The sequence below is a fragment of the Telopea speciosissima genome, chromosome 5, assembly GCF_018873765.1.
Source record: "Telopea speciosissima isolate NSW1024214 ecotype Mountain lineage chromosome 5, Tspe_v1, whole genome shotgun sequence".
Taxonomy (NCBI): Eukaryota; Viridiplantae; Streptophyta; class Magnoliopsida; order Proteales; family Proteaceae; genus Telopea; species Telopea speciosissima.
In genome coordinates, this window is record NC_057920.1 from 58,123,594 (window position 1) to 58,195,682 (window position 72,089).

Genomic DNA, 72,089 nt, shown 5'->3' on the forward strand with positions numbered 1-72,089 from the left:
GTTCACCAAGGCGAGTTGCAGAGATTCGATGGCGGTAGGAGAATCTATTACGTTGTAGATCTTGAGTTTGGAGAAGTTGTGAGTAGCAGTTCTTGAGGTTGAAGAAGACAAGCAAGCAGAATTTGTGAGAGAGGTTTGTGAGATGACCTTTTGTTTTTGCATTGAGAGTCTCCTTCCCCGTAATTTTCCATGGATTTTTTGGAGCTCTCACGCTAGTTGCATCGGGTGTCTCCTTCCCTTTTTCTGTATTTTCCCTTGAACTCCTAAGGCTGGCTGAAGACGATGAGCTTGTAATATCGTTGAGCTCCTAGGGCTCTCTTTCGACAAAACACGGGTAACAGTTTTTGACATTGGGTTACAAAATGGTAATAACAACAAATAGTTGACATGTCAAAAATATTTTTTTGGACATAAATTGTTAAAAATTTTGAGTTTTGTTATCAAAAACACTTGAAACAAAACGGATTTATCAAACGTTTTTCTGTTTCATTTGTGTGCTGAGAATATTACTGGCACAGAAACAAAACGTTGTCAAACGGTCCCTTAGTTTTTTATTCCAGTTATATTTTCACACACTAGTTTCAAAAATGAATCCAACACTTCTTTCCGCGTTAAATTCCGATTCAATCTTACTCCAAAGAGTCACTGAATTGACTGAAATATTCTATGTTAAGGGTATGAGTCGGTTCAGTTCAACTATGTGAATGGCATAACATACATATTGATATGTAAAAATAGTACAAGTTTAAATTAAAATGGAAAAAGATTTAGGATTATTTCTAACATTCAAGTAACATAAGATACAAATAAAAAAATATGAATGTTGATTTTAAAAGGAAGTGACAACAGAAAATAATTATATATGTATCACTGTTGTACGGTCAATAGTACTACTAATGAATAATGAGTGTTATGAAATTATAACATATAATAATATTATCCAATCTCTTTTTGTTATCGTGTATCTCAATAAAAAAAACACAGCCAAGTCCTTTTGTGTTTTAAATATTTAATTATGTTTCAATAGCAGTGTAAAGTATAAAGATGCTTTATGTATAAAGTATAAACAATTATATTTAAAGAAATGTTATAGGTTACATAATAGGGTAGAGATTTTCTTTTCAAGGTTATAGCATAGGCTGCAGAATAGGCTAGATATAATATCTCTTTCCCTTTCAATGTAGCATAGGCTGTAGAGTAGGTTAACAGAATAGTTCCAAAAGTTTCAATGACAAATTCAAAATGTTTTTTCTACCTTTTGGGAGATGCATTCAATGCATTAAAAAGATATATAAATAACATAGCACATTTAGCATGACATATACATCAATAATGACAAATCTGTTGAACAGTTTTAACTTAAACAAATCACAATCGTTTAATGGCCTGGATTTATACTTGCTCTCCAGCTTTGTCCAAACTTTCTCTGGATCTACCAACCCAATGACCTCATGAAGAGTGTTATCTGCAAGATACAACTGGATCGTACTGTTTGTTAAATCCATTAACTCTTGCCACTCATTATCCTTCTTCTCTAGTTTTTCTGATTTCTTCCTAAGAGCTTTGATTGTCCCCTTTCGCGTAAGAATATTCTTCACCCATTGTTGCCACAAGGTGAAATCATTATGGTCATTGAAGCGTTCAATGGAGAAACTTGAACCCCTTAACCACCATCCTATTTACTTGACTTGTGCCCTCCGTGCCCGCCATCAACTTAAACAAACCATATTACCGTTGATCTCTACACGAACCCACAAGATCTATACCAATGGAGCAAAATCTATCTAATCCATCCCTTTCATTGAGTCCGGAACGTCGAAAAACCTTAAAAACAATTGACCCCCCATACCACACTCCCTTTATTTTTCTCCACGGTCCGATTAGTCACAGAATCGTACCTCCGATTCACCGGAAACCTTTTTCCTCTCCTTGCACACCATCCTTTTCCTAAATCTTAAGGCACCTCATGCAAAGATCCACCGAACCACTCTCTGATACCTCTTGTTGGGGGTGAATGCGCAACCACAAGAAAGAACCTAAACAAACAATCACACACAACATAAGGAATTTATCGTGGTTTGCCAAGATTGCCTACATCCACCCGAGAGAACCATAGATTTTTCACTATTAATTTCTTAAAAAAACTCTTTACACCACTCTCCACTTCACAAAGTGTTCCCCTTTGCTTGTTGCCAGGGTTATCCACATAGAGACAATATATAGGGAAACCAAAACCTTAATCCCCACATAATTATAATTCTACCACCACACATGTAATTGGCCCAAAACTGTACCAATTACAAATACAGACCAATTACAATTATGTGGACCCGCAAAATATAAGACACACCCAAAGCCAACGGAATCTTCTTATCTTGTTGGAAAAGCCACATCTAAGGATTAAGTGGAGTTCACATTGCAAAGACAAAAAATTAAAGCAAAGAAAGACCAATTGTTAGCACTGCTACAATTGGTATGAGTTTTTTTTTTCCCAGGGGATCTCTTGACAAAGAGAACAAATCTCTGTATTATACAAGCAATTTGTTTTGTTCGTGCAGTCGAGCTTGGAAACGATGAAGTTGTAGGAAGTAAGCTGGGGTTGGAAACGATGAAGCAATAGGGGTTGATTTTAGGGAGAAAGGTTTTGTAGCGAAAAAGGGAGGTCTGTGTAATTTACCTTTTTTTGTAGAATTTTTTTTTTAGATTTTTTTTTAACCAAGCTTCTTTGTTTCACTTGACTTTTTTTTTATATATATATTTTGCAAATAAATTGTCTTTTAAACTCATTTTCTTTGGAATAAAATTTTGTTTAAGAAACTTATAATCCATTTTAGACCCCATTTAGTTAGGTCTTGTACCAAATATGACCTCGGATAGAGCCTATTGGAGGACAATGATCCATGTTGCAAATCTCATTTATCTGAGATTCTCTTGACAGGCTGAGTGGTGCCTCTTTCCTAATGCTTTATTCTTTCGTTTGTCATTTTTCTTTCATTTTCCATTTTCCATTTGTTGTTTTCATATATTTTTTTTCTCATCTCATTTTCCATTTTTCTATTTTTTTTTCATCTTTTATTTAGAGTTTATACCACAATTCCCCTACTTAATTTGTTTGGATCCATGTAGCCGACCCCATTTAATTAGGATAAGGCTCAGTTTGTTGTTGTTAAAACTCATAATCCATTTTGGAATTCATTAACAAGGACATTTACTAGTGGGTTATAGTAAGTAGGAACCTCAACGGGATCACCGATTCTCTCTCTTGGGCTGACCATCAGATTTGTGATTACTTATTATTGTATCTGTTAATTCTTCTTTGTTTCAGCATGCTTCGAAACTTTGTTGTCCTTTTCTTATGTCTTTTGACTGAGACCATTTTCCAGTGATATCTCTCTTTTGGCTAAAGATGTTGAAGCTTATTAAGAGATTTTGATGATTTTTCTATGTTTCTTATTTATTGGCTTGAGTTGGAGGATGTCATTACGTCGAAAATCCCTTTGTGCTTTGATGACTTCATTTGAAAATTTATCCAGGAAGGAGTCATTGAGATGAGTATTTTTCATGGAAAAATTTAGTAAAAAACCATTATGTGAAACCACCTTTTCTGCTGGGGGAGGTCTAGGCAGTGATGGTCACGTGGCTGTGGTTAATTCGGCTGGAGGAGGATTTTGTTCTATGGTCGCAGAGGCTGTTGAGGCGGTGCCCAGTGTTGTCATGGAGGATGGGGAACTGTTTGGCAGAGTTGCAAGTGTTGTGGTTCCTTAAGTTTTTTCGAGGACCGATTTGGCGGGTGATGGTGGATTGGAGGCGATAGCTGTGGTTGCACCTGCCCAAGTGTAACTGGAGGTGATTTGTGAGGCGGGAACTGAAGGGGTAGATGATGGCGTAATGGTGATGATAGGTTCGCAGTCCCTGGAGGGCTCCTCAATGCCATTCTTTGGGGATAAACTGGGAAGTCTCTGCATCAGAGACGACTGATAGGTGGATATAAGGGATAATGTTCCCTTGAACCGAGCCAAGTTATTGGAAAGCTTCAAGACTTTTAATGCCACTCTCGGGGAGAGGCTACGCAGAACCTTCGAGAAGTTGGGAGAAGAAGATGGTAAGAGGAAGGCGGTGGAGCTTCCAAGGGTGAAACACAAGTCTCCACGGTCAACTGTTTTCAATGCAGCTCAAGTGTATAAATGAAAAAATTAAAGCGTGTTTGGGAGGTGAGGGGGGGGGGTGCTCAAAGACGCATTACGAGGTCCATGGGACCGGTGGATACTATTCTCCTTGTTTCCAAATGAATTGTTTATTTTAGAATGCTCGGGGTGTGGGGAATAAAGCCTACGTCTAGGTGGTTGAAAGCGATGGTTAAGCAGCATGGGGCTGATTTAATAGCTATAGCGGAGCCTAAAGCACAGCTCTCTAACACGCAAGTTATGTTGAAGAGGATTGTTCTGGATTCAGTGTATACTACTGATAGACTTGGGTTTTCTAGAGGAGCACGTTGCAAGTAAATGTGGTGAAGGAGAGTCATCAGTTTGTCACGCTGGAATGCCTAGCAACCAAAGTGCTTAGCTTCCATATCACCTTTGTCCATGGGCTATATACGGCTATTGATCGCAGGGAGTTGTGGGAGGCCCTTGATCGGTTCTCTCGGTCTACCTCTCTCCCTTGGTTGGTAGGTGATGATTTAATGCTATTTTGGCTCCCTTTGAGAAAGCTGGTGGTAGGCCTGCGTGCTCCTTGTCTATGGATGACTTTGGTGATTTTGTTAGTAGTGCTAGTCTTGTGGATGTAGGGTATGCTGAAAATTGTTACACCTGGCCTAATAATCAAGCTGGCGCAGGGAGGATTTTGGCCAGGCTGGATCGTTTTCTACTGAACCCGGCCTAGCTAGCTGCTTATCCTAGGTTTGAGGTTACCCATCTCAGTAGAACATGCTCAAATCATGCGCCTTTGTGGCTCTCTATTACAGATCCTAGTACTCGGCATGTTTCAGCTTTCAAGTTTCAACAGATGTGGATATTGCATCTGAGTTTTCATGATTTTATCAAGGCCTAGTGGGAGTTGCCTGTTTTCTGTTCTCCGCTATATGTTTTGTTCGCGAAGGTCAAATGGCTACGGGGTGCACTCCGTACATGGAATAGGGAGGTCTTTGGCAATATTCATCAGAAAGTCAGCGATATTGAGGATGTGGTTAGCAGGGTGGAGATGGCTTACGACCTCCTTGCTAGCCCTGATTCAATGGGGGTCCTTGTAGAGGCCAGGAAGTGTTGGGGGGTGTTGCTGTAGGAGAAAATCTTTTGGAGGCAAAAATCTAGGGCTACATGGTTAAAAGAGGGGGATTGGAATACTAAAATTTTCCACTCTATGGTTAATATCAAAAGACGGCTAGGCGATATTCCAAAAATTAAAGCAACTGATGGCTCATGGATTACTGACCATGAGGGAGTGCTTTCGACAGCGGTGAGTCATTTCTCGGATATTTTTGCCAGACAGGGATGTTTGGTGGATGAGGATCTACTGGCCCACATTCCTCAGGTGGTGACGGAGGAGGATAATATTTGTTTGTTGATTCCTCCCTCTTTGGAAGAGGTGAAGGGGGTTGTTTTTACCTTGTCGAGTAACAGTGCTCCGGGTCCTAATGGTTTCTCTGAGCATTTTTTCACGGCTTGTTGGGAGGTTGTTAGTAGTGATGTCTAGGCGGTACTAAAGGATTTCTTTGAAGGGGGCCAGTCTTCCAAGAAGCTTTATGTCCGCCAATCTTGTGCTTATTCCTAAAAAGGACAGACTTGAGGTATTGTCTGATTTCTAACTTATAAGCCTCTATAACTTTTCTTACAAAATTATTGCCAAGATTTTTGTTTCTAGATTGGCTGGTCTTCTCCCTTCCTTGGTAGTGGAAGAGCAGAGCGCTTTTGTCCAGGGCAGGTGTATCCATGATAACATCTCCATTGTCCAGGAGATCGCCCAGGATTTGAACAGGAAGACCCGGGGTGAAAACATGATTCTTAAATTGGATATGACAAAGACATAGGATCGTCTGGAGTGGAATTTCCTGTACTTAGTGCTCTCTAAATTTGGGTTTGTTGATGCTTGGATTGGTTTAATAAGGAAGACTATAGAAAATTGCTGGTTTTCGATAGTAATGGGAGGCTCTACTTCAAGTTTCTTCAAGTCTTCCAAGGGAGTGAGACAAGGGGATCCCTTATCTCCTGCTCTATTCATTTTGGCGGAGGAGGTTCTTAGCAGGGGGATAAAAAATCTGTTTCCTGAGGGGTGAGCATCTTATTTCCTGCTTCCAAGAGGGTGTCCTGGAATCTCCCATTGCCTGTTTGCAGATGATATTATTATCTTTACCAGGGGTTTGAAAACCTCGTTAAAGCAAATCTTGGGCTTTATTAGCAGGTATGAAAGCTTTTCGGGCCAGCTTATAAATAGGCAAAAGAGTTGTTTTGTGTTGGGTAAAAAGGCTTTGGTGGCTAGAGCTCGAATAGTGGGGACCATCACTGGGTTTGCAAGAAAGGAGTTACCTATAACTTACTTGGGAGCCCCTCTTTATACTGGAAGGCTTAAAGTTTGTTTCTTTGATGACCTAATTGGAAGAATAAGAAACAAAGTGGCAAGTTGGAAAGGAAAGCTCTTGTCTACTGAGGGACGTGCGACATTGTTAAAACACATTCTTGCATCTATTCCCATCCATGTTCTGGCATCCTTGGAGCAGCCAAAGGCTGTTCTTAGGAGGATCTATAGCATTTTTGCCGATTTTTTGTGGAGGAAAGCGAAGGCACTGGGTGAGTTAGAAGAAGGTCTGTAGGCCTATGGAGGAAGGGGGGTTGGGGGTTAGGTTGTTGGAGGATTTCGGGCTCTCACTAAGGCTCAAGGGATGGTGGATGATTTTTGTTGGCCTTTCGCTTTGGGGTTCCTTTTTCAAAGCTAAAGCTTTCAAGGGTCATCATGTTGCTTTGGCAGGATCAAGTGGGCAAGAGTCGAGATCTTGGAGGAATGCCTTGGCTTATAAAGATTTCATGCTTGAGAAATCGCGATGGTTAGTTGGCGTTGGGAATATATTGTTCTGATTGGATAATTGGGTTGGGGTTGGTCCTTTAATTGATTTTGTGGACAACGACCTTCAGGTTGACATGACTTTGCAGGTTAAGGATGATGTAAATGAGGATGGCTCTTGGAGGCAGGACTTGTTGAACCGGGTTGACTCGGCTGGGGTCAGGAAAAGTGTCCTTCAGGTTAGTTTTATCTTTTCAGATAAGGATGATGTTTTGGTGTGGACTGGCTCTAGTGATGGTGCCATCATTGCTAGATCAATCTGGAATGAAGTCCGGAGCGGTTCGCCTGAGGTAGCCTATGCTAAATGGATCTGGAATCAATCTCTGCCCACGAAGGTAGTTTTTTTTACATGGCAACTCATCAATGGGAAAATCCTCACAGATGATTCTTTAATGGCTATAGGCATTCCTATGGCTTCGAAGTGTAACTGTTGCTGGAGGCCTAAGAGGGAGACCACTGATCATTGCCTCATTGTTGGAGGCACTGCAGTGAAGGTTTGGAGTTTCTTATCACGTGTCTTTGACATTGATTTACTGCCTTTATAGGAAGTCAAAAGTCGTATTCTTCTTTGGCAAGGGTTGGCAAGTTGTAGCAGTCTAAGGGCTTACATTACTGGACTTTTGCCTTCCTTAATTATTTGGGAGCTGTGGCAGGAGAAGAATAATAGAAGACATGGGGAATGTAGGCGGCCTGCGGTGCTATAATTGATTGCTTAAAGTTATGGGTGAGAGAGGCCTTTCGTACCCTTCCAAGGTTCGGCGAGCAACTTCCCATAGAGATGGCTTAATTCTACAGATTTTGGGCCAATCGGCTCCTCCGGCCCGGATGCAACGCCCTATTCCTGTTTTTTTGTGCCCACCGTACGTCTTGGTGAAGCTTAATGTGGATGATGCTTGTGGAGGCAACCTGGGGTTGGTGGGGATGGAGTGGAGGGATCATCAGGGACAAGGAGGGTGTTGCTTTGGCAGCCTTCTCAATTTTCTGTGGTGATTACACTAATTCATTGGCTGAATTGAGGGCTTTGAGAGATGGGCTGAAGTTGTGTCTTGATTTGGGTTTTGTTGATGTAGTGGTTAATTTTGACTCTGCTTCCATTGTTAGAATGGTTAACCGTATGAGGTGTACTCTCTGGAGGGGATGGTATTACTTTCAGGAAGTTTTGGCCTTAATTACTTCTACTTGGGCTATGGTTACCTTTACTTATAGGGAGAGTAATAGGGCGGCGGATTGGATGGCCAACCTAGACTGTGATAGTGGTTCTTTCATCAGTTACCACGTTGGCAACCAACCGCCTGCGGATTTGCAGCATACACTACGGGAAGACAAGGCAAGATTGCCAATTCTAAGGAAGTAGGTTCTATTTTGCTTGTTTATTGGTTTGTATGGGTCAGATTCAAAGTTGAGGTGAGAGTTCTGCGCCTATGGATTGGGGTAGGGTGGTATGTTCCCCCCCCCCTTTTTGTATTCTTTATTCATTGATTGATTTTTAATAAAATTCTAGGGGCTAACCCGATCCAGGTAATATTCAGGTTAGGGGGACAAAAAAACACATTTTCCCAATTAAGAATTCACCAACTTGGAAGGATTCCCATTCAATGTGGTACATTAATGCATCGGGCAGGACAATTTGGCTGATAAAGTACTTTGATGGAGCATTACTGCATTAGTGATTGAGGCTCCTGCCTTGTTGAGGTAACCAGATCTCCAATCTTAGTGACGAACGGATCTCCAATGGAGTACAAATATTTATTAATATAAAAATTGAGAAAAAGAACGCTAACCAGTGCTGCAGTGCGGCATGTACCTGCACCCAGTCATAGCTGTGCACAAAATGACCGGCGTACCCATAGTCCTTTATGTCTTTCGAGGGGGTGCGCTGGTCATTTAGCACACAGCTGTGCCTGGGCACAGGCACACGTTTTTTCTCCCATAAAAGTTTTAACCATGTCAAGTTGAGGAAGCTATCCTCTTGTTCTATGATTCGATTTAGACTTACTTGGGGAAGCAATCCTCTAAATATATTGATTTGTCATATGCACAGATCAGAGCCCTTCCTATCTTCCTACAAAATATGGATCAATTACTTGGCCATCTTCAGAAAAAAGGTAGATGCACCTGCACATCCTGGAATTCCTGTTTGGGAGTAATTATCACGCTTGATAAATCTTTTGAGTTCAAGAAACGTATTTCGATTGCACTTTAGACCATTATTGACATTATTTATATACTTGATATCCCAACTGAATGCTGATGAGGGTGAATCTAATATCTCATTTGTGGTACTTCTTTGAGCTGAGTCCTTCATGCTGCTACAAAACTGAATTGTACCATACTCCATGCCAATATCCATTATTTCTCCCTTATTTCTCTGCTAGTTCTTCTCTGCCTGACCAAAGATGTTACAGTTTAATTGGCATAAAAAGAAAAAAAGCCCATGCAATGCACAGGGCAACAACCATTGATTATAGCTCATTCAATTAGGATATTTAAATTTAAAAATTATCAGAAAAATAGGAAAAATTACCATGATCCTCCAGATCATAGAAAGAAGTCTCAATTTTGACCCAGAGTTCAGGGCCAAGACTAAGACCACACAATTATTAAAAAATAATAGTAATAAAATTTTTTAAAAAATGAAGGCAAAAGGGTATTCACATAATGTATCTATGGCTAATCCACATAATTCCATTATATGGTTGGGTGATTTGGAAATTTTGACCATTGGGATACCTAGAGAATGGTCTAGATTGGCCACTTGCCAAATTTTATACTAAAATTTAATCATATAACCTGGGAGGTAGACTCATGGGAGTGCTGGCGTAGGCCACACTCCCGGTCAGAGATCTTTTTCCTTAAACAAAAACATTAATAAAAACAAAGATGTAAATAATTTTTCTTTCTTTTCTTTTTGACAAAAGGATAGGGTGAAATTGCCACATAAAAGAGCCTGAAGAGGGAAGCAACTAAGTACCGGTTCTGAATTGAACAGAAGTCAATCATGTCCTACCAGCAACCCTCACCGGTTGGGTCTCAAAAGCAAAAAAAAAAAAAAAATGCATGATTCAAAGTTCAGACAAGGCACTAGAGCAACCAACCAGACAGGAACTAGAGGTACTCTGGTATATTAGACATCACAGAAGCTACTTTGGTGTGTGTCAGTGTGTGTGTGTGGACAGAGAGAGAGAGAGAGATTACCAGGTGTTCAAACGTAGAAGAGGATCAAATACACAGTGAATGAGTCATCAGAAGGCATGGCAAGTGAAGCAACCACTGAAGGAACCCATATGCCCAGTCCTGCGAAAAGACAGAACCCTACCGGAAGTCCGAGTTACCTGACGGGCCTGGCTCACAGACACAGAGTTCCTCATTTCTTGTGCCTTCCTCTGAGCTGATCTCAGCTTGTTCATGATCCTATCCATAGAAGATGATCTCTTCTTCTCCAGTTTCATCTGAACAAAACTTTCTAATCAGTAACATGGACAAATTACAATACATACAGCATCAGTATTCCCCTATACCATTTGTGGTATTGAGGCAAGGGGGCTACACCATACAAAAAAAATCCTCTTACAAACACACACACACATAAAAGAAAAGATAATACATGAACAAATTTTCTGGATGATAGAGAGTTTCTTTTTTAATGTTGTTGTGAACTTGTGATAGGGTTTTACATGACCAATGAATCTTATATATGGCAGCTTTGGAGGTTGTCCAATTTTTCTCTATATTCATGCAGCAAGTTTCAGTCAAACCACAGGAGGAGATCCTCTGAAGACCTTAACCCAAGAAAGTGTCCAGAACACATTCCCATTGGTTGCAGTTAACATGAAAATCAGGTTAGAAAATAAAAGTATTAAAGTATTTAAGGACAACAGATGGGAGCGCATTCATGATTTGAGAATCCACAAGAGATTTTTAGCCTAAAACCACATGGCCAAAGGAGGCATATTTTCTTGTCAAGTTTTAGACTAAATCCCAGATGGGTAAAATATTGAAAATTTCAATGATTTTTTACAGAGGAAAAATCCAAACATGATTATATACAGATGACAAGGAGAGGATTCCCATAAAAATAGCCAACTAGAGAGGAACATAATTCTCTGTGGCACCACAGGGGCCAATAAAGAGAATGAAAAGCACATTGTTGGTGTTTTGGAGAACTTTTACCTGACAAAGCTGTAAATATTTTGCAGAAGCATTTTACCCTAATGTTAAGAACAAAGCCGATGCCCACTTTGGAGCTTTGAAGAGGATCTGGAATCCAAACAAGAGGTTGCCCAACAGTTGGATAGTCTTAGATTGGAGTCATCGGACAGGTCATTTCTGCCCATGGATTATAGGAAGGTTTCCCAATGACCAAACCAGAAGACTTCCTTTACGTGGGAAACAAGTCAAACAACATTTTTTATGGGTAAATTACACTTAGGGTACCTAACGTTTAGGAAAAACTGCATATAGAGTACCTAACGTTTGGAATATTATGTTTTAGTTACTTTTTCCTATTTTCAATTTATCCACCACCACCTCCTCCTCTGCTGCCCCCTATGGCCGCCTACATCCTGCTACATCTCCCTCCCCGCCCTCTTTCCCAACTCCCTCTCCGCCCCACTAGATTTCCCTCAAAGCCCTTTCTCCTCCCACCCCCACCCTAGCGCCTAACTCTGCATCTCCCTCCACCCCCTGTCGTTGCCCCCAGCTTTCTCCCCCATCCCCAACATCCCCTCCCTGCTTTTTCTTCTTCCCCCCACCTATGTATTTCCCTCTCCACCGTGAACACCACAACACCCCTCCCTCCCCAGCTCTCTTCCATTTCATTCGCTCTGTTCCCTCCCCGGAATTCCCGCCCCATCCTCTGCTCCCTCCCTCACCCCCGTGAACCCTGCAACACCCCCTCCCTCACCCGCTCTCACTCTCCCCTTCCTCCCCTGCTCTCTTTTCACATTCCCTTCCCTCTTTGCTCCCTCCCTGACATCCTCATCCTACCCTCTGCTCCCTCACCTACCCCCACGAACCCTGCTACATCCCGTCCCTCTCCTGCTCTCTTTCCCCATTCCACCAAATAACCCAAACCTCCAACATTTTCACCCCAATACCTAATCTATCTATCTGGTGTTAAATGGAAGAAGAGACACACAAGCTTTGCTGGCCCATTGTTCTTATTTCACATCAGCAAATCCAAGCTCAGAAAGTTTCAGATGGGCTTCGGCATAGTCAACAAAGATTGCATCCACATCTATAACGTATTTCTTAACATAAGGGCAGAATGATGGGTCCTCTAAAGAACCTTATCTGTTGGCAACTGTAGAAGGCCTTCCTTCTCTCCAGTAAGCAGTTCCATGAAGTAGGAGTTGTCAAAGATGAGCAGGTTGCTGGTCCAGGTTCCCTTCAAACCCAGAGCACTCCTTGTGGCATCTTCCTAGGGTGTGGCCACCAGAAAGAGCAACAACCTCCTTGTCGCCAAGCCCCATGTGTCCACTCAAACGGTCCACCCACCCTTTGTGGCATCAGGCTGACGGCCTTCTGGTGGTGACGCAGGCTTGTCCTCTCTCCTGGGATGGAAAGGAATCTCAGATCCTCCGGTCACTTCCACGGCAACAACTCCAGTCAACTGAACGAAATCTGCATGCAACAAGATTGGAAACTGCTCCTTAATAGGTTCAAGTAACCTAACAACAATGTCAAGACCCCTGTTTGGCCCGTGAGCAAGCTCCTGTTGGTGCCTCATAGTTCCAAATGGAACTCCTTTCTTTGTGCGGGCATCAAATGTTATGTACACACATCGGTGCATGGGTGATTATGATTTGGTGTTAGTGTTTATAAGACTATAAGTCAATTGTTGGTCCAAGTAGTTTTAGGTATTGGGTTGGGAGTTATCTACGTAAAGTTGTGGGGAGTAGTTATTAGTAAGTGGTAGGAGTTATTATGGAAGTGGGATACTTAGTTGTACAAGTAGTTATCCATGGATTGTATTCCTATTTAAATGCAAGTAGACGTAATTAAGGGAAGAATGAATTATCCTAAATTATCTCTCTAGATTTATCTTGAGAAGAGGATTGGTGACCTCCTAATTACACCGCGACGCCAGGCTTTATTTCTTTCCTATTTCTTCTCTTTCCACCCTTAATTTCTCTTTTTTCCTATTTTCTCTCTCCCTCTCCCTAATATTTCTCTTCTTTTTCTTCTTTATATTTATAGATTATCTTGCACGTGTCAAATGGCATTAAAGCCAGGCACGGCAGAGGAAATCGACCGTCCCGGATCGATTTAACGGAAACAACAAGGTGACCTTCCAACCGTGCAAGATGAAGAAGAGACTCTCCATCCAAAACTGCAAGTTGTGTTGGATCGTCTTCGAAAATTTCTCTACCAAGATTTGGGATCCGGGTGGGAATTATTTAAATTTTTATTTGTGTACTCTTTTGTTTTGGTCTTGAGGACAAGACCGATTTTAGGGGGATGAATTTGTTACGTACGCACATGGGTGTGGGTGATTATGATATGGTGTTAGTATGTATAAGTCAATTGTTGTTCTAAGTAGTTTTAAGTATTGGGTTGGGAGTGATCAACGTAAAGTTGGGGGATTAGTTATTAGTAAGTGGTAGGAGTTATTATGGAAGTGGGATACTTAGTTGTACGGGTAGTTATCCTTAGGTTGTATTCCTATTTAAATGCAAGTAGACGTAATGAAAGGATGAATGAATTATCCTAAATTATCTCTCTAGATTTATCTTGAGAAGAGGATTGGCAATCTCCTAATTACGCCACGACGCCAGGCTTCGTCCTTAAAGTCCCTCTTTTTTCTCCTTTTTCCCATTTTCTCTCTCCCTCTCCCTATTATTTCTCTTCTTTTTCTTCTTTTATTTTTGTAGATTATCTTGCACATAGCATCAAAGATCCCAGCTAAGTGCCATGCCAATTGAAGAACAATCAGAGCATAGTTCTTCTCAATGATGAGCCCTCTGAGCTTCCTCTTGCATTTCTCAATAGCCTTCTTGTATTCCTCGCTCACTATTGGGTATAACTTTACCACGTCGATTTCCTATTTCGAGACTTGAAGAACAAGAGAGAGAAAACAAACACAAAACGGAAACTTAAGACTTGAGTTCCAAACAAGTCTGAAGAAGCCGTGGTGCTGGAGTTCTCCTCCGGGGTGAAATTGGGGTTCACCTGTGTGACAACCCCAAAGTCTTTGTTTCTCGACGTGGTATGATTTGTCCCGTCGCTCTTGATGGCGTTGTTGGGAAATTTGGGTTTAATGTTGGTGATGTGTTGAGTAGTGGTGGAGTTGGTCGAAGCTGAAGAAGCTGCGACCACTACTTAGATTCTCTGGACCAACCTTGCCATCAATACTCAAAGCTGATCAGTGAAGAAATGGAGAGAAAGAGGTTGCAGAGAAGGGCATCAGATCGGGAAGAAGAAGAAAAAGGGGATAAAGGTTGAGAAGGAACGGGAGGAGTCTGTGGCATTGATGGTGATGTATGCAGGGAGAATCCAACACCAATAGAAGTAGACCATGCCTAAGTGGTTGATCCGGTTCACCGAGGAGTAGGAGAGGAAAAGCTGCTAAGGCAGAGGTGGTGGGGGTATCTGGAAAGGTGCTTAGTTCTGAGAGCAATTGACGGCTTTCAGAGTGGGAGAGGGAAAGCAAGATGATCGACCGGCTACAAGAGTTGCAGAGGCTCTCGAACTTTCTGTGATCACGGTATCTTCAGGTGGGTGCAAGTCAGCCGGAGAAAAGGCCAAACATATGGGTAAAATTGGAAATATAAAAAAGAAGGAACCCCAAACATAACATTGGTGAAGCATGAGGTACCTTAAACATAATATTTATGAAACATGAGGTAACCCCAAACATAAAATTCCAAATGCCAGGTACTCTAGGTGCAATTTCTCTAAATGTTGGGTACCCCAGGTGTAATTTACCCTCTTTTTAAAATTAAACCAGAGCAGTTAATGGACTTCTCTCCACCTCAGCATTGTTTAAACTCTTTTTTTTCTTTTTTCTTTTTTGATAACTCTTTAACTTTCAACCACTCATATTTAGGTACAATCCTCTACCTGAAAAAGAGAAAAGAGTATGTATGAAAGGCTAAAAAGGAGAACCTCTAGTTTCCGCATTGCTGCTTCAGCCTTTGCTTTCTGCAAATTCTCCCATGCAGTGATCTTGGCTTCCTCCCTTTTAATCCTGCAAGAAAGATGGCACATTTCATTCCAACCATAGTCATTCCAAAAAGGAATGTCAATTGTGTGCTGTGTCCACCATAGCTATTGCTATGTCTGGCCAAACAATATGTAAAAAACAGACAGAAGAACAGAGGATGCACACTTTGACATGCACTTCGTCGTATCTGCAACTTCCCAAGCGGAGACTTGAGCTTCTGCGGCTTTCTTTCTCCACTCCTCAGCATCTAGTGGCCCCTTTGCAGGTAGTCGGGTAGTACGCTTCCTGGACCATCTTGCCACAGTGACCCGCTCATCTACTTGCACATCCCTGACTTCTGATTTAGTGGAATGGTAGCTCTGCAGCTCCACAATGGGAAGGAGTGAAGGAGGAGGAGAGGGCGAGAATGAAGGCCTCCCTTTGGGAGACGAGTGGGTGCTACCCTCAGGGCTCATCTGTGTTGCCATGTCCCTTCTTGAAACAGCACGAGAAATCATGGTCGCTGCATCCTTGGTGCCATCTGGTCTTGTGTCTGCACGATCAAACCAAAGGCTTATAGGTCAGATGGCAATAAATTAGTTGGAATTTCACTTCTCTGAAATATTGAAAGCAGCATGGATTTTCTACAACACAATACAAAAAGGATTAAACAACCACTACCCACATTCAGTCAGTTGCATATTCTACGGTAAGATGTTTCAAACCATGTGTGGATGCTCCTCTACAACAACAAAAGGTTTGATACCCAAGCAGCACAAGGACAAAACAGAGAATCATTTCAAGAATGGACCTCAATGTTAACTGGGTTAAACCAGAAAAAGGGGGTGGGGAGGGGAAGGACAAGAGTTTCATCCAATGACCTGGTTCCCACCTCAAAGCTAAATTGAGACAGCGGGATAAACCGTGGAAATCCAGATGAGGTTGAATAATTAACAGGGTTCAGAGGGCAGTTACATCAAAGGAAAATCAAATGTGCCCACAAGGGCACATTGCAAACGAGGTGGAAAATGAAGCTGATAGCCAGCGCACAAGTCCGATACAAAAAAGAATGGTACTTTCCCCTCCTAGTCTCCTACTGCCTCCTACCAGGTGCAAGAAAAAGATACGGTCTATCAAATCAAACTAGTTAGTTTGGGAGATAAATAGGAAGTTTATAGTAGGCTAGTGCATATCCATTGCTGGTTCGCTTATGGCTACATTCGGTTCTCCATCTCTGTCTCTATGTCTAATGTGCCGGCCAATACGAAAGATTGGCTCGCCAAACCCAGAATAACAAAGTTGTAAGGAACAATGTGTCTTTGAGAAAGAAGTAGCCGTTGTAGTTGCAAGAAAACAATAAACTCCAGACGCCAGGAATTAGGAAAATCATATCGGAAAACAATGGTCCTATAAAGTAAGCCAGACGCAAGGGGGGGGGAGGAGGGAGGACGGAGGAGGGAGGAGGGAGGAGAGAGGAGGGGGGAGGGGGGGGGGGGAAGTCATGTACCTTGTGTCCCCGGCAACAAGGACTGGCTCAACATATCCGAGCAACCATGCACGCTAGCCGACCGCATTATACAAGGGTCCACGGCCGCCGGAAGATGTCCACCGCCATCAACACAACGACCGGTAAAACCATCTGCTACCAGTACTCCAGCAGAAAACGGAGAACCTGGCATGAAATTACCGACATTGCCACCTTCATACATCGGCATGGCTGGCGAATAAGTCGAATAATAGGCAATCCCCGGTGGCCCAAGCGGTCCACTCTTCGACTTCGGTCGTCTCTGTGGATGTGGCAACGAAGATCTGATCACTCCATCTCCCGAAACCGGACTGAAAATCCACTTCTCTGCATCCTCCCACTTGGAGGGCAAGGTCCTTCCACTGTTGAGAGGCAACAGGGCAGCAGTCGCATACCTCCGGCTGCCGTTCACTGGCAATGGAACCCGTTCTGAGCTCCATCCTTTCTGCATCGCTGCTGTTCCGTGTCGGTAATTCGGCGTTCCTGGGCTGGGGAATGCACCGGATCTGCGAGAAGTAACGGTGCTCTTTTTCATGCCCTCCAAACGCGGCGAAGAGCTGGTGACATCGCTCGCTTGATTGTTCAGATCAAAGGAAGCAGGTCTTCGCCTCTCTGACCTTTTCACAGTCACTACAGCATCAGATTTAAGTCGCCTGTTGTGACATTCTGTGAGGAATTGTTTTAGAGTTCAGGCTGTGGACGATGGAAGCTGATTAGCTGAAATAAGTGTTTGGTACCTTGGAGAGCTTGGGAGAAGGAATCTTGCGGTGGATCTGGGATTTGATTATCGTCCTCTGTCTCCGTTTCTTCTTCCTCTCGTTCTGTATATAATTGAAGGCGACACAGATAAAGACATTAGCGTCCGAAATTGAATTTTGTAACTCGTAAGGAGTCCTATCTATTATATTATCTGTATCTTTCTTTTTCTTTTTCTTTTTTTTTTTTCTCACTTTTTCCTTTTGTTTGAACCCATCCTTCCTACTCTAGGCAGTACCTTTCGCCTTTTCTCCTTTTGTGGGTGGGAGACTGTTCTTATTGACTGTACCGAGTCTGTTGTGATCTAGATCTGGGCCACTCGAACACCGACAGTGATCACGCTCGCGTCCTGCAAAATGCTGGCAGAACCACCAAGTACTTAACTCTCTGAAAGTAAACGAATTTCAAAGCTCAAAAGCGCCATTTCCAGTTGGATGCGAACAATTTCCAACTGGAACAGCGAAGGAACTATTTATCAGTCAATTTTGAGCAGGGGGGAAACGATTTTTATCGTTTCCTTTGGAAATTAAGAAATCAAAAAGAATAAATCGTATAAGACAGTAAAGATAAAACGTCAAATAAGCTAAGATTTCGTTTCTATTCAAAACTTTTTCTTTCTTTGAGAATAAGACTCAAAACAAGTGAAGCAGAGATTTTCAGTTGAAGGAAGAAGTTGTCTTTGCATGCAAATACAGAACAAGATAGTTCATTCGCATTGTCGGATCGAAAATGGAAGGAAGGAAGCAATGGAATTTTTTATTTTTTTTTACCTTAGAGATTTCAGAAACTAAAGCTTCGTGATCGTGAATATCAGATGCAAATGAGCAACGATCAACACTTCCAGAAGTGGAAGAGAAGAGACTGAAGTTCGAATCCTGTGTGAAGCTTACAGAATCAGGACTATCGTCCCAAGCTCTGAAACCCGACCTCGATTGTTTCTTCTCTTGAACCCCTAATCCCGGCATTGTCCACAGCTTCTCATGACACAGTCCAGAGAGTGAGACAGAGAGAAAAGCAAGGTTGAGATTCCTTTTAAAGCAAAGAAATTTTGCTCCAATGGCGGGTGTTTGGCGCGTGCTAAAAGATTTGCAGTTCCGTTCGTGTTGACTGAAATGCCCTCTCTAATGATGAGTTAAGAACAATCGCTTTCTTTGGCTTTTTTGTTTGGTTTTTGTGCTTCGCTTTTCACTATACTTACATAGGACACGAAAGGGTATTTTAGTCTCATGAAAATGATTATGTCACCATCGAACGGGAATGGATCCGACGGCTGAAAATCTTGCAAAAGGTTGACTTTTCCTTCTTGATTTCAGATCTCAATGCACTGGTTCTGACTGTACTTGGGGGTAAATAAACTCGAGAGAACGACAGGTCACCAAATGAATGAGGGCCACCGAGGGGCTCTTACATTGTCACATGATCACATCAGGTCGCGTGGTATGTTTTTCGGTGGAAAGGACAAGAAGATTCCAATCTGACGATTAACGGCGAACTGCACATGGTCACAGAAACCGGAGAGAGAATTACGGAAGAGTGGGGGATTAATATACGGACGGATTTGACCTGAAATCAATAAATCCCAGCCAGCTGTCGTAGTCACCGTCACAGTGACATTTAATGCATGATTTTCTGGTTACCGTGCATCGCGGTACATGGAAATGGCAGGTCCATGATTGGCAGATGAAATCTTTGATATGGTATCTAATAAAATATCCCACGTTATATTGAAGTTGTCAACCGTTGGATCGACATCTCAGGTTAATCAATTGTTGGGGCATTGTTCTTTGCAGCAGCACGGGCTGCGCTCAAGCACATGGGGTGAGTGCAATGATCACCCTGCCCTGCTCAGGCTGCCCAGCTGCCCATGTATCTTGGCTTAGCCTGCACTGCAGCACAGAAAACATTCTCCATCAATTATAATAGGTGGGTCCATGCTTTGCATGGATTCTTGGATGCTTTTGAGAGTTATTTTGACCCCTCCAACAAAACACAACAAATAATAACTTAGCCATGCCCATGTCACGCTCACCAGGAGGTCTCCAAACGAGTCTCTTGGCTGTTAGCTTCCCCCCTCCCCAGGTCTGCCCTAAAGAAAAATATATAAATGCTTTTAGTTCCCAATTCCAAAAAACACTCAGCCTTATACCAACTAGATGGTATCGGGGTCAGTTATGTGGATTTCATGTCGATTCAATTTTCTCTCAAAGAAAAATATATAAAATCTCCCAGCTCTCAATTTCAAAAAAAATCAGTCTTATCCCAACTAAATGGGATCAGGGTGAACTATGTGGATTTTATGCCGATTCGTTGATTAGTTGGCGAGCTTCTAGGTGACTTGGCATTTTTGAAATTTTGAGTAGCAATTTTGAATTATGAACTGAGCCCGTCTACCAACCATTGGATCAGCATGAAATACATGTGGTGGCTTGTGAGTTGAACACAACACGATGGTCACTCAATCCCAAGCCGCAGACGAGTCTAATAGAAAAATGGCATATCCAGTGCATGAGGCTCTCGCCACTACGGGGTTTGGGGAGGGTCATAATGTAGGGAGTCTTACTCCTACTTTAGCATAGAGGCAGTTTCCAAACTCAAATCCGTGACAATTGATCATAATGATAGATCAAAACTTTCATCACAAATTCAAATAGGGTGATCCACTATTGAAGGGTGAGAGGTAATACAGAATCTTTACTCATGGACAAGGAACTAAAGAGTTGTATTCCAGATTCATTGATCCCTTTTGAAATTACTTGCAATAACCCAACAACATTAAGCTTCACATAATGAAAGGTACAATTATTTCTTGTTATCCAAATAAAGTAGAAATCAAAAGAACATTCATCTTATAAATCTAGGAAACTCCAGGATTCAAAAGGAGATTATCCCATAGAGAAAGCAAAGAAGTAGAATCGAGGTATTCAGTACGTATCACTAATGGTCCTATTGCCCAAAAACGTATAGAAAACTCACAAGAGAAGGAGATGTCATTCTGATTCAAGTTCTTTAAGACAAAAAAAAACACAGAGCACTAGTATTAAAAAGCTTAGCCAATTTCCCATGACCTCTTGAGAGCTTACATTAAACCGGCTTACATTAAACCGGCAAAACACCAACCAACTGAGATTTTTTTTGCTTTATGAAGGTTAACCACAAGTCTGAACTTGTTCCTTCTTTTTTTTTGGCAAGCCTGGACCATTTATATGCCAATTGCCAGCCATCAATCTTAATGACCAATCTTAAACCTGATGATTAAAGATTCCAATTGGTTTATGTGGCTGCACTTTGTTGCCATTAGCTGTTAAACCAACCCCAAACCCCCCCCCCCCTACCCACCACAAATAATAGACAAGGCATTTCAGTGAACTGTCATCGTCAGACATAAATGAAATACACCTGATTTTCTTATGTCCTATCAATATAATAGGCAAATTTTTTTGAAAAAAATGTTTGTTTCTATAAGCTTCAACAAGCATGGTTTGAAGTATCGGTATCACATCGCATGATACAATTGATACTGTATACCTGTACGGTTTTGAAAGTGATTGATATTGATAGCTGGCCGATATTGTATCGGTAGAATGGTATGGACAAGGGATAAAATAATAAAAAAAAACTCATTTTTAAAGAAACCCAAGGGTAAACTTGTCCGATACGACCAATCCATGCTGATATCGTATCAGTTTTGAATATGATCAATACCCGATCGGATACCGTGTACTAAAACTATGTCAACAATGGTACAAAAGAAGGGAAGAAATTGGGGGGGGGGGGAGGAGCATGGTTCTAAGTATAGGTATTGGGCGATCCATACCGATTTTACATCTTGTCGATACTGTATCTGTGGCACGGTACGCAAATGGGGTAAATTGATCAAAAAACCTATTTTAAAAGAGGATCAGGGAGCAAATTAGTCTGATACAACCGATCTTTGTCGATATCAATTCGATACCGTATCGGTTACGGAGTTGACCGATACCTGTTCAGATACCGTGCACAAACCAGGGGGGAGTAATCTCATGAATTCATTAGCTATGTTTGTTGGGCAAAGAGTGAGACAATGCTGGTGGGTCACGCATCCATCGTACAGGGATGAATGCCAACTGCAAAGAATGGTATGCAAAGGAAGCCCAAAGGCACGGAGCATGGGACTAATTGCACATAATTGCGCCAATTATATGTGAAACAGCTCTCATGGATTCAAAAGGTTCAATGAACGGCTGAAATGGTGGCCAACAGCAGCAAGTGTTTTACAGGGCCTGAAGGCAGGCTTGCCTGCTTTTGTCGAAACACCAGCTTCATTATATGAGGGATAAATACAAATTCAAAAAGACAAGACCTCCTTGGTCATTATTTTTTAAATTTTTTTTTTTTTTTCAAACGTGTTTGTGGGATGGAATTTTATTCATCTCAAGGAATTTATTTATTTATTTTTTTTTTAAATAGGGGTTTTTTTTTCTTTTCGGGGATAAGGAAAAGACCCAAAAAGTCTTTATAATTAAAATTTAATAAGTCTAAGTTTCTCTGTACGTGGGTATATAGAGAATCTTCATATCTACTTAATTTAGACTTCGGCAGTGGGAGGGTGGGTTTAATGATGATCCAAGAGTCCAATTACGTGATCACTTCTTCTGTGGGAAAAATATTTCTCGATTCCATGGATGAAGAAAAACTTAACCTATATTAAAAGGATCTTTATCACCTCTTGTTACTGCATGGTGTAGTACTGCATCGTGCAGCGTTGCAGAGGCCATGTGGCACAGCAGGTCCCACATGGTGTACATGGCCTTTGCAGTTGCCGCATGATGCATTACTGCACCGTACAGTAACAGGAGAGGATAAAAGTTCTATTAAAAAGAATAAATTACACGCCACCCCCTTGTTTCAAAAACCAAGAGTGATTTGAGTTTCTTTTGAAAACCAAGGGGTGACGTGTAATTTACCCTATTGAAAAACAATGAACAAAACCTAAATGGTCATCCCCGACCACTCTCTCTTGAATAGGTCTCCTTTGGTGAAGAAATGGTTCCACTTGGAATGGATTTTTTATAGGAAAAATATTCCTTTTAAAAGATTTCACTACTTCATGGATTGGAGGATTAAGTTTACCAAGAAGGGGAAAATAAAGAGGCTGTTATGGTGAAGGATCGTTTTTTGCCGATGAGTCAAGGGGGCTTGGGATGGGCATCGATAATAATAAGGAGAACATTATTGATTTCGTAATATAAGAGGGCAGAGTAATTATGGCTTAAGATGGGTGTACTTTTCATTCACCTATGATGGAGGAAAACTTTCTTTAACTAAAAATAAGGGGTGTGCATGGCAATCAATAAGAGCGCACACACTGGCATCTCAGGCAGGATTTCCGCCTTTCATGGTCGGTGAGATGTTCATTTCTCCCCCCCCCCAACCCGACTGTGTCTGGGTGTGGCCCTGTGTGACTATGTCCCCCATAAAAAACTTTTCTCCAAAAAAATAAAAAGACATGAAAGATGATTTGACTGTTCGTAAATGTGCATAATGTCAAATCAAATTTGATCATCAAGAACGCACCCTTGCATGCATTAGGTCATTGTTCATAAACCTAAAGCTGGTTTAGAATCAACTCTATTGCACCACAAATGCAACACCTCCAAAGGGTCCCAGTACTTGTGTAGGTGTCTCCACTCAACTATGAGAACTCCTTTCACCAATAGAAGGGACGAGATGAAGAGAGAACTCTAAATTCTCAATTCAGAATTGGTATGAGAAAAATGTCTCCCTTCCCCTTAGCCTTTTATAGAGAATAGGGAAACACTATTATGTATGGTGCCAAAAAGACCAATGGTGGGATCCTATAGGGTGATCCAGCTAGGATTGTTGCAATATTTACTAAAATGTATTGTAACCTTAAGTGAAAGTAATCTATTTAATAATCATTTTACCTTAAATGGGTGGTAATTAAAAAAAGGGGGAATTTCTTAGATCTATTAAATTTAAAACAGATACAAAATGGTAGCTATAAATTATGTTCCACAAACACAACTTACAATTTTGAAAAGATTTACCAAATTCCCATATGAGTAAAAACAGCTAAAGGAATAACCTAAAATACCCTCAACTTCTTTTTTTTCTTTCCTTCTTTCTTCTTCTGCCCCTTCCTCCAATAAAGGAACACCACCGCACTCCCTCCTCCCTGAAACACCACCCCACCTTCCTCTCTGAAATCTGCCCCGCACAATCACCACTGCCACCCCCTCCCTCCCCTGCAAACCTGCCACACTATACTTTAAATGAATCATTTCCTCTGTACATTTCACCCATAATAATGAAATTTTGATGATTAGTGTTTATAGGTCTTCCTCTTAATTGCTTTAAGGCATTAGAGAGCTGTTAAAGATTTGCTTATATATTCTTGCCTTAACAGGGAAGATCTCATCCTCTACTAGATAGGATTTCGATAAGATATACCTCTTTTTTTCTTTAATTGGGGGAGGGGTGTTTATCTCTTGCTGAGAATGATGACTTTGAAGTTGTGATTGTGAAATCCATCAGTTTCGACAACTTAATCACAACATTGTGATTCTTCATTTTCATTGGTCGAAATTTTGAACCCAAAATACAGAATTCCCTTGGCTCCAGAAGGATGCTCTTGGAATGGTCAGCTGGCTTTAAAACATCACAAATAGAAACCGCGATTTCAATAAAGGCACCTTCCCTGGAAGGAAACTAAATCCGTAAAGAGAGAGAAAGAGATTGTGGTTTCTTAATTTATTATATCCCTAGCTGTCTGGTTTTTCCCCTTTTATTGAATGATTTATTAAGGAAGTGGAACATGGTGGGGCGGGTTTGCAGGGGAAGGAGGAGGTATAGGGAGGAGAGCGGGAGAGGAAGAGAGGGGGAGGATGGCGGTGGCAGTGGAGGTGGTGGTTCTGAGCAGATTTGCAGGGAGGGGGAGGGAAGACGAAGAGGGAGTGCAGAGGTGTTCTTTAGTCGAAGGAAAAAGAAAAGGAGAGAGAAGGAAGTTGGGGGTATTTTAGGTTATTCCTTTAGCTATTTTTACTCATTTAGTAAATCTTTTCAACATTGTAACTTGTGATGGTAAAACATAGTGCCCGTTTGATAACCTTACGAGAAACAGTTTCTGGTGTTTTTTCGTTCTGAGAAACGGAAAAACACTTAAAAATTGCTTGATAACGAAGTGTTTTTTGTGACTGTTTTTGGAAACATAAATCAAAATTTATGCTCCCTGGAAGACTTTTGACAAAACATGTTGGACATGTTCTGCCGTTTCTTGGCTGAAAATTGAAAAAGTGTGCTCGATAAAAACTCCTATATTCATTCACTATGCTCTTTTGTAAAATTGAAAAAGTGTGCTAAACATATCTTTTTGTTAATTTTTAAAAAAAAAAAAAAAGGGTGGGTTATGCTTGTTTCCAAGAACAGATTTGTCGAGTGGGTCAAAAAGGGTTTCTCATCACAGAAAATGAAAAAACTGTTTTGCTGTTTCTCAGCACATAACCAGAACAGAAACACCCGTAAGGTTATCAAGCGGGCACATAATTTATACCTACTATTTTTGTAAATCTTTTTATAATCTAATAGATCTAAGCAATTCTCCCTTAAAAAAATGCACATATTGGTTAAATAATTTACCTGTTGGTCTTTCCAATGCACACCATATATTCTATTTTTGTTCTACTTATTTTAAGACCTTTTGATTTCAAGGTTGATCTCAATACCTCCAACTTGGTATTAATCCCTACTTTTGTTTCAGTCACCAAAACAATATCATCAGCAAAAAGTAGACACCAAGTAACTTCATCTTGTATGTCTCTTGTTAAGTCATCCATGATAAGCGCAAACAAATAAGGACTTAAGGCTAATCCTTGATTTAACTCAATTGTAATTGAAAATTCACTACCTTGACCATCATACATATCTTTAATTATATCCACATATTTACATGATATCTTTCTCTTCTCTAGTATATGAAAATTCACTACCTTGACCCTCCCCCCCACACAGTTCGTACACTAGTCACCACACCATCATGCGTATCTTTAATTATATCCACATATTTACAGGATACCATTCTCTTCTCTAGTATATGTTAGATTAACTCTCTAGAAGTTTTATCGTAGGCCATGTCTAGATCAATAAAGACCACATGGAGATCCTCCTTGCCCTTTTTATATCTTTCCAAGTGTCTCCTATGTAAAAAAAGAAAAAAAAATAGCTTCCACCATACAATTTCTTATCATAAAACCAAATTAGGTCAAGTTTGCCACGTGTTAAATTAACGGTCTAATTCCAGTACTCCACCGTATGGCCTGCCTAGTATTCAACTTTTAGGTCATCTTTTTTAACCTTTTCACCATTTTTAACCCCATATTTCATCCGGTGGAAAACTTCCTTTAGATTAAAATTTCACATGTGGGAGAGGTCTTTGACGCTTACCTACCTATGCCCCAAGTTTGAGTTCAAAGAAACTTCTAAATGACAGTCATACGGTGGATCGTTGGTTAGAGGCAGCACAACCAACATTCATTGCATGAACTAACTAATAAAAACTAAGGAAAAAGAACTCTGTCCGAGAATGTGGCTTACGCCAACACTCCCAAGAATCTATCTCTCTCCTTCCCATATGAAAAAACACCTCTACCCCCCTTGTTTTGAGGAGAAGAGATATAGACACATAGGAGTGTGGCCTACAATGCTGACATAGGCCACACTCTCCGGACAAAAAACTACTTCCCTAAAAATTATAACGTTGCATGAACTGACTAATAAAAACTATATAAAAAAGAGGAGAAAAAAGATATGAGTTTGTTATATATTAATGGTTTTTTTATGAAAGTATTATACTTTCTCTTTAGAAATTAAAATTTTCCATATGATTTGGGGATAGTAATGTGGCCAACATGTAAATATACCATCATTTTATATCTACTTTTTTGCCTTCTTGTAGCAAAATCCCCAAGTTTATTGAATACTCTCCAAAAAAATCATAGATTTTGGGAAATCTTTGTTTCTTGATTCCAATTTCTAGGATTCTAGCCAATACTGACTACGGAATCGGTGAGGGCCAATCCCATGTCCGATTCCGATTACTTGAACCCTGGGATGAGTTCTTGCCGATGGATATCTCCGACATGTTCTCATCACTAGGTTGCACATTTTTTGGTGGAAAAGAGAGCTGAAGCTTCATGATAATTCAAAATTAGTCCAACAAGCAGCAAATGCAGATAGAAGCAATGCAATGCACACTGGATATTCATGAAGAGGGAAAAAATGCAGTGTGGTTATCCAACCAACCAAACAAAACAAAAATATTTATAATGGTTAAAATGAGTAATAAACAGCGGAAAACACCTCAGACAACTTTTGAGTATCATTAGCATTTACAAGGACACTGAGCTTGTCAAATATTATGACATTTCAGCTTCAGCCCTAGTGTTGAAAATTAATCTCCATCCGGCGTATCACCGAAGTAGGCTGTGATTGCCTTAAACTTAACATTTAAGAAGTTTTTTCTCAACCTGAAAGAAAAGAAAATCCTAGCTATTTTACCCAGCAGAAATATGACTAAGAACAACTTTTAAGGTGTACCAATGTATCATTACAATATGACTAAGAACAACTTTTAAGGTGTACCATTACCATTTGCAAGGACACTGAGAGCCCAAGATATGGTCCTCCTCAAAGAGCTAGTCAAAATCTATGACATTCCAGCTTCAGCTCGAAGGGGGAAGAATTAGTCTCCATCTGACGTATCACTGAAGTAGGCTGTGATTGCCTTCAACTTACCATTTAAGAAGTTTTTCTCAACCTGAAAGAAAAAGAAAATCCAAGCTATTTTACTAAGAAGAAATATGACTAAAATATTATAATTTGAACTGACCAGATTTTTTTTTTTTTTTATACGGAACAGATTTCAAGGCAACCATGACCAGGAAAACAGAACAGATAGCAATGAGGCAGGTATTTCAATGTAGAGCAATGTCTAGCCCAGAATTAGCCAAGACTATACCAGTGAGTCCTCCTAGGGTGAACAAAAAGATGAACCCTTTTAATTTCCCTACAGGCTTCCAGTAAAAAGTGCAACTGACCATAGATCCATGGTGACATCCCAGAAAGGAGAGACGCGGTCCGCCTTAGGGTTCCCCATTTTAATCCTGATATATCTACAGGACAAGATTCTGAGAATGAGACATGTAGAACACACAACCACAGAATACACCCACGATGCAGGACATGTAGGTACACAACTAGATCAGAGGAGCACATTGTATCTGATCCATGCAGTTCTCACTAAAACTTTCCTATATTTCCTAGGACCATCCAAAGAAGTGATCATCCAGCTCGAACATTTAACCTAGATGTAGGATCCATGGAATCTCATCCCAACGCATTACCATGACATTATGACAACATTAGACAGCAATTAAAATCTAATAATTTCTTCCAATGTTCAAGGTTTCACCGCGAAATTTCACAAAATATTTTCGGTTTCACAAGATGTCGAAACTAAACTCCATACGATATGTAAAACGTGCAAGGTTTCAGTTGAAATTTCGACAATATGTGTGGTTTCAGTATCGTTTCAACAGAAACAATACAAACCTTTAATATAAATATATAGGTACCATTTGACAACATTTTGTTTCTGTTGTTTCTGTGCTATTAATGTTTCCAGCACACAATTAACACAGAAAACGCGTTTGAGGAATCCGTTTTGTTTCACTTGTTTTTTATAACAAAAATAGAAATTTATAACAATTTATGAATTTAAAAACATTTTTGTAATAACAACAATTTGTTGTTTTTACATTTTTTGGATCAAAACCTAAAAACTGTTACCCGTGTTTTGAAGAAATAGAGCCCTAAACTCTTTTGACAACTCTCGCTCATGTCTCCTTAACGATATCTCTCTCTCGCTCATCTCTCGCATCGTCCTCACCGAGAAAGCTCGACGATTGCTGCTGCTGTCCCTCCACCGTCCAGGTAGCGAGAAAGCTTGACGATTGTTGCTGCTGTCCCTCCACCATCCAGGTAAATCTCTCATCATCTCTCTTTCTCTCTCTCTCGTTCGTGGTGGAACTGAATGGTTTTCTCTAAAAAGGAAACCTGCTGCTAATCAAAACCCTAGATCTTAGGTAAATACGATTCCGGTGACCCAATTGGACAACCGAAAGGTAAGGATTTTTTCTCCTTAATTTCTTTCATTTCTCCTCTCCTTTCCTTCTCCTTTCCTCCTCCCTTCAATCTATAATTTTTCTCTCTGTGTTTCTGTTTCTGAAATTCTCAGAAAATCTATCCAAAGAAGAGAAATTCTTTGTATTTTTGGGTAGAGCTAAAGAATGGGGAATGCTCTTAGGTATCTATGGGGTAACTGCTGCAAACCCTCAACTCAGGAATCTGACTCACTTGGTCCTCATGATGTCTCTGCTGCAACGGTTGGGGTTTCAGCACTTGCCCATGGCCTAGTTCACTTTGACATCACAGCACATATATTCCTATTTTCTTAATTTTCAGACTTGAATTCAGGATGATTGATTCAATTTAGCTCTTAACCCATCTCTCATAAAACCCCATTTTTTAGGTTTTCACAGTGGTTGAAGGTCTATTAACATTTCTAATTTCTTGATTGAGAAAGGTTCCTGAAGGATTATGCCAGCATGTCGTCTCGTCCAAGAAGGCTCAAGCTAATTGGTATTATTAATAAAAAAGGAAAATAATCTCCACAGTCTGGAATGAAAAGGAGGAAGAAGAAGAACAGAATGGGGAAAACAAAACAGGTTCATCAAACACCATTTTGCAACCCAGAAACGTTATTCTAGTAACAGTAACACCAAAATACGTTTTTGGTCAGAAAGGGCACAGACACACTAGTAACATTGTCAAACGGTGCCATAGTTTCAAACGAAATGAGTCAAAATTTCTTTCTGTTGATTTCGCTGGTTTCGACTCTAAGGTCTGGAAACTTGGTTTTTTTTGTGATTTTGGGCAAATCATTCCCATACAAGCATGAAAGGAGTAGTCAGAGGATAACTTGCTTCGGCAACAGCAGAAACATTTTGCTAGTGGTTTTGATCCTGCCCAAAACTCAATGTGGTACTAGGAATCTAAGATGGGCAGAGGGGTGACTTGCATTCTGCACTCCCATACTTTGACTCTTTGTAATGAATCATGTATAACATTTGATAATTATGAAATGATTTATAATTTTATGTTTATTCGTTTCTAATGCACATTTTAGTTGTTTTAATTGAATTATGTGTGTGCTAGTACTAAATTTTGTGTGGAATAGAATCTATAGACCATATTAGAGAATGTATACAGCAGCATACAACGTATAATACCAACCTAGGATCCGAAGTCAAACTACCATTTTGCGTTTTTTTTTAATACGATTCAAGGGCTCCACTATGTTTAGAGGACCTAAAATAGGGTTTCCTAGAAATTTCAGGACCTAATTTGGGCCTCAAAACCATCCACCGACCAAAATTTCACAGTTTCATGAAATATTTTTAACCTTAGTTTCTTTATAAAAGAAATAAATCGTTTTTTTATTTTTCTTGGTTGCACCTATATTGACACCGTGGTTGCCATTACAGGATTTCTGTTGGTTACATGATCTACACACCTAGTGGGTGAGCCTTAGTGCAACGGTTAAGTTGCACTATTGCAACCTGTTGGTTGCAAATTCAAAACTTGGAAACAGCCTCTCCTGCAAAGCAGGGGGTAAGGCTGCGAACATTTGCACCCCCCCCCCATCCAAACCCTGCAGTAGCGGGAGCCTCGTGCACTGGGACACTTTTTTTTTTTACATGATCTATACACTTCTGATTATTCGGCATGTTCCCACAGTTCTCAGTGTATCTAAGTGTCAAGCTTGAAAGTGTGGAAAATATATAATACAGTAGTTAGACATAAATCATACACTCTAACTTGAACATTATACCCTCAGAAGTTAAAACTTGACAAAATGCAATGCCCAACCAGGTAATTCTCTTTAACATTGTGGATTGCAAATAACTAGTATATTATTACATAAGAGTTCTTTAGTTTCATGAACCATTTTTTACCCAGAATATGTTCTGAATCTGAAAATGGGTGTTCTTTCATTTCTGAGCCGCTGTTTCTCTTCCTGAGAATGGGATTCTCAGAATGAGCTTTATGCTCATTTCAAATTTCTGAGAGAACACTTCTGAGAGAGGGCACTCAAAAATTAAAAAGCAGGAGTAAAACTGTAAAAGCATACTTTTTTATAACAACCTCCTATTCACCTCCTCATTCAGCTCCTCAACCAATCACGACACACATCTAACTGTTGATGGCCACTGCAAATCGCTCATTTGATGACCTCCACCATACCTCCGCTGCGCGAACCAACTCTCACCTTCCCAAACTTCCTCAAACGGATCTGCAACTCCTAACAACTTCAGTTCCTACCTTCAATCAAAGTATTGAACACCACCTCTCCCTCTCTTTCTCTTACTACCTCAATACAGAAACCAGATTCTGATGTGCTTCAGGCATCTTCACCAAACAAGCTGTCCTGTGTGTGCTCTTATTCAGATATGAGACCTGGGTTTCTGTTTGTTCTAGTTTTTCTCTAATTAAGTGTTTCTCTTTACATCTAGAGCTTCTCTTTTCAGCTGCTTTTTTTTTTTTTTTTTAACTTAGGTTTTGGGGTTCTTAAACTCAAGATGGACGAAATTGATACTCCGTTTCTTTTTGTCTGCCCAATATCTTCTCTCTCCTCCCTCTTTCTCTATGCTATCGACCGCCAGCGAGGGTCTGCACTGCTCACTCCATTTTCTTCTCCCTTTGCCAATCCCTGTCTGCGATGCAATTCATTCATCCCCGGTCTGTACAACTCCGCTCTTAGACTCTCAACACCATTAGACGGGAATCGTTTCCATTAAATAGAAACCCTTAGATGGGAATCATTAAGTTCTTTTTTTCTATTGTTCCTCATGTATCACTTCACTTTCTAATTCAAATTTGCAGCCAAGAAATCATTGTAAGATTCATTTCTTGAGAAAGAGAAGAAATCATTCTGAGAAACCATGCAAAGAGAGCCTTAATGATGCAGATACATCACCAAAGGAGGCTTATTTTGATAGGAATAAGTCTAGGGTTAGGTTCTATACACGTTGGGCCTTTGGTCCCATAGGTTTTCAATGTAATAGGCCACTTTAATGGGCCTAAACTATGGGTAATTAGGTTGCATAAGGGATTAGTTGTTTTAGTTCCTTACTGAGTTTTATTTTGGTGTTTTTGTTCATAAATTGAACCCGGTTTAACCAATGGTTCAATTTAAGTGATTTTAGTAGTTTTCTTTTAAAGTGTTTAGTGGGGCTGGATTAGGACTCAGTTTTGAGTCTATTTCAGTTTCCTAGTCAGTTTAAGTTACATAATAGGTTAATGATTAGGTTAGGCCTTTCCCTTTTAGTGGAGGAGTCTACTTTTGAGTCCCTTATATGTAAGGTTGTAAGATGGGCAAGCATTGGACACGAATTTTAGTTAATGAAAAGTTTTTTTGCTGCTCTTCTCTTCTTCTCCATTGAAGATTTTTGTCTTGTGTTTGATCAAGGCTGGTGGCTTGTTGGACCAAGTTTCAGTGGAAACTGGTTGAACCATGTTGAAACTACCAAAACTGTTGAAACCTGGTACAAATCAGTTTCAACCTTAGGTTTCGTCTTGGTACCTCTCGAAACCGAGATTCAGTTTCATACCAGGAAGCCAATTGTGAGTGGAAATTCAAGACTCAGAAACTCTTGGTAGTGATGGTGCAATCCCGGGTTCGAAAACCCCGTTTGGGATCACTATGGGCCCATCCAAATGCCTAAATAGGTCAATGTATAATGGTAGTGGTAATCTTATAATTAACCAGATTTCTCGAAATCTGAGAGACTCAGGAGATTGGTCCAAGCAGAGGGGTCAAATGGGAGGAAAGGACTCTAGAATTCAAGTCGGCCTAGAGTGAAGATCTTATGTCCAGAATAGCAAAGAGAAAGAAGAAGACAGGAAAGAGAACAGACCCACATTGCAATCCCAGTCACCGCAGATACACAGAATAGAAAAAGGATAACAGGCAAGGGAGAAGAAGAGAAGAGGACTAGGAAGAAGAAGTACGAGAAGAGAGAGGGAAGCAAAGGATATGGAACTGCAGGGGAGAAGAAGGGTTAACGTACCTGAAAGAGAGAGAGAGAGAGAAGGGAACGACAGCCAAGCTGCCCAGGCCACAGAGGCTTCAACCAACCAAACAAACTCAATTTATTCTCTAATTTTAAAATCCCAATAGGAGGGTACATGCATATAAATAGGAAAATAGAACTCCTAAATAAATAGAATCTTTTAAACTAGGAAACTGAAATCAACTCAAACAAATCTCTATCTTAATCTACACAAATAAAATAAAAGATTACATAATCATCCTAAAATAGAAATAAATCCAAAATTTCCTACAAAACCCAAAACCCAAATTTGGATCTGGTTCTCAGTCTGGGCCTCCAGTCGTATTCGGCCCAGTCCACAGAAGCGATACTACATCATGGATGTACGCATGGTTGAGCGGCCAAACCACTCTAAACCATTGCACGTCTTCCCATTTCTAATTTAGCAATCACTCCTAGTTTGTTCATCCTCAGAGCAAAATAGTTGCATATCCCAATTCCCCCCCCCCTCCCTTTGAGTTGCCATACTGGTCCAATAATAGACCCTTAATTCCTTCCCACCTTGTAGTTAAAAATTCTCTATTTAACGAAACAAGTTGTGTTCCCATTACTCTAAACACTATACTTTAGATAGATAGAACATTATTAAACTAAGAAGAATACCTCTAATGCCCATGGAGGATTGACAGAGAGAGACAACTCCGCCAATTGATTAAGGTCCACATTTCTAGGGAGGAACATGACAATTCTGGAAGCAATCCTCCTTGCAGTACTGAAGAGAAGACACCTGGAGCATAAACATGTCAGAGTAGCAAACCAAAAGATAAGTCCAACTACCAAAACAAAAAAATGGAGTGTAAGGACCGAACCCATCACACGGTTTAAGCATGGTCTTGATGTCATAAGTATGTACTTTAGCATAATCAGGTCCTCCCCAAGGAGGTGACAAGAAGACTGTCTCTGCCTGCAAAAGAAGGCAAATCTCATAAGTTCAAAAGCTAGGTAGATAGATACACTTTAAATAACAGATCAGGCACCACTATACACATTACACAGCCCTTGAAGACAATTTCCTGAAATAAACTATCATAACAGCAAAAAGAACAATAATGGGGGGAAATGTCCATAAATGCATCTCTCGCGTTTCAACCCCACAACCACAACTAATTTTGACCATGAATGTTACTTTGAGTCATCAAGAAAAGTTGTGGGGGTGAGAAAGGACCATGCAAGGAGGCTAATGCAACCATTTTAACCAGTACACACACAACAACAGCAGATTCAACACATGACACACTATACATGCAACAGATCATACACCAAAGGGTGGATTCAACTGCTGATCCTTGTTCTTGATTATCATTTGCCAACAATCTAGAAGAGTATGATGGATTGCATAACTACAATCATCAGATTTTTTAGCATGCCTACGCTAGGTAGATCTCCTTCCCCTTTGTCACACGTGAAGCGAAAATATCCCTAGACCAATACTGCAGCAAGCTGCCCAAAGAAGAATGTAGCAAAGCACACTTAATGGAAACCAGAACCGAGAAGATGAGAAGAAGAGAGGAAGAGAAGAGAACTGTCGAATATGACAGCCTCCCTCACCTTGTATGTATTTATAATAAAGGATTACAATGAGAGAGGGAATTCCTAATCTAGTTAGGATTCCAAATTACAATAGGAAAAGAGGAGAAATAAAATAAGCAATAGAACTAGGACTAGAAGTAGTAACTCAAACTAGGACAAGGAAACTAAGACACAAACTCAAACTCGGAGAGACACATGAGGAGGAGAGGAATCCTTGAGAATTGAAATATTCTCTTCTCCCCTAGACTCGATATACTTCTACACTCCCCCTCAAGCTAGAGCGTACAAATCACCTAGACCCAGCTTGGAACAACTTCGAAGAAAAGCAGGTCCAAACGGCACCTTTGTAAACATATCTCTAATTACATCTATATATTTACTCAACACCCCTCTCTTTGCAAGAATATTCTGGATTAAATCTCGAGGGACTCTGTCATAGGCTTTCTCCGGGTCAATAAAGATCATATGGAGATCCTTCTTGCTAGCTCTACATCTTTCCATGGGCCTCCTCAATAGGTAAGATAGCTTCTGTTATGGATCTACCTGGCATAAAACCAAATTGATTCTTCGAGATATGAGTCTTTCTTCTCAGACGGGCTTCAATAATCTTCTCCCAAAGTTTCGTAGCATGACTCATTAGTTTTATGCTTCTATAGTTATTGCAGCTATGGATATCACCCTTAATTTTGTATATCAGAACTACAATGCTTCTCCTCCATTCATCTGGGATTTTCCTTGTGTTCAAAATCTTGTTAAATAACTTGGTTAACCAATATACCCCACACACTCCTAGGGCCTTCCACACTTCTATTGGGATCTCATCTAGGCTTGGTGTCTTGCCTACATTCATCTTTCTTAAGGCTTCTTTAACTTCCGCCACACCAACCTTTCGTACAAATCTATGATGAGTGGTGTCATGATGAATAAAGCAATCATCTGGTTCAATCAAACTCAAACTATCTCCATTTAGTAGTTCACAAATACACTCATCCCATCTCCTCACAATGTCCTCGTTGCTTACCAACACTCTTCCATCCCCCCATTTATACATCTCACCTGGTCGAAGTCTCTACTCTTCCATCCTCCCCTTTTTATACATCTCATTATAGATATTTTATAAATAGCTTTTTCCCTTTCATTTGTGTTTAGATTAATATAGAGCTCCTCATACTTACCGATACCGCTCGATACTAATTGATACAGTCGATACTAACCTTAAACCTCCATAAAATCCTATTTATGGGAAATAAAAATTATGGATACATTGATGCAAATGGCTCCAATGTTGTTTGAAAATTACATGTAAAGTACAAAATACAATAATACATTATGGACTTTGATTGTTGCATTTTTTATTTTTCTAAAGGGCGTACCTAGTGCACAAGGCTTCCGCCACTACGGGGTCTGAGGAGGGTCATATGTACGCAGTCTTACCCCTGCTTTCGCAGAGAGGCTGTTTCCAGAATCCAGACTCGAACCTGTGACCACTTGGTCACAATGGAGCAACCTTGCTGTTGCACCAAGGCCCGCCCTCACATTTTTATTCTTCTATTTCCCGGAAAAAAAATTCAAAAGAATATGGATACATTGAAGCAAATGGGTTCAATGTTGCTTGAAATTACATGTAATCTACGAAATACATTATGGATACATTGCTTCATTTTTTTTTCTGATTTTTTCTAATTTTATAAAATTTTTAAGAAAAAAAGAATGAAAGTTTTATGGATACTTAAAACCTTGGTCGCACTTCCATCAATATTTCGACTGGGGGCAGTATTGCACGTATGTTAAGTCTGTGCACAACATCATCTTAGTTGTACCTTTCTCTGAGACCACTTCCAACTCTTGAGTTTGAATCAGCCCACAGCTCTCTATGGTATTAATACATATAAGAAATCTCATCCTTTATAGATAATCAATTAAATGCAATTATCTCATCATACTTTATTCTCCTTTATAGTTTATATATGATATATTTAACTTATTGCTTATTTATAGTGTATGCTTCAAAACTGTATTTTGCATGTATCCTTAACATTTCCACGTGTTCCTTGAACATTTCCATGTGTATCTTTAGCATATCTTGTCTTTCTGATATGTCTCTTAAAATCACCCTTCCAATACAATAGCCGATACCGATACTTAAAACCTTGGTTATAGTTATACCAAAAAATAGTGATATGCATATTGCATTGTGAGAGACTGCTCAAGGTTCTTTTGCAATGAGGATTCTAATGCAGAGTTCAATATGAATTTTAGATTGTGTTCTTTAGAAGTTATTTCATAATGCATCTTGTTATCGTGACTTGTGTAAGTCGGCAGGCGCTAATACCGAGACAGGTGAGAAGGGCAGTTTAGTCTAGTTTTATTATTTGTTTTTATTTTGTTTTTCCTGTTATGCCCTTAGTAATTATATATAATGAAGTTTAGTGGGAGATTACACATATCGTGTAACTCCCAACTCCCAAGTTGCATATGTCTTCTTCTTCTTCTTTCTCTCTCGATTTTCTCCTCTCTTCTCTTCTCTTCCTTTTTCTCTTTTTATTAACATGATATCAGAGCTATAGGCACTGTTACAGCACTCATTAGTCTTCTTCTCCTCCTTTCTTAAATCGACTATTGGAATTGAAGGGTTTGTGGACAGTTGAAGGTTTGCGGTTTCTTCTATCCATGGTTTGAAGGGATGCAGCACCCTATGCTGTATTTTGGGACTGTTTAGAGACTAGTTCATGTTCTAAATTAAGAACTAGGTCACTTTTTGCGTTTGTAAAAGTATTTGGTGGAGTTTGATAGAGTGAAGATTGCATTGGAAGCGGAAGACTGGAATCGGCAGCATTTTTCAGGGTTTTGAGATCGATTTTGTCAAGGTTTTGAGATCTTTTTTTTTTTTTGGGTTCTATTTTTGCTTGGCTGGACTTTTGGAGTGTGCTGTCCTTTTTTTCGAAGGCTATTTGGCAGCAGTTTTGGCATGGATCACCCTCTCTTGGAATCGAATTTTGGTCAGGGTTTTTGAGGTTTGACTATTTTCCAGAATTTTGTCTTCTATTTTTGCATCTTTACTCCATCGATTTGGCTGTGCAATATGGCTGATAGTTCTAAGTCTGTGATAACTGAAGTATTTTCTTCCTCCTCCAATCGTATTACTGAAAAGAAATTGGAGGGGATCACCAACTTTCAACAATAGAAGAAAATTGTTAAGTTGGTCTTGCCCGGACATGATCAGCAGGATCACCTGTTTAAGCTTAAACCCGATGATGACCCATTATGGGTTACTATTGATGCAAGAATCTTGGGACAGATGTTGAATTCTATGGAGAACCAAATTGTCGATTTGGTGACACACATTGATACGGTTAAGGAGCTATGGGAGTATCTTAATGTTTTGTATTCTGGGCAAAACAACCTTTCTCGCATTTGTGACTTGTCCCAAGAGTTTTATAGGGCTGATAGAAAGGGTCGTCCTTTGACCCAATATTTTGTTGATTCGAAGAGGATGTATGAAGAGCTATATTCCTTACTTCCTATTACTTCTAATGTGGAACAAATGCAAAGTCAGCGGGAGCAGCTTGCTATCATGGGTTTTTTAAGCTGACTAGGGAAGGAGTTTGATTCAGTCCGTTCCCAAATTCTTGGTGGTGACAAGGTAGCAACATTGTCTGAAACTTTTTACAGGGTTTTACGTGTCTCTCGTGGGAGCACTACTGCAGTTGATACTTCAGCTTTGGCCTCTTCTCCACCCAACCGTGGGCCCAATGGTGGGGCTGGTAGTGATGGTGATGGTAATAATGGTGGCGGTCATGGCCGTGGCTAGTAAACCGCCTACTTTGGGTACTTAAAGTGCTTCTGATGGTTCGGGTTTGGTGAAGACTTGTCAGCATTGTGGTCGTCCAAGACATATCCAACAATTCTGTTGGAAACTTCATGGCAAACCATCTTAGCAACAATTTGCCAATTCTGCTACTACTACTGAATCTACAGTTTCTACATCTCCATAGCCTGAGGGTAAGACCGTGAAGATGTCTGATGAGGAGTATGCTCGTTTTACGCAGTTCCAGATTTCTCAGTTAGCCCAGCCTCCGACCGCCACTTTTGTTCAGACAGGTAATGCCACTGCATGTATTCCGACTGCTACCTCTCGTCCCTAGATCATTGATTCAAGGGCTACGGATCACATGACTGGTGTTTCAGGTATACTTTCCTCCTTTCAAAAGTCTTCATCTAGTGTTACTTTAGCTAATGGTTCCTTAGCTAACGTAACTGGTACTGGTACTGTTCATATTACACCTTCTGTAACCTTTTTCTCGGATTCTTGTGTATTGCAGAATCTTACGACAAAGAAGATGATTGGTAGAGGTCGTGAGTCGAGGGGCTTTATATACTTGAGGACACTTCATTTATGGTGTGTACCGGTGCGGCGTCACCCCACCAGATTCATTGTCGTTTGGGTCATCCTTCGTTGGAGAGTTTGAAGCTTCTTGATAGTCATTTTCGGTCACTTTCTAGTTTAAATTGTGAGTCCTGTCAGTTTGGGAAACTTCATTGTGTGAGTTACCCTCTTAGAGTCAATAAACGGTCTGACCAACCTTTTTCTTTAGTTCATTCAGATGTATGGGGTCCGTGTCCTGTCATTTCTACTTTGGACTTTCGTTACTTTGTTACCTTTGTTGATGACTATTCCAGGGTTACCTAACTTTATTTAATGAAAGATCGTTGAGTTATTTTCCATCTTTTGTGCTTTTGTGAATGAAGTAAATAATCAATTTCAGACTCCTTTGCATATTCTTTGTAGTGATAATGCTAAGGAGTATTTTTTTGCCCCCTTTGCTGAATTTATGGTTCAACGTGGCATTGTTCATCAATCCTCTTGTGCTTACACCCCACAACAAAATGGTGTGGCTAAGAGGAAGAATAGGCATTTAATGGAAGTCATTCGCTCTCTTTTATTTGAGATGAAAGAGGCTAAATCTTTTTGGGCAAATGCTGTTTTAACTTCATGTTACCTCATTAATTGCATGCCTTCCTCTGTTTTACGTGGTGGTATTCCTTTTTCTTTGTTGTTTCCTTCTATGCCATTGTTTGTTTTACCACCACGGGTATTTGGCAGTGTTTGTTTTATTTGTGATCATCATCCTGATGTTTCAAAGTTGGACCCTAAAGCTCTCAAGTGTATGTTTGTTGGTTATTCTTGTGCTCAAAAGGGCTATCATTGTTATTCTTTTGAGCTACGAAAATATTTTGTTACTGCTGATGTTTCATTCTTTGAAACCACTCCTTATGATGGTTCTTCTTTTACTGTGTCTAAGTTGGATGATGATCTTCTGGTTTCCGTTGTACAGTCCATTGTTCACCATGTTCCGCAGGTTGCCTCATCACCGGTACCTCCTATTATTTTTCAACGTCACCAATGGAAAGTATGGGCTCCCCCCCCCCCCCCCGCTCCAACTGCCTCTGCTCCATCTACTTCTTCGCTGATCCTGCAGGAACCTCCTTTTGATCTTGATATTCCTATTACTCATCATAAGGGTGTTTGGAGTTGTACCCAACACCCCATTTCTAACTTTGTGTCCAATGCTAGTTTGTCTTCTACTTTCCATTCTTGTTTGCATACTGTTGAAAATCATCCTATTCCTAAGCCTGTTTCAGAGGCATTATCTCATCCTGGTTAGAGGGCTGTTATGAATGAGGAATTGTTGGCTTTGGAAGAAAATCAAACTTGGGATCTTGTTCCCTAACCTTCAGGTAAATCGGCTATTGGTTGTCGTTGGGTGTATGTGGTAAAGACATAGTTGTCACGGCATCACGGCGATCCAAGTCGGTGGAGGGGTGTCACGTCGATATATCGACATGTCGCTCGCCATGGCGAGCATGTCGACCATGTTTGATTTTTTTATTTTCTCTATTTTTAATGTTTTAATAGATGTATACTCAAGCCATGTTTTATATCTTTCTCTATTGTTTCTCAAGTTTTAAGAAGAAAATTCAGAAATCGAAGAAGAAATCAAAGAGGGAAAGAAGAAATCGAAGAAGAAATCGAAGAGGGAAAGAAGAAATCAAAGAGGGAAAGAGAGACAGGAAGAAGAAATCAAAGAGGGACGCCATGGCGTAGGTCGCCATGCAACCTTCTCCAGCGCCAGGACGCCATGGCGGGCCCATGGCGACGCCATGACAACTATGGGTAAAGATGAACCCTGATGGGTCCTTGCCTTGTATTGTGGCGAAGGGCTATTCTCAAGTATATGGTGTAGAATACCTGGATACTTTTTCTCCTATGGCGAAGCTTACTTCTGTTCGTATCTGATTTCCCTGCTGCCACATATCATTGGCCGTTGTACTAGTTAGATGTGAAGAATGCTTTCTTACATGGGGATCTCCATGAGGAAGTTTATATGGAGCAACCACCTACCTTTGCTGCACAGAGGGAGTCTGGTACGGTGTGTAAGTTGAAGAAGTCTCTGTATGGGCTGAAATAGTCCCCTTGAGTTTGGTTCAGCCGGTTTACTGAGGTTGTGTTAGAGTTTGGGCTGACACGATGTGGTAGTGATCATTCGATGTTTTTCCGCCGGTCTGGTGTGGGAAAAATAATTCTTGTGGTTTATGTAGATGATATAGTTATTATTGGAGATGATGTTTCTGGCATTGAAGGTTTGAAGGTATACTTGCAACAAAATTTCAGACCAAGGATCTGGGAAAGTTGAAGTACTTCTTGGGTGTGGAAGTGGCTTAGTCGAAGAAAGGAATTTCGCTTTCACAACGGAAATGTGTTCTTGATTTTCTTTCAGAGACAGGAATGTTGGGTTCTAAATCTCTAGATACTCCTATAGATCCCAATTTGAAGCTTACTGCTGATGATGGTGATGTCTAGCCTAATCCTGAGAGGTATCGGAGGCTAGTTGAGAAGTTAAATAACCTAACAGTGATTAGGCCTGATATAGCCTTTCCCGTTAGTGTGGTAAGTCAGTTCTTGTCAGCTCCCCGGACGACTCATTGGGAGGCGGTTATGCATATCTTACGTTATTTCAAAAAGGCTCCTGGACGTGGTCATCTCTATAGTAATCACATAGTTATCAAGGCGGGAAGGCGACCATGGCATTTTAGAGTCTCAAAAATCAAGGCGACACTGCCATGGCGGCAAGGCGCCCGCCATGGCGCTCAAGGCACCCATGGCGATGGGCGGATAGAGGGTTTTTCAGATGCTGCGATCAACAGGAGGTCTACTACAGGTTATTGTATGTTTGTTGGAGGGAACTCAGTGTCCTGGAAGAACAAGAAACAAACAGTAGTTGTTCATTCAAGTGCAGAGTCAAAGTACAGGGCTATGGCACATGCTACCTGTGAGTTGATGTGGGTGAGACAGTTATTGGTGGAACTTGGCTTTGTTGATGATTCTCCGATGAAACTGTGGTGTGGCAACCAAACTGCTGTCCATATTGCTTCAAATCCAATGTTTCATGAAAGGACGAAACACATTGAGGTTGACTGTCTTTTTGTTCGAGAAAAGCTACAACCATGGTTGATTTCTCCTTGTCATGTCCGCACAGGAGAACAACTTGCAGATGTGTTTACAAAGTCTTTGGGGAGTGCAAGAGTGGATTATATTTGTAACAAGCTGGGCATGGTTAACATCTATGCTCCAGCTTGAGGGGGAGTGTTATCGTGATACCGAGACAGGTGAGAAGGGCAGTTTAGTCTAGTTTCATTATTTGTTTTTATTTTGTTTTTCCTGTTATGCCCTTAGTAATTATATATAATGAAGTTTAGTGGGAGATTACACATATCGTGTAACTCCCAAGATGCATATTTCTTCTTCCTCTTTCTCTCTTGATTTTCTCTTCTCCTCTTCCTTTTCTCTTTTTATTAACACATCTCATTATGGAAGATCCATCACATCCATCGGCGTACCATCTTATCATCTGAGACTATCACCATATTTGAACTTACTATGCCCAAGAATCTTAATGGTACAACTTACAAGATCGTAAACATCTCCTAATTACAATATTTTCTCACCCGACATTAATGAAGAAATTTTTCTCATCCAGAAGAACTAAAGCAAGGGATGTACCAGCTAACAAAGCAGGCACGAATGTAATCATGAGTTCAAGAACCTTTCCCTCTTACCAAAGCAAAGTGCTAGGCTGTTTCCTAAATGAACCATGACTAAATCAGACCATGGATACAAAAAATGTTCTTCCTTATTGTTTCTCCTTTTCTTTGTCAAAAATCATTATTTAACACTCAAAAAAGGATAGAAGTGTACACCATTACAATACTCCAACAATTCCCTCTTACGATACAAAAAACTAATTAAATGAGCAAAAAAAGTAAAAGGTAATAAGATGGAATTCTACCTTCAGCATAGGGGCCAAGTGGAAATAATCCCCCTGTATGAAATCTATTCTATCATTTACTCCATAAACAGCTGCATTACATTGCGCATAGTCGATCTTTTGGGGATCAATATCAATTGCAATGACATGATTGCTCCTGAAATAGCAGAAAGTACAAATTAAACATCAAAAGATGAAAAACAAGTAATTTCTTAAAATTACTGAACTGCTAAAAGAATATACATGAGCACATGAGTGCATGTCCACACATGCATGTACATAAAAAAATTATTATGTAGATCCCCAAGATCTCGCAGCAAAGTGAGCATGAAGGATGGTGTGGTCAATTCGGACCGTCACATAGCAGACCTAAATTGACCATAGGAGAAATGGTGAGGAAGGACATGCATAGTCTAGGTCTGGTCCCAAGTATGACCTCGGACAAAACCTATTGGAGGGCAAGGATCCATGTCGCAGACCCCATCTAGCTGAGATTAGACTGCGTGTTGGGCTGTGCCTTTTTCCTCTTGCTACCTTCCATCTTTCTTTTATTTCTTTTATTTCCCACCTCCCATTTGTCCTTTTCCTTTGTCATATCATTTCTTTCCCCATCCCTCTTCTCCTATCTTTTCTTCATCTTTTATTTTTTAGTATAACTATGGTTTCTCTATTTTGTTTTGTTTTGGATCCATGTTGCCGACCCCATTAAGCTGGGATAAAGCTGAGTTTGTTGTTGTTGTTTGTACATAGCAAACCCTCTTTTCTTATATGCTGTCAGAATAACTGTAAGGGTATTCTGGGAATGCCCATGTAATGGGGGGTAAAATAGGAATTAGCATTATCTATGGGGGTGGGTGTGTTCTTGTACTTACCAGTCTTTTATTTGAAAACAAAATAAGAAGGGAAAAGGGCAATCGCAGTCCGTACAAAGCCCTAACTTCTCTTCCTCTCCTTAACACTACTGCTATGACTAACATTCTCAAAATCCTGTTCTATTCCACACAACAGAAATAAACTTGGTATCAGAGAAGACCAATTCTCTCAGACAGCTTTGAGAGTAAGTTAGCTTCCCAAGCTCCCACACTTCTGGTAATGTCAAACTATTTACCAAAGGCAAACAGTCCCATTCAGGCCTCAAACTCCCAAGGAAAGTGGGAACAGAAGTAGCCGCAGCAGAAAATAAAAGGAGCTAAAACAGAGATTGAGCAGCCCTCCTTGGGAGTTGAATAAAACCCCAAAATTATGTAGAGAACAGAACTTAGGATAGGCACCTATAGAGAATTGACTTCTGCAGAAGAAACCCAGGCTGTTGCAGGGCTCAAGTGGACTAAAAACTGGTCTTTTGAGTTGATCTTCAACAGCACAGAGGGAGGTCTTCTTCACACAAAGGCAGTGGCTCGGCAGCAGTAACTTGATGAGGAGACAGTCTCCAATTAGCAGCAACAAAGAATAAAACACAAGAAAGAAAGACAGCTCGAGATAGAGGTGGGTAAGGGTTGGGCTTTCTCAGCCCTGGGTCTCTCACCCACAGCTATCTCAACTGTTAAACAGGGACTTCTCTAATCTCTCCCAAAGTCGAGTGCAAGAATTGCTTGAAAATTTTATTCATCAATTGGTGATCCTTCCTTACAATGGCTGTTAATTTAATAGCTCAGGCCAGCTTACAAAAATAGAAAGTAGAAAATAGAAACTGACTAAAATTAGAAGCAAACTAAAAATTAGAAACTAACTGAAAATAGAAATTACCAAGGCTTTATAGACTCCAGCCTTCTAAACAAGCAAGGATACTAAAAAGGAAGGACACAAAATTAGTAAATAACAAAACAGCAGCTGAAGTTTGACTGGTCAAAGGCCAGCTGTATCAAATTCAGTGCAGCAGATTTTTGGGGCTTCTAGAAGCACTGCTAGGCTGGCTCAAAGGCTGCTTGGGCTGGCCAGACCTGGTCCAATCCTGGTCCATTAGAACCTGGTTTGATGGGCATGTTGCTGCTGGACCTGGCCCATGAGTTTGGTTATTCTTCTTCTTTCTTTGGTAGTGTAGGCCAGACATGGGATCTACATCAGCTCTCCCCCTCTTAAAATCATTTGTCTCCAACGAATGGATGAACGACATATAGTGCTCGTAGAGGTCCGGATCAAGGTTGAATGGAAGATGAAACCCTGGGGTTTAGGATCACCTTGGACAGGAGAACTCATGCTCCCAGTTTCAGACCAAACTGGGAAGAATCAATTGAGTTTTAATAAATTTTCCGCAACCCAGTATTATCGCAGACATCAAAGAAAAAGAAGAACAATAGTAGATTAAACAATATTATAAAGAAGATGAGATAATGAAAAAAGACATCTGAGATGTAATGGAAGGAATTAATCTAGAAAGAAGAAACCATAAAGAACGAGAAAGTGGGAAGAATAGGAACAGCACGCACAGCTGCAGCACTTATGAGGCAAGCTCGATTGCTTGCAATATTCCAATCCAAATCAATCTCTACTGGGTGCAACGCTAACATATATAAAGAAAAGAGAAAATGAAGTTTTCTAATCCAAAATCTAAAACTGAAATAGAAACTGTAATAACTAGGGCCAGATTTGGTAAGACATATATTTCAATTTCGTATTGATTTCATGAAATCGTCAACAAATAGATTTTTTATCAAGAAATTGAAATTGTTTTGGTTGCATCAATCTGAAATATTTCAAGAATAAAATATCCATTGGGTAGTTCAACTTTTGAGAATAAATTCTCGATATTTCCTTGAGAGCGGGTGGTGGTAGTGAGGAGCCGAGGAGGTGGTGGCAGTGGTGGCGGGGGAGAGGTGGTGGTGGTGGTGGCGATGATGGCAGTGGGGTGGGGGGGCATGTTGGTGGTGAGACCATCAGGAGAAGAAGGGTGGAGTTTCATTTTTAACATGAAATTACTGCTTTGCCCATCAAATTAGCCATGTGCTTATTAAAGAGCAAGAGTGAAATCAATTTCAATTTCAATTTCAAAACTGAAACAGCTCCCCAGCTATTTCAGAATTTCTATTCCATTTGATTTCTATTTCACTCAAATAAGGTGTAAAAATCAAACCAAACAATTTCCGGAATAGAAATCATACCAAATCAGGCCTAGGTAACTAAACAATTGCTCAATCCCTTATGCGTATCAAACTTTCCTAACATAAAAATATGCAAAATTTACAAGATAATCCCAAATCCCAAATATTATATGACTGTTAAAGTTATTAGAATTAATGTTCTAAGGGTACTTTAGGAATTGGACCTTGTCTAGTTCACTTATAATGTAATTTCTCCTTTCTTTACCTTTTACCTCCCTAGGGGGGTTGGATGTAATATGTTTATTGTTGTTAGTGTAGTAATATAGGTGTGGAGAGAATGATCTCACACACAAGCATTACAACCGAACTCTTCTCCCTCCTTGTCTCTTGTCTCCTTCTTCTTCTCCTTCTTCCCTCTTCCTCCTTCAACTCCTCTCCTTCTATCACTTACATCTACAACATAAAACTCAACTTGGTATCAGAGCCAGGTTTCAGAGTCGTATTTCCCTTTTCCTGCTCTGTTTTTTCTCTCTCTTTGGAATCCATTATGCCCTAGGATTCCAAAGAACAGACCTCTATGTGAAACAACTATTTAGGTGTTGAAGGAGTATGGAATAGGTTCTTTACAACCTATTTAGATGTTTGAAGTCACCTTTGAGCTCTATTGAAGCCATCTTGAAGATATGAAGCTATTTTGAAGACTTGAAGCTGTTCCTAGGTTTTCCGCCAGTTCACAGTTGCAGGTAGGGATGTAAACGGATCGGATTCGGCTCGGATAGTGCTATATCCGCATCCGCATCCGATTAGCTTTCGGACGGATTTGGATAGTGCTAAACAGATACGGACACGAATACAGATCGGATATTTTATCCGTTTTCATGTAAATATAGCTTTTCGGATAGCTATAGCCTATCCGCATCCGTTTAGCTTTCGGACGGATTCGGATAGTGCTAAACGGATATGGACACGGACATAGTTGTCATGGCGTCGCCATGGCGTCCTGGCGCTGGAGAGGGCTGCATGGCGACCTACGCCATGGCGACCCTCTTTGATTTCTTCCTCCGACTCTCTCTTTCCCTCTTCGATTTCTTCTTCCTGTCTTCGATTTCTTCTTCCCTCTTGATTTCTTCTTTCCCTCTTCAATTTCTTTCGATTTCTTCTTCGATTTCTTCTTCCCGTCTTCTTTCCCTCTTCGATTTCTTCTTCCCTGTCTTCTTTCCCTCTTCGATTTCTTTCGATTTCTTCTTTCCCTCTTCGATTTCTTCTTCGATTTCTGAATTTTCTTCTTAAAACTTGAGAAACAATAGAGAAAAAATAAAACATGGCTTGAGTATACATCTATTAACACATTAAAAATAGAGAAAATAAAAAATAAAACATGGTCGACATGCTCGCCATGGCAACGCCATGGCGGGCGACATGTCAATATATCGACGTGACACCCCTCCACCGACTTGGATCGCCGTGACGCCGTGACAACTATGGACACGGATACATAAACGGATTTCGGCTATTCATTTACACCCCTAGTTGCAGGTCCAAGTTCTCTCTCCTTCGGCATGTGTTTGGTCTTGGGGATGGACCATTAGAATCGCCCAAGGGTGCTGGTTATGCTCCTGTTGCTCCTCTTTAGCTGCTCGAAGAAATTCTTTGAGTTTAGCTCATTTTCGTGAAACCTAACAGGGTAAAGCCGATTCTGTTTCCTCTTCTTCTCTTACATTTGGTCTGCGATATATGGCTCTCTTGGTTAAAACCATACTATGGAAAGTCTTGGCAGTGTTTTTTGAGTTTGCTTGAGTTGGTATTGTTTCTTGGAAAGAGCTAAGGTGGATTTTATCTTGGTTTGTGGTGTTTTTTTTTCTTCCTTGATGGATATTTTCTTTGTGTGGGACTGCATATTTGGGTTGTGTGTACTCCCCACCTGATTTGGACACCTTGGTTTATGGTCAAATGTTGTTTCTTATACAATATGGTTGATTCTGATGTCTCCGGGCTTGGTTCGGCTGATTCACAGTCTACTCCGGCAGCCCCTCAATTTTTCTTTGAGAACTCACATCCATAGATTTCCATTGTGAAGCTAGACAACACCAATTTTTTGGATTGGTCTCACAGAAAACTCCACCGTCATGACATGGGTCATCTTCTCCATGAAGCTCGAGATGGGGAGAAGGTTTATGCGAAAGGAAACTGCCAAGGCCATTTGGGACAGTGTCTCCCAGACATTTGACAGGGTAGGTGACTCTACCAAAGTTAATCAGCGTCACTAAAAAATTATTGCAATAAGGCAGGTTGACAGGACCATTTCTAAGTACTATAATGCCTAAATTAGTCTTTTGGAGGAGTATGACCACTACAGGGACCTTCAATTAACCAACCCAGCGGATGAGGCAAAGGTGTATCGCTGTCTTGAAAAGTTGTGTATCTTCACTTTACTTGGTGACCTGAACCCTGATTATGAACCAATCAGACTTCAGATTTTAGGCCGGTCTCCTCTCCCATCTATGGATGAGGTCTACAGCTATTTACAGAGTGAGGAGACTCGTCGTCTTGCTATGGAACCAGCACCAACATCATCCCTTGAGAGATCTGCTCTCAATTCTAGTTCTTTCACCCGTGGGAGTGGTAGAGGCCAAGGGCCTAATCGGGGGAAAGACAAAGCAGGAAACAGGTGGTGCTAGTGGAGGAGGTCGAGACAGGTTTAAATGTGATCACTATGGGAGATCGAGACATACTAAGGATCGGTGTTGGACTCTACATGGCCGTCCTCCTGGTACCCGTGGTGGTGCTAGTAGTACTCGTGGTGGCCGTCGAGGGGGAGCTCGAGCACATTCTGTGATGACTAAGGCAGATGCTACAAAGAACCCACCTGACACACAGGATGACTCCACATTGGCCAATGCAGTATTTCGCATGGTCATGTCCTAGCTGGGCACATCTCCTACACCCACAGTGGCCAGCTCCTCTTCATCCTCAGCTTTGCAGGTCTTCACCTCAGCTTCTACTGCAGCCCAGTCTTGGGTCATTGATTTTGTTGCTACTGACCACATGACTAGTACGTCCCATCATTATGATTCCTATACCATTTGTTCTGGTAAGGATAAGGTTAGGGTAGTTGATGGCTCCCTTTCCTCCATCTCTGGTAAGGGTAGCATTCCTGTTACATCATCCATTGCACTTGTTTCTGTCCTTTATGTGCCTAACCTTACTCTTAATCTCTTGTCTGCGAGCCAATTAACTAAATCTCTGAACTGTTGTGTCACCTTTTTCCTTCTCACTGTCTTTTTCAGGATTTGGTGACGAGGAGGATTATTGGCAGTGGTCATGAGGAACAAGGCCTTTATTTTTTTGAACCTTTTTTGCCCACAGCTGAGTCCTATGTGTGTAGACGTAATGACAATATTTCTTTGGATTTTATTATGTTATGGCATCGTTGTCTTGACCATCCATTTTATGTTGTAATGAGGAAACAATTACCTCACTTATTTTCTTCTATTGCTTCTTCTCATATTTTTCAATGTGAACCATGTATGTTTGCAAAACACTGTCGTTCATCTTACCCATACCATGGTAATAGATCTAATTCTCCTTTTCATATTGTGCATACTGATGTTTGGGGACCTTCCCCTACTACCTCTTTATTTGGTTATCGTTACTTTGTCTCATTTGCCGATGATTTTTCTCGTGTTACTTGGACTGTCCTTATAAAAAAGTGATGTCTGTGATGCATTTAAGAATTTTTATCAGATGATTCTTACTCAGTTTGACTCTCGAAGCAAAATTGTTCGGTCTGATAAAGGAGGGGAGTACATGTTTGGTGGCTTTCAAACCTTCTTTACTAATAATGGCATTATCCATCAGCTAGCGTGTGTTGACACCCCCCAACAAAATGGGGTTGCTGAGAGGAAAAACTGTCATTTATTGGAGGTCACTCGGAGTCTTCTCTTTAGCGTGCATATTCCTAAGACCTTCTAGTCTGAAGCTCTTCTCACTGCTTCTTTTCTCATCAATCGCATGCCTACTAAACTCTTTGGTTCCAAATCTCCCTTAGACACCTTATCTCCAGAGGTTTTTGCTTTCTCTATTCCTCCCAAAGTCTTTGGTTATGTTTGTTATGTGCATGTTAACAAACCCCATCGCACTAAACTTGATCCCAAAGCTCTCATGTCTCTTTCTTGGGTATCTACTTCCAAAGGCTACAAGTGCTATCATCCTTCCTCTCGTCGGTGCTTTCTCTCCAAAGATGTCACCTTTCTTGAATCTGTCCCTTTCTTTGCCCCTTCTCAGCATCCTCTTCAAGGGGAGAATTGTGGAAGTGAACAGGCTGTTGATTTCCTTCATTTTCCTCTCCCCATCTCTCCTTTTATGCTTGATATTGGAAAACACAAGACTGTGGATGTGGTTGATACTGATGATCAATCAGGTGTGAATAATAATTTGGTTGAAACTGAGAAGGATTACCACATTCAGTACAAAAAAGGTGAAAGCTTGAAGAGTAAAGGAAAGAAGACCTGCCAAGAGTCCTCTTTGGATCAAAATCCACATCCTGAGATTCATTCTCCTCAATCAAGTGACATCCCTTCTCCTCCATCTGATTTAGACCTTCCTATTGCTGTTAGAAAAGCAAAAAAGCTTGTACTAATCCTATATCCCAGCTTGTTTCCTATGATGCTCTTTCTCCTACAGGGCTTGCCTTTAGCGTTGCTCTTTCTTCCGCCTCTATTCCCAAGAATGTTACTGAGGCTATGTCTAACCTAAAGTGGAGACAAGTTATGTCTGAGGAGATGATGGCCCTTGAAAAGAATGGTACTTGGAAATTGGTGGATCTTCCCATGGGACGTGTCCCAGTTGGATGTAAATGGGTCTACAAAATCAAGTATAAATCTGATGGTACAGTTGACAGATACAAAGCAAGGTTAATGGCCAAGGGGTACAGTCAAGTCTATGGAATTGATTATCAAGAGACATTTGCCCCTATGGCTAAGCATAACTCTATAAGAGTCCTATTATCCTTGGCAGCCAATATAGATTGGCCATTATATCAGGTTAGATGTAAAGAATGCCTTTATTCATGGTGACTTGGAAGAGGTATACATGCAAACCCCTCCAGGATTCAAAATACCTTCCGCTGAAGGGAAAGTGTGCCGTCTCAAGAAAGCTCTATATGGCCTCAAACAGCCACCAAAGGCATGGTTCGAGAGATTCCGGCAGGCCATTCTAAAGAATGGATATTCCCAAAGTCAAGTTGATCACACTCTCTTTACCAAGCGGGGTAATGGTACCATCACAGCCCTTATTGTTTATGCTGATGATATTGTTGTCACTGGAGACGACAAAGCAGAGATAAATAGGCTGAAGACCTACTTGGCTCAACAGTTTGAAATCAAAGATCTGGATCCCTTGAAGTATTTCTTGGGAATTGAAGTATCAAGGTCCACGAGAGGAATCAACATATGTCAATGGAAATTTGTTCTTGATTTGTTGACAGAGACAGGGATGTTAGGCTGTAAACTAGCAAATTCTCATATTGAGCAGAACCACAAACTAGGGGAAGATTGTGGTCCCTCTCTTGTTGATGTGGGAAAGTACCAGAGACTAGTGGGGAAGCTTATCTACCTCTCTATGACTCGTCCAAATATCTCTTATGCAGTGGGAGTAGTGAGCCAATTTATGCATGCCCCCGAGAGTGGCCACTTTAATGCTGTGTATCGCATCCTCAGATATTTGAAGTCTTCTCCTGGGAAAGGACTGTTGTATGCCAGGCACAATCACTTGAGAATGGAAGGTTTCACTGATGCTGACTGGGCTGGATCCATCACAGACAGGAGATCTACCTCTAGTTATTGTACATTTGTGGGAGGAAACTTAGTCACATGGAGGAGCAAAAAACAACCTGTTATAGCTAGATCTAATGCAAAGGCAGAATTTCAAGCTATGGCTCATGGAGAGTGTGTGAACTCATATGATTGAAATGATTGGTTTAAGAATTGGTGTTTGGCACTGAAGGTCCTATGAGGTTCTACTGTGACAATAAGGCAGCTATCAATATTGCTCACAATCCAGTGCAACATGACAGGACAAAACACATTGAAGTGGACCAACACCTCATCAAGGAGAAGATAAACTCTAGCTGTATTTGTACCCCTTTTGTGAAGACTGATGATCAACCAGTGGACATCTTCACCAAAGGCCTTCCCTTTTTCTATTGGATATCCTCTTATGCAAGCTGCAAATGTATGATATTTATTCTCCAGCTTGAGGGGGAGTGTTAGAGTTATTAGAATTAATGTTCTAAGGGTACTTTAGGAATTGGACCTTGTCTAGTTCACTTATAATGTAATTTCTCCTTCCTTTACCTTTTTTACCTTTTACCTCCCTAGGGGGGTTGGATGTAATATGTTTATTGTTGTTAGTAGAGTAATATAGGTGTGGAGAGAATAATCTCACACACAAGCATTACAACCAAACTCTTCTCCCTCCTTCTCTCTTGTCTCTTTCTTCTCCTTCTTCCCTCTTCCTCCTTCAACTTCCTCTCCTTCTATCACTTACATCTACAACATCAAACTCAACTGTGACTCCATCGTTCGGCTTCTTAGTAAAGAGAAAGACAAGAAAAACAAAATGACATGGAGAAGAAATTGAGCACACCTTGTTGCAAATTGGATAGCATTCCCACCAACTCCTGTAAAACAGTCAATTATGACTCCACTACCACAACGGGATGCATGATGCTGTGCTATAGTCTCTGGAGTGACAGAAAACCACCCTTCTTTGTCCATCTTTATACCCTCATCAAATCTGGAGAAGAGGAAATATCTCTGACACCAGTATTTAAGAATATCGGTAGGTTGTTCTATTCCGTGGAAAGGAAGCTCTGCAAAAAGAGGGAAACAAAGGTAATGATAAGAGAAACTCCTTCAGACAATACATTTTAACTGTTAGTTTCATGACACATGCATAATATGTTTTACTTTCTATATATTTTTCCATTAAATCCTAAATATAAGCTTCTTCACTTTACATTATAACACCAAGTTCACCCAATAGGCCAATACCTAGGGTGAAAATAACACTACAATATACTGAGGATCCCTAGAATACTCAATTATTTCCAGTAGTACTCCACTCTTGATAAGAGAACCAAACATGAGCACAAGTAAATAATCCTTGTATTCCCAAAGGCCAAACGAGATCCAAACAATCTGAAATTATGATATGATAATCCAGGCTTGATGACAAGTCATCACAGCCAAAAAAAAAAAAGTGTGCATCAAAATTTTATGGAAAATTCAATAGCTATATCTAAATCAGATGAAACTTTGGGGTTTGACAACCAGCCTTCCAAGGTGATAAATGATTAAAACAAAAGTAATGAGTCACAATAGGTGCAAAGACAAAGACTTGAGTTGCAATGAATGCACCAGACAGATCAGATGAAGCAGCATGTGCAGCTTAATATGGCATGATGTAAACATGTCATGATTGTGCTTTATTCTTTCAAGTTTTCATTGTATAAGTAAGAGCAGTCATATTATGCATGTGATGTCCCTTCACCTCTGACTAATCATGTGATCAAAAACCATATCAATCAACAAATGAGGGTGTACCCAGTGCACGAGGCTCCCACCACTGCGAGGTATGGGGAGGGTCATAATGTACGCAGCCTTACCCCTGCTTTCGCAGAGAGGCTATTTCCAGACTTGAACCCGTGACCACTTGGTCACAATGGAGCAACCTTTACCGTTGCACCAAGGCCCACCCTCTTAATATCAATCAACAAATATGGATGGAAAAATAAACAGGTACAACTAAGATTTTTTTGTCAAAATGACAACAACATATATGCTATTTCACCTTCATAGTCATCAGATAATATATTCCTCCGTGATCGTGACCTTCTCACTTTCTTTTTCTTTTTTGAGGCAATAGAACCACAGAGACTATCCAACTCCTCCCTTGTAGAACTCATGTGTGATGATTGCACTTTGGAAACAGTTCTAGCGACACTAGATATCGAACTGCAACAAGAATATGCAAATGAAGGTCAAATTATGAACAGAATAGTTATAGAGAATAAGCACTTCTGGAAACACTACGAGATTTGAGGGCTTAAAAATTTTAGGAATTATTTCTCCAAAAGTTTACCTGTCAGCATCAAAGCTATGATAGGTCATATCGTCACATATCTTCTCTGCATCCTCAGAAGATGTAACTATCACAGATTTGTTTAAAAACTCACTTCTTGAAACTTCTTCAGAACCTAATAGATTTAGTTGATTACCCAAACTGCACGCAAAATTTAGGGAAATGTAACATACATGGCCATGACATAACCAGTTGTCAAAGGAGTTTATGCATAGCAATTCACTAATTGAAAATAAACCAGTAAAACATATTTGAAAACCAGACCTGTCAATGTGATCCTGGGAATGTGAGGATGGACAAAAGGAAACTTTTTCATCATCTAATTCATCTAGTTGCCCACAACTGCAGCTGGTGGATGACTCCATGCCAGACACAAAACCACACGCAGCAAGATCAATCTCAGAGGAGACTTCACGGTGAGGATGACCTGATAACTTATCTTTGTCCCTGGTTTCCTCAAAACAAACAGTTTTATCCGGTAAGCTACATGGATCCAATACTTTGATGCCATTGCATGAGAGTGAAGAACTACCTTCCTTTTCAGTGGCATCAGCAACCACTTCACCCGGCATAGATGTCATGTCAGAAAAAGCCAAGTGTTCCATCCCTGGAGGTGGGTACCAGGTTGACTCTTGTGTTTTGATATTATAGAAGTAGTTTCTCATATAGAAAGAATCCCAGCATGTCATCCATTCTGCTGGATCAGCATGGCATTTACAATTGTTGAGGTCAATGCAATCAACCGTGCCAGAAGCCTGAGGTGACACAGCTGAATCCAGGGCCCATGTCTTGTCAGTTCTGATGTCAACACAAAGCTTTCTACCTTCCCTGTCATAGTAAGCCATAAATGAACCTTCTAAATTTTTATATTCTATTGGTCCTTTGTCCAATTCCTCAAAACCAATTCCAGAGCGGGCATCTTGTGAAGTATCTTCTAGAGGACCTGTAGTACCTAAATTATCTGGTATAACTGCCACTTCAGTACCACAATTAGACATGATACTGCCAGGGACAGTTTCATATTCCATTCCAGAATTTGATAATTCACCAGATATCTCCTGAGGAGTTCGTTCCTGAACAACTTCACTGAGACTCGTAGAAGTCAAGCCTGTCAAACCTCCATCACCAGAGTAATAACAATGTTCTCTACTGCTCACTGCAACATCACAGTAAGACATTTCACTTTGGCTCACTGTTGGTGTGTCACATAAATAACTGCTTGTGATATCACAGGAAATTACTGAAGATGCAACCTCTACCTCACTCACATTGGAAACTTGAAACTGTACATCCTCATTCTCTTTACGGACAGAACAATCTTTAATAATAGGTGCACCCTTTCCTTTCCGTTTGGTCATCCCAATCTTCTTCTGCAATGCAATGTAAAACATAGGAAAACAGAAAATGTATTGCGTAAAAAACATCGGTAACACTTTCAAATCCCTACAGCACACTAACACCAAAATGTTCAAATATAAAGCAAAAAACATAGACTTGCCACCTTGTTCGTGATGAAGGAAATAGGAAGCCCCAGTGCACTCATCTGTATTGCAAGTTCTGTATCGTCAGTGGACGGAGTATAATCTGAGCAGTGAGCACATCATTGTAACAAAAGGTTACCAACTCAAATAAAATTCAGCATACTGCGATTTATCCATAAAATGAGTATATGGAAACATGATAGGCAACAATGATCCGATAATTCAATATGCATCCGGTAATGATAAGAGTCGGAAAAAAAAATAAACGTTTGAATTATATATAAATTAAAATATTAGATGATTTTGTCTTTTCCTAATAGACACCTAAATGACCAATGGATGTGCCTATTGGAAGACATGTTTGAATGGTCAACAAACATATCTTGTGGGAAAAGACTTGGTATTTGGGCATGTCTCTTAGAGACAACCCTTGGTGGTGTCTCACCCTCTCCTATATATGGAGAAGAGGTTTTAGCACATAATTAACTCTAACAATTTTGAATGCAATAACAATCTGTTTTGTTTTGGCTTTTCTCTCTCTATTGTTTATACCCAATTTGAGCAAAACTCTTCGTGCCCTTAGTGGCCTAGTAAGTGAAGTTCATCACTACTAGATAGCCTCATGTTTGAGATGGTTTATCTTGGAGGCTGATTCGCAAAAATTCGGTTTGCACCATAAGGGATGTCTACAGTCTTAAGGAGAGTGACTTTTGTCACGACTCAGTCTCATTGATTCCTCAAGTTTCTTCATTGTTTTCAGAATCGTGAGGCTTTATATGGTGCTTGAGATTGTCATCATCAACCTCGGTTTGTCTACAATTAAAATAAGCAATATCTCCCCTTTATTTACATCTGTTCATATGTATGATTTGGACAAATTATTTCCAACAAATATAAATAAATAGTTAGGTTTAGGCTACTTACCAATGGTTTCACCGTCGATGTTCATACTGACAGCATCACGAGTATGAGAGCTCTGCACACAATACCATGGGTTTAGAAGAGGTTCTTATAAATGTGCAAATTCAAGTTTGACAAATCAAGTCTCCTCGACTATTAGAAGCAATTGTGGGATTAAGACTTAAATTCAGTAACAAGTTCGAAAAGAAACCCTGCATCATCCCCTGCCAACCACAAAGTAAAAAAAAAAGTAAACTTACAGAAGGTTCTACGTAGCTGCCGTGACGAACATGTGAAGAAGAAACCTCTGGTGTGTCCATCAGAGCAGCATCCCTGCTATCCAAAAGATTCAAGCAACATTAACGAAAATTCAAGGTACACGAAGTACTAACTTATAGCAGCAGAACAGATGAGACTAGTAGGGAAGGGGAGAGAGTGAAGAGAAGAGAAAGGTTCTCACCATAGAAAGACTTCGGTGAGCTTGAATAGTGAACCCAGGGCTCTGATCGCGGGAGTTTCGTTTCCGTTGTCGTCTACATCCATGGATAATGCAGGAACAGCTTCTATTGAGAATTGGCTTTGCTTAAGCTTCGCAGTAGAGAGAACGACCGCCAACGGTTGGTATTGGGACGAGGTATCAGGGAAAGGAGAGGTAGCGTCCTCCCCAGAGAGTAAAAGAGACCAAAGCTCAGAACAAAAGCCCCTCTCTCTTCTTCTTCTTCTTTTGTGTTTTTTTTTCTTTCTTTCTTTTTAGTTTTTGTGTGGCCGGGTGGCCCGGGTGGGCGTAGAACAAAAGCCCCTCTCTACTCTAGTCTACGGGTGTCAAAATTCAAACCTAACCCGAACCGGTGAAAGGACCAAATTTAAAAAAATAGACCGATATAACCCGGAAAGAAACTGATACCAATCCGAAATTATTTAAAAATACACTTTTCTTTACAATATAATCTAAAGGACGGGTAGATATTTTTTTTTTTATGAAACGATAAATTTATATTACTAAAAAGATAGCAAAGAGATACATTGTTTATACATACAAGGAAGAGATTGTGTAGCAACTAGTTTGGCCTTATATTTTAACCAGGTTAGAATTCTATAATTACTTATGTTATGGTAAGGCATATCCTTGGACAATTCCGAGACCTGCAAAAAATAAGTTACTGGCTCGTAGGGGCCAAGGAGATCGAGATGGAGTTGGAAGAAGTCTAGACAATGATTTGTCAGACCACCAAACTTTTTTCAGCTTCACACCTCTCTTACTAGCAAAATTTAACCCGGTCATTATCCCAACCAACTCTGGTTCCATATCATGACATTTCTTAATGAAACCTATACTGACCAAAATGAGTTTGCCATCTAACAAAATACCAAAGGCCCATTCATAAGAGATTAGGTCTCTGGAGTCAACCCCTGTGCATAACAAAACAAGAAATTCTAAAATAGGTAAATCAGACATGGAAGAAATAAACATATCCTCCAAACAAAAGCCATTTACATATAGGGATGAAATTGGGGTTGGGCAGATATGGAGATCCTGCAGTCAAGCATTAACCTTTTTCAAAAACAAGAGAGGATTAGGTTTAACAGATCTAAAATATAAATTGTTCCTAACTTCCCAAATACAATTACAAGTTATAATAAACATAGAAAAAAAAAACAGTTGAGAGTGGTCTTATCAAGCCTGCGAGAGAGAAAAATAGACAATCAGAATTGTTCCATTGAAGGATGGGTGAGAAACTCGGTTCTCATCCCTAGAGGACCAACTATTCAGATATGTTTAACCCAATCACAAGAGAAGACGGTAAGCCATAGGATCTCATTACAAGTGCCACATAGTGCACAAGTAGGGTCGACCTGAATCCATTTCGAAACAATATCCTTAACTAGAAGCCCTGCATTTAATACACGCTAGAAAGACATTTTAAACTTAGGATGCAAATTAAGTTTCCAAAAAAACTTCCACCAATTGAAAGAAGAAAAATCACGATTAGGGGAATTAGAAATGAGGAAGTTAGTCGCTCGTTTAATATTAAACCGGCCATCCTTAGCAAAGGTGCACCACCAAATATCAAGAGAATCATAACTGGGGATGAGGGAGATGGTTTGGGTATGATCAAGGACAAGCTGTCTTAGCTAATCAGTATTCCAAGAGAGGGAATTGGTATAAAACAAACAAACTTTCTCAGGGTGAGTTCGGTGGGAAGTATGTAAATGGATTGAGAATCCAGGAATAGAAGGAATCCAAGGGTCAGTCCAAAAAAAAATATTCTGACCACTACCAATCCTTCTAAAAGTAAAGGACCGCAGAGTTCCAACAACCTTTGTTATATTATTCCAAGTCCAAGACCCTATCTTTGAAATCTTTTTGGGGTAAAAACGAGAAGAGTTTGGAAAATAACGGGCTTTTAGAATCCTAGCCCATAAGGCATTGTCATTGGTTAAAATTCTCCATTCCAGTTTCAATAAAAGTGCCTCATTATGGGTTCTAGCCCTTCTAAACCCCAAGCCACCAACAGATAATGGTCGACACAAATTCTTCCAAGAGACAAGAGAAGCTTTCCCATGCTTACCACTACCCCCATTCCAAAAATTATGATAAATAGAATCAATTTTCCTGCAAATAGAGGTAGGAAAATAAAAGCAATTCATGAGATAAGCAGATAAAGAACCAAGCACAGATTTGATAAGCACACTATGCCCTGCAAAGGACAGAGAGTTAAATTTCCAAATAGTTAACCTATTATTAATCCTATTAACCAGGAGAAGGAGGCATTGAGTTCTTGATCTGAAAGGAAATAAATTAGTACCAAGGTAAAGATCCTCCTTAGACATTTCAGAAATTCCCAAGATTGAACAGAGATGATTTTTATCAAATACAGAAACATTTTTACTGAAAAGAATACCACTTTTTGAAAAGTTTAACTCCTGCCTTGAGAGATCAGAAAACAAGTCAAGGATTGCCTTGATCGTTAAAGATCCTTAGGCACTGCTCTGCAAAAAATAAGAATGTCATCAGCAAATAACAAATGAGAAATCTCAGGAGCGAATCTAGCAATCTTAATTCCTCTGAACATATCCAACTCTCTATAGGCAGATAAAAGATGCGACAACACCTCCATGGCCGAAATAAACAAATAGGGGCTAAGAGGACAGCCCTATCTAGTACCCCTGGTTCCTTTGAAAAGACCAAAAGGACTCCCATTAAGTTTAATAGGAGAAGCCACTTGAGAAGCCATCAGGCATTTAAGCCAATAAATAGTAGGGGTGCCAATTCTAAGTCCGCAACGGTAGAACCAACCTATCCAGACTGATGAAAGCTTGAAACCAGCCTGACATGTTTAGCTAACATGTTGGGCCTGTTCATGAAGCAAGGGATGGACTGACAAGCATCCGACCATACCTGACACGTTTAAGCTTGTTTATGAACAGGTTGTTTTACCCCAATTATCCATTAAATTTCCTATTTTATCTCAAATATACCATTTTTTAGTCTTTCTTGATTAATTTATCTTCTCGCATTACGTAAACTATATATAAAAGACTATGGGCCAAGTAAAAACATAGAATTGATAATTTAATATTAATGCACTATGAAGTTGATGAGCCAAAAATAAATGAAGCACATAAAAGCAAGGTCATTTATATTGTTTGAAATGTCGTCATGTATATGTCCATTGAGATTGAGGCCCATAGAGCTTCAAATGCACTGAGATTTATTTATTTAGTATTCGTTAACCCAATGAGGAATATTCTCTCAAGTAATTTCTTGTTTCATCCCAAATAATTGAATATCGTTAGGAGCTATATGGACCAAACCTACATAACCCAATTGTAGCCCATTTACTATGAGCTCATTTATAGGCACGTTTAGCATGTTTAGTACAAGCCCAGTTATAGACTAGTACTTGATCGAACGTTTATAAATTGGCCATGCATAGCCTATGAGGATAGATTACTTAAACAGGATGGTCACAGTATGGGATCCTAAAGTAAGGGGGACCGAATAGGCCTGACCGAAAGTAGCTTGGATGGATCGATTGGCACCCCTAAGTAGAAGGGGAAAATCCTCTCCAATTCCCTAAAAGTGCAGTGCGGTGCAGTTCGGGGTGGAGATGTCGACACCTGGCATGCATGACATCCAACCGTGCCGAGCTCGAGAAGAAAGAAAAAAAAAAGTAGGGTGGTGTAGCTCAGACCGTTGGATGTCACGCCAGACAAGCGTCGACCTCTCCACCCCGAATTGAACTACACTGCACCATGGGGGAATTGGTTAGGATTTTAATCTCGTAGAAGGGTGTCATTCGATTCCGTTGAATCTGGTTTGGTTTGGTACCGGATTTTTGGTTGGTTTTGGTCGGTTCAAGGTATGGCTCGGTCAAATCAAAATCGAATCAAATCGGTCCATTTTAATTTGATTTTTATTCGGTTTATGTATTCTATTTATATTTGGTTTTTATTTTTAATTCATTTTTAAAACATAGAGGCACCAGTTTGTTTAGAGGGTTTTTGGTGAGGATGAATTAAAGGAATCATGGGAAAGTGAGGTGTTTGGTTAGGTGGGGTGGAAAAGTTAACAGACAATATTGCAGTTTTCCTATCTACTAGCATGTCCTTCTCCCCAACCCCTTCCAAAGTCCACCAAATCAGTGGGACTCTTGCATTGTTCACAGGAAAGGGGAATGCAACGATTCTTTGTCTTTTTGATGTCTCTCTCTCTCTCTCTCTCTGCCTTAGACTATACCCCCTTTCTGCCTCTGTCCCCTCTCTGCGAATCCAACCATGGAATATAGCCACCCTTAGATGTCTCCTTGGAATGGATTTTTTGATATGATTCATAGTTGTGTGTTGTGTGGAAGCTAGAAATGATCCCCTACAACATTACTGAACTTGACCATACTTGAATCAGTCATATCCTCAAAAGAGAGAGGGAGGCCTCTGGTTCTCTTTCACGAATACCAAACAAGAAAAACAATAGAAAAGGAAGTGAGAAACAAAATCCTAACTCACCAAAGTGAATAACTCTTACCCACCAAAGAGACTTTGCAAACCCCTTCTCTCTCATCTCCCTCGTCTAATCCCCCTCTCTCATCTCACTAACTCACCCCTTGCCCTTCACCATTCCCCCGCGAAGCAATCAAATGGTGTGGGAATGGGAAAGTAAAACTTTCTCTTTACTTTACCATTATGTTGGTCACCCCACCAAAAGTTGGGACCATTCTAACAACAATTACACCCCTCCCCTCTTCCTAAATGGGTCTAAATTGGGGGGGGGGATTTGTAGTGGGCCGAGGAGTGGGAGGAGGAGAAGGGAGGAGAGGATAGGGGAGGCGGTGAGGGGAGAGAGAAACAGTCAAATAGAGGGGGAGCTGGGAAAAGGGGCGGGAGTTGCAGTAAAAGCAAAGGGCGGGGAGGAGAGAGAGAGATTCAGGAAAGGGCAATCCAGTTCGGTACAAAACCAACGGTTTTTAACTTGGAAGCAAAACCAAATCGTGACACCCTCACCAATAAATATATGGGCTCAAGCTTCGACCTTTGGGTTTTTGACACCCTAGTCCAAAGTGTGCACTATATATCACTTAATAGTACATAGGTTAGTCTGTGTAAAGAAAGGATTCGCATTCATCTCAGTGGTCAAAGTTTAGCCCAAGATAAATAATGAAAATGGCTCAAACTCTGAATCAAATTTGTTAACAAATTAAGAAAATGTCATCAAATGGACAGAAATATTAAATGACATCTTTTGTTACGTTAGCCACTTCCTTTCCTCATTTTAAGCTGAAATTGTTCAAATTAGATGCTTTCTTAGTCCTCACTCACAAGAACAGATCCATGTACTGTCATGTGCAAATAGCGAAGCTTTACACGTACTTCATTATGCAAAGTGACAACTAGAATCTCCCTACAAAAAATTACCATTATCATCCAACAATAGGTTTTGATTTACCAAATTACTCACCCTTGGTTTAACCAAATTATCCAAAAATAAAAGATATTTGTTATTGAAATTCCCTTGAACAGTGCTTATCAGTAGAGACTGCCTCTAATGTAATCTTACTTGTCAAAACAAAATCTAATCCCAATAAAAGGGGCAAATGAACTCAAGGCCGCACCAAACTTGGGTATGGCAAAATCCGCCATGTGAACATATTGGTAACTTTTCGGATCAGATACAACAATGTTCATTAGATTTCCCCTCTAGGGGTATTTTAGTCATTTTCCATTAACAATTTAAAGACGTTAGGAATGTGAGAAACTCCCTAAATCTATGGATACAAGACCATCATTTCTCAAGGGATACTCATTAATAGTAGCCTCCGGGGTGATAAAATGAGGTGACTACATAAGCAACACCAATCTAGATTCTTCATTTAGAGTTAGTTCTTCTGGTTCCACATCTCGAGATGATCTAGTCACCCAATTACTAAAGTGTGTCCAGCAGCTTGAATTAGGTCATTCAATTCCTAAAGTGTGTCCAACAGCTTGAATCATCTGCCTCCACATCTTCTGCCACTTTGGCTCATACAGGTACAACTGCACTTCTTACTTCTTTTTTACCTATATCTTGGGTCATTAACTTGGGTGCATCAAATCACATCACTAGTAAGTCTAAATTGTTTTCTTCTTTTTCAAAGACTACTCATTTTGCACTTGTTATACTTGCTAATGGTTCTTTTACCCCTGTGGCTATTCATGGTGTAATAATGCAATCAGTCCTCGAAGCCAACACTTTTTAACACAAAGGAGAGAGAAAGAGAGAGAGAGAGAGAGAGAGAGAGAGAGAGAGAGAAGAAGAAGAAGAAAATAACACCTCATGGTTTGGCTAAATGGCCTTGCCGTGAGTAGTAGGGTTATATTAATATAAGAAATAAAAAGTACAAACTATTATACCCCTATTATCAATACATGTCCTTAAACCATAATAAATCATAAAAAAAAAACAAAAACAAAAAATACCTAGACTGCACTACTGCTAGCGCTAGAACATAAACTTTAAACACTCCCACTCAAGCTAGCGCATATACATCAATTATGCCCAGCTTGGAACAACCTTCCCGAAAAGCATGACGAAATAAGGGCTTGGTAAACATATCACCCAACTAATCTGCAAAAGATAAATGAAGTGGAAATAAGTTTTCTCATAACCGCATCCCTTACAAAATGAAAGTCTACTTCAATGTGCTTAGTCCTCTCATGAAACATCGGATTACTAGTTATGGGATAGCCTCTTGATTATCACAAAACATATTAATGGATATGGTAACTGGAAAACCAAGTTTCTCACACGATAAGAGTATGCCTCATATTTATGATCTCTATGGAAATTTTTTATTTCAAACAGGAGAGATAAATCGGTTAGTAAATACTTTAGTGCTCTTAAAGCTATGTGGGGAAAAGATAAAGTTTATCATCCTCCCACTACTGACTTGGAATTATTAAAGCCTCAGAGGGCTGAGTTTTAAGTTGCAAAATTTCTTTTTTGATTAAACTCTGAACATCAACTGGTTAAAGTCAGTTGCTTGCTGGAGAGAAACTGTTGTTGACGTTTTGTCGTATTCAACAGGTTGTCTCTCCCTCTCTTATCAAAACTAACTATATTATTTCATATAAGGAAAGTTCTACATTTGTTGCTAGTTGTGGTCATGGTGGTTTTGCTAACAGAGGTTGGGGTTCAGAGGAAAGACATGGACATGGTGGACAACAGACAAACCAAGCTATACGGCAGTGCACAGATGTGATGGTATACCAGAAACCTTCTAATGTATGTCATGTTGGATCCCAATCACTTGTAAGCTAAAATTTAGTCCAAAATGTCCACAATACTGCCCAATATGTCCAATACTTTCATCTGAGTCATTTAAAACCATATTTACAAAAATAAAAAATAAAAAATTCCAAGTTACAACCTTCCCTAGAATACCTATGATGTCAACAAAAAAAATTTGTAATCAAACTAGTAAATTACTATCCAATGTGCAATCCTTGGGAATACATATGTTAACTTATGAGCTGAGATTAATTTTAAAGCTCAAAAATGTTGCCACTTGCCCCAACCATCATTATAAAGGAAATGATACTACCATTCAATGATTCGTTAGAAACATTTTATTTGCTCCTTCTCACCCCTCTGTTTACAGATTTTCTATCTTGGACATGACATTTTGATGTAGTTAGAATGATGAGCATTTAATGTCCACTCTACTTTCTCCCTCTCTTCCAACATCTTCTCAAATGGTTCTATTTTTTAGAGGGAGTGTCTGAATGAAACCTCTACAGGTGCTTTTAGAACTTGACACCTTCTTTAAATTGCCCATTACCTTATTCCCAAAAATTCTTCAAGATAGGGGTATAAAAGGGTTTTCAAAAATAATTTGAAAGTGATGTATCATTATGTCATTATCAAAAGGTGTCATTTCATGCACATTTTTTGAGTTTACATATGAAATGACACTATTTCCCTCATTGAAAAAAAGTTATATATCTTTTGATGGAGAAGCAAAATGATAATATATATTTTTTAAACTTATGCGTGTGTCATGGTGAACCTCCATTATTAGTTTGAGGTCCTCTCTTACCTTTGTTATCTGTACTTTTCTTCATTTTCTATTTTACTACCATTTTTTTAGTTGCATCACATTTCATGTGCAATATTCATATAGAATAGTCATGGCGTATTCAATTCAAATTGAGGAATAATTTGGTAAAAATGTCATCATTTGGTAAAAAGATGGAATATGGCAAAATCTACGAAATGGATTTATTTAGTTGGCATAAGGTTGTTGTTGTTGTTGAATCCGTTTAATTTCCTTAATTTCTTTTATTGAAATTATTTAACGATTTGGAAAATTCTCATCACAATGATCAAAATTTTAGAGTTTTCAATTTTCTTTTCATACTTAATTATTCACAAATCATTCATAAACTCTTTAAAAAAAATTCTAAATGTTTTGAAACATTTTAAGCTAATTTACATTTGATCTAAATGTTTGTCAAGACAATATTTATGCCGGAATATTCATAAAAATTTCAAAAAAATAAATGACTATGTTACTATAAAAAGAGTTATATTTTACCAAGTACACACCCAATCTTTTGTTTAACCAAATTATCCAAAATAAAGATGTATACTATTGAAATGCCATAAAAAAATGCCCACTCTGTGTTTGACCCTCACCTGCATGCGTCTTTGAAATTTTTTGCCCCGATCTGTTAGGGTTAGGGTTTTAAGCACAAGGTTGCTTAAAGCATTACACCCTGAGTATCTAGTTTGGAATACCTGCATCACGCTCCAGCCTAGTATATATAGGAAAACTAGGGTTTAGGTCGGATGGGCTAATTACTAGATTGCCCTCACACTGGGCATTAATACAAGTAGGATTATATGAGAACATATAAAGGGATATTACATAAATACCCTTACAATCTCCTCCTATGTTCAACATATATCCATTACACATGTATAGGAACCATTGTTCAATCAGTAATTGAATCAATATAAATTGAATATCAATAATCCAATAAATCAAATAAGAAATAAGTAGACTTCAAGAAATAAAACTAGGGTTTTAGATCAAAACTAAACCCAACAATAAATCCAAGTTCCACATGCAAGTGGCTAAACCAAAAAAATAATCAAAAGGAAAAGTCCTTGCAATCCATGTGACTTTACTCATCAAGTAAGTCATCCTCATCGAGATCCGATTCAACCGTTCTCCTCCATCTTCGCCATTCTCTGTAATTTGTCAAATATGAATTTCATAAGATATTATGAATTCAATCATTTGCACAATAGTATCTAGTTCAACAATAAGAACTTAGTACATTTCATATATGGTCAAGGTAAATCAAAAACAATAAGCATCATCATCAAGTTTCTTTACAAGAACTCGATCCTATATAGTCTCTATCATAAGGACCATACCATGTTTCCATTTGGAATATCTTGTATTCGTCATATCGCTCATAGATTTATGTTGTATCATCAAATTTGGAATGGTACACCATACTATGAAAGACATGTCATCAAATTTGGAATGACATAAAGACTAGCACAATATCATTGAAACATATCGACATTTTTCATATTCCTTTGTGGAATAACAAAGTAAGGAGACTTCACATGAAAATTTGCTACACCATCAAGTTTGGAATGGTTTCACAAACCCCCATACTTAGTAACCTAACTAAGTTATCTCAAACATGTAAACTGTCCCGAATGCTTACTAAGGCTAGATGAGATTCGAATAATTCAAAATAATATTGGGTTAGGTTAAGACCGACTAAATGGTCTTTAACCCCATCTCCCCGTAGTTTTGAATGTTCGATCTTTGTTCAATCCCTTTGTAAGGGCATCGCCGTATTAATCCTTCGATCTCACATCAATCAAAGTGATAATCCCTTGTTTCGTTCTATAATTCAAGATGGCTGTTTCAGCCGATGTGTCTCCTCTTACCATTAAAGAGTGAGTTATTCACAATCGTCTTTGTTGCTTGATTATCACAGAATATAGATATAGAGTTTAACTTAAAACTCCTCAATGGAATATCCATGATCGATCCTTTATCCACTCGCTTCATCTCCGCAGGCTAGAGCATAAAGTTCGATTCCATAGATGACAGAGCAATACTAGTCTGTCTTTTGGATTTCCATGCTACACTGCTCCTCCTAGTGTAAATACATAACCACCGGTGGATCTGCTGTCTCCCAAATCGAGCACCAAGATGCATCGAATATCCTTCCAAAGTTGGAGGATGTCCATTATAACATAAAGCATAACCTTGAGTACCCTTAAGGTATCTCATCGCCTCGATAGGGCATCCCAATGCTCTTTTCCAGGATTACTAGTGAAACGACTCAAAGATGCCTACCGTAAAGGCTATGCGGCCTAGTGCAACTCATTGCATACATGAGACTACCAATCGTTTAGAATAATCTAACTCGATTCACGTGTCACCTGTGTTAGGTTTCAACCGTTTGTTGTAGTCATAGGGTGTCTCAATCGGTTTACAATCACCGTATCTCCAACTAGAAAGTAGCTTCTCAATGTAATGAGTCGATTAAGGGTGATCCCTTGCTCATCGAAGCTTACTCTCATTCCAAGAATGGTGTCTACCACACCAAGATCTTTCATGTTGAATTCTTTGGACAAGGTTTCTTTAATGTCACTCACTACAGAGAGATCGAACCTAGAATCAACATGTCGTCTACATACAAGCAAATAATCGCGACCTTGTTTGACTCGACATAAAAATAAAGGCACTTATCCGAGTTGCTGGTTTGAAAATCAAAGCTCTTTCTTGCCTTGTCAAACTTCTCATGCCACAATTTAGGTGCTTGTTTAAGACCATAGAGAGATTTGTTTAATTTACAAACTCTTTTTCGTAACCTTCCATGACAAACCCTTCAAAGTTGGTTCATGTAGATTTCTTCGTTAGGTCTCCATTAAGGAAAGTCGTTTTACATCCATTTGATGCACAACATAGTGCTCAATAGATGCTATGGCAAGAAGAATCCTTATTGTTGCCAAATGGCGTAATCGGGAGTAGATGTCAAAATAATCTATCCTCTCATCTGCTTATAGCCCTTAGCTACTAATCGTGCTTTATACCTGGCTATAGACCCATCCGGATTAAGTTTCTTCTTCAGACCCACTTACACCCTATTGTCTTGGCCCCTCTAGGCAGATCAACAAGGTGCCGGTCTCATTCTCGCATTAAAGAGCTCATTTCCTCATCAATGGCTTCTTTCCATAACAGGGAGTCCCTAGATCTCATCGCTTCCTTATAGGTGGATGGATCAGCCTCTAAATGGTAGGTCACAAAATCCTCACCAAAATTCTTGGGTACTCGATCTCTAGTAGATACTCTTCTAGATTCCGATTCAAGGAGCATTGTGGGAGTTGTGTCGAAACAATTGGTTCGATTCCAAAGGTGATTCTCAGAACCACTACCAAACAGGTAAGGTCGGGCCTTTATCTCTAAAGAATTTATCCTCAAAGAATATAGCATCCCTAGATTCTATCACCACATTGGTTGATAGATCCAAAATCGGATCCCCAAAGATCGCCTTTTCTTCGCACAACCAAGATATACACAAGTGTTTGTTCTAGTTCCCACCTTAAGTCTCCTAGGGTCTTGTATCCTAACATAAGCTACATACCCCAAACCTTAAGAGTGTCATATCTACGAGGGATGATTATGCCATAGTTCATAAGGTGTAGAAGTCGTTTGAATGTGGTAGTCTATTTAGAATGTGATTTGCAAATAACACTCGCTTCTCCCCAATAGCAAGAGGGCATACCAACCAATAACATGGAGTTTAACATCTCTCGTTAACGCCCCTGTTCTTTCTTTCACTATGCCATTTGATTGAGGTGAGTAAGGAGCAAGAGTTTCAAGGATTATGCTCAGCAGAGGCAAGAATTCCTTGAACTCTGTCAATTTGTATTCTCCTCCCTATCACTTCTAAATCTTTTAATTTTCAAGTTCAACCGATTTTCTACCCTATTCTTGAAAATTTTAAATTTTTCAAAAGCTTCATCTTTAGATTTTAACAGTATAAATGACAATATCTAGAAAAATCATCTATAAATGTTATCAAATACTTCCGACCTCCTCTAGTTGTGTAGCTTTTAAAGTCACAAATGTCGAATGTATAAGTTCAAGAAGTTGAGTGCTCCTAGAAACCGTCGAACGATTTTCTAGTTATTTTAGTTTGAGCACACACTTCACATCTCGTTAAATCTAATTGAAGTGTCTAATGGTAAATTATGAGTTTTAGCTAGTTTGAGCATTTTCCTATAGTTCACATGTCCTAACCTACAATGTAGTATTTTGGGATCAAGTAAATTATGGTTAACCTGGTTTATTGTCTCATTAGCTAAACTCAACCTAAACATACCATTCAAATTATAAGCACATCCAAAATAAAAGGAGTTAATGACAATGTTACTCTACCACTACTAAAAGTAATAGACATGCCAAAGATCAAGCAAAATTCCAATGGAAATTAAATTCTTTTCAAAACCAGGAAAGATTTTAACATTTTTCAAAGTTAATATTTTACCCGATGAGAGAACCAGGTTTTTGTCCTCCTTGTTGAGCCACTTCCACGCACGTCTCCATTTGCAACAAGTGACCTCGCTACTTGAACAACATCGGTGAGCGTGTCCTTGCTATTGCAAACATGACAAGTCGCTCCGTAGTCTAACCACCAATCAAGATGTATCGCCAACCCCTTACCCTTGCCAATCATGGCAACAAAGTTAGTAGGCTCGTCTTGTCCACCATGTGAACTTCCTTTCCGTGGTGTGTTGTCGTGTTCCCTTTCTTAGGACCCCTACACTCGGATGCATAGTGACCCCACTTTCCACAGATTGCGACACTTGCCCTCTTTTTAAAATTAGGCTTTTGGCCTCCAAGCTGGGGTTCTTTCTTAGGTGGCTTGGACTCGCCTAGGATATTTCTTGGGTTGTGAAACCAAATTGCGATGCCCCGTTGTTGTTTCACCATCTCCAAGTTATTCCTGGCTCTGTTCTCATCTTCGATTCTAATGAACCGTTTGAGATCATCCAGCCCCACTTGTGTTTTCTTTGTGCATCTCGGTTTAAAGGAATGCCAGGTAGAGGGTAACTTAAAGATAATTGCACCCACTAAGAATGCATCAACAACGGGATGTTTTCTTGGTTCAATTTTGTTCTCAAGTTCTCAAAGTCTGTTACTTGTGGAAGTATCTCCTTATCTTCTTGAAACTTGAAGTCCATAAACTTGTCAACCAAGTGAGTTTTTGATAGGTCCTCCTCCTTTTTGAATTGGGCTTCTAGGTTTTCCCAAATCTCTTTTGCAGACTCATATTTACTATAGGTCTCTGCACCTATACTGACAGTCGTTCAATAGGTAGTCTTTGCAAAAGTCCTCATCACTTATCCATTGGGCTTGATTAGGTCCGTACAATCGAAAAAGTATTTACTACAAGTGTAGAAAATATTAAGGTACTTTACCCAAATCGAGTCTTCCTTTTCCAAGAATCGAACTCGAGCCACTAAAACTTTCCAATTTGATCATCTCAATTGGAACACGTGTTTCTCCATATTAAGTGATTTGTTTATATGCCCAAACAAAAGTTCAAATAAAAAAATAAATGCTCAAGGAACAAGCACACCGAGATGGAGAACCCCGGATTTAGATGACGGAGAAAAAGATCGCGAGTTGCGGTGGTGTCGACGCCACAACGTGCACACTAATGTTGGTCGATACAAGTGTTGATCAATCGATGATGCCGCATTGCGGTTATAATAATCAAGCAAAACCGTACTCTCCTTTGTACGATTGTGATAACCAAGTCAAAGAATTGCACTTTCCTTCTTGGCTCTTTTTTTTTTTTTTTTTTGTAACAATCAGTGCTTTGTGAAAAGCATTCGAAACATTCATCCAAAGTCTCCTTGTCCCTTTCTCCTTTTTTTTTTTTTTTTTTTTTAATAATTAATCAAATCAAGGAGAGAAGTGGATGTGAATGAAATTAATGAACTTTGAATAATGACAAAAACTCTTTCCGGATCGATCATCTCGTCACTTGTGAATGATAAATCAAAGCCGAAGCCGATCACGCAAATCGATCAACAAACCAAAAGTGAGATGTACTAACGTTGATCTCTCAAAATAAAAACGATCAATCACCAAAGCCGAATGTTGATCCGAAATCCAAAGTCGATCTAGATCACGAGAAATAAAAATCATAATGCTTTAATATTGTTAGGGTTAGGGTTTTAAGCACAAGGTTGCTTAAAGCATTACACCCCGAGTATCTAGTTTGGAATACCTGCATCGTTGCCTCCACTAGTATATATAGGAAAACTAGGGTTTAGGTCGGATGGGCTAATTACTAGATTGCCCCCACACACTGGGCATTAATACAAGTAGGATTATATGAGAACATATAAAGGATATTACATAAATACCCTTACACGATCATTGTAGCAAAATGTCTGAAGGAACTATTAATCGTGACTGCAACACTCGAGAAAAATTCAAGAGTAGTGCCTCACCATGAGCAACAAAAACCTTCCTACATGGGTGGATGGACCTACTAGGAATCCTAGGATGATCGACCCAATGAAGACCATCACGGGTCCCCATTTTTGTACCAAGTTAAAGTATGAAAAATATGTAAAAAAAGGCCTTTTGAATCATTTGATTCGGACATACATAGCCTAAGAAATAGGCGTTCCAAGATCCTAAACCAATATTGGATAGGCTTGGCCTAGTCAAGTTCTATTTGGAACTAGCCCAGTCCAGAAATGGATTGGCTAAATAGGCAAAAACTGACATTTGACATAAATGGGTGAGTCAACATATTAATGGCTCAAGTCAACGGTGAAATGTCCTTGGTCGACAAAATAATGTGTCGATGAACCCCTTTGAAAATGTCGAACAATGCTCATATTATGTTGATCTTGTCAGAACCCAGAATTGGCCAAAAGATGATTCTATTAGATTTATTCATGGCCCATGTGAGACGTCGATGGAGGCTTGATAGACATCGAATCCTGAGATTTTCTAGAATACGTGGATTCTCCATAATTTCGGATTTTGATAGCCTTTACACGTTGGGACTCATCTTTGGAGGCCATAAACCCATTTAGGTTCATTCCTTGACCCCCCAAGTCACCCCAAGTTGTGGCTAAACACAACTAAAACTCTATTGGGATTGACGAAAATGTGTAGACATCCATTTGCCCCCTAGATGAGCAACCAACCCCAAGGATGCATCTTGAACGATTGAGATTGGGTATAGTCATCCAAGGACATGTTAAAAAAGTGGTAGACCTCCTAAAATCTATAGATACAAATCCTCTCACGTTGAGAGGGATCCCTTGGACAAACTCTTAGTATATGGAGTCCCTCCTTGACTAGAGTGAGTGGGAAAAAATAAGTTTTGATGTCCTAAGTGTGTGGGCAAGTTGGAATTCAAT

The 72,089-nt window shown here is 39.8% G+C and overlaps 2 protein-coding genes, 1 long non-coding RNA gene and 1 pseudogene across 5 annotated transcripts; 1 reads left to right on the forward strand and 3 right to left on the reverse strand.

The window, feature by feature from the left end:
• The first annotated feature begins 2,635 nt into the window (after window positions 1–2,635).
• Window positions 2,636–11,434, forward strand: LOC122661218. The gene is made up of 3 exons (XR_006332848.1): window positions 2,636–2,646; window positions 10,686–10,698; window positions 11,171–11,434. It is a non-coding gene; the product is annotated as an uncharacterized LOC122661218 (long non-coding RNA).
• Window positions 9,174–18,512, reverse strand: LOC122661216. Of its 2 annotated transcripts, none has more exons than XM_043856557.1 (8): window positions 18,248–18,512; window positions 17,716–17,836; window positions 17,459–17,542; window positions 16,704–17,387; window positions 15,383–15,749; window positions 15,160–15,241; window positions 10,249–10,502; window positions 9,174–9,412 (listed from the first exon to the last, which is right to left on the reverse strand). In XM_043856557.1, the coding sequence occupies exons 1-7, from the start codon at window positions 18,440–18,442 to the stop codon at window positions 10,296–10,298; spliced, it is 1,740 nt and encodes a 579-aa protein (XP_043712492.1). In that variant the 5' UTR covers window positions 18,443–18,512; the 3' UTR covers window positions 9,174–9,412; window positions 10,249–10,295. The 2 variants fall into 2 exon arrangements, with proteins under 2 accessions (XP_043712492.1, XP_043712491.1); XM_043856556.1 differs by having other exon boundaries at window positions 9,174–9,439.
• On the reverse strand, window positions 12,199–14,126 carry LOC122661217 (annotated as a pseudogene).
• Window positions 18,513–26,699: 8,187 nt separating the features above from the next.
• Window positions 26,700–56,748, reverse strand: LOC122661215. 2 transcript variants are annotated; one of them, XR_006332847.1, is made up of 13 exons: window positions 56,583–56,748; window positions 56,383–56,455; window positions 56,147–56,198; window positions 55,243–55,325; window positions 54,006–55,111; window positions 53,742–53,882; window positions 53,451–53,614; window positions 52,245–52,470; window positions 42,583–42,718; window positions 33,514–33,608; window positions 33,308–33,431; window positions 27,120–27,288; window positions 26,700–26,998 (listed from the first exon to the last, which is right to left on the reverse strand). XR_006332847.1 is itself a non-coding variant. In XM_043856554.1 (12 exons), exons 1-12 carry the CDS (start codon window positions 56,663–56,665, stop codon window positions 27,214–27,216), a joined length of 2,361 nt encoding a protein of 786 aa, XP_043712489.1. In that variant the 5' UTR covers window positions 56,666–56,748; the 3' UTR covers window positions 27,006–27,213. The 2 variants fall into 2 exon arrangements, 1 of the variants encoding a protein (XP_043712489.1); XM_043856554.1 differs by lacking the exon at window positions 26,700–26,998 and having other exon boundaries at window positions 27,006–27,288; window positions 55,240–55,325.
• Between the last annotated feature and the right edge of the window lie 15,341 nt (window positions 56,749–72,089).

Excerpts from the sequence above, each read along its gene's own strand:
- LOC122661216 (XM_043856557.1), bottom strand. The coding sequence starts at position 18,442 with ATGCCGGGATTAGGGGTTCAAGAGAAGAAACAATCGAGGTCGGGTTTC. Across the intron at positions 17,543-17,715 it reads AAAAGGAGAAAAGGCGAAAG|AACGAGAGGAAGAAGAAACG; the intron begins GTACTGCCTAGA and ends AATTATATACAG. Across the intron at positions 15,242-15,382 it reads ACGACGAAGTGCATGTCAAA|GATTAAAAGGGAGGAAGCCA; the intron begins GTGTGCATCCTC and ends TCTTTCTTGCAG.
- LOC122661215 (XM_043856554.1), bottom strand. The coding sequence starts at position 56,665 with ATGGATGTAGACGACAACGGAAACGAAACTCCCGCGATCAGAGCCCTG. Across the intron at positions 53,883-54,005 it reads TCCCAGGATCACATTGACAG|TTTGGGTAATCAACTAAATC; the intron begins GTCTGGTTTTCA and ends TTTTGCGTGCAG. Across the intron at positions 33,609-42,582 it reads ACTTGGCCCCTATGCTGAAG|GCAGAGACAGTCTTCTTGTC; the intron begins GTAGAATTCCAT and ends CTTCTTTTGCAG.